The sequence below is a fragment of the Ursus maritimus genome, unplaced genomic scaffold, assembly GCF_017311325.1.
Source record: "Ursus maritimus isolate PB19 unplaced genomic scaffold, ASM1731132v1 scaffold_1, whole genome shotgun sequence".
NCBI classification, from domain to species: Eukaryota; Metazoa; Chordata; class Mammalia; order Carnivora; family Ursidae; genus Ursus; species Ursus maritimus.
The window spans coordinates 45,891,391-45,963,479 of NW_024423343.1; the positions used below are offsets into that span (position 1 = coordinate 45,891,391).

At 36.0% G+C, this 72,089-nt stretch overlaps 2 protein-coding genes across 2 annotated transcripts; one reads left to right on the plus strand and one right to left on the minus strand.

The window, feature by feature from the left end:
- Window positions 1-8,627: 8,627 nt before the first annotated feature.
- LOC103659657 (thymosin beta-4-like) lies at window positions 8,628-8,756 on the minus strand. Its single transcript, XM_008687237.2, has one exon. The coding sequence runs from the start codon at window positions 8,742-8,744 to the stop codon at window positions 8,628-8,630; it is 117 nt and encodes a 38-aa protein (XP_008685459.1). The 5' UTR covers window positions 8,745-8,756.
- Window positions 8,757-26,210: 17,454 nt separating this feature from the next.
- ZSWIM2 (zinc finger SWIM-type containing 2) lies at window positions 26,211-56,545 on the plus strand. Its single transcript, XM_040637390.1, has 9 exons — window positions 26,211-26,475; window positions 27,666-27,742; window positions 29,540-29,580; window positions 34,733-34,943; window positions 42,097-42,348; window positions 45,068-45,152; window positions 45,844-45,956; window positions 54,660-54,813; window positions 55,733-56,545. Exons 1-9 carry the CDS (start codon window positions 26,311-26,313, stop codon window positions 56,543-56,545), a joined length of 1,911 nt encoding a protein of 636 aa, XP_040493324.1. The 5' UTR covers window positions 26,211-26,310.
- Window positions 56,546-72,089: the final 15,544 nt, after the last annotated feature.

The window sequence follows — 72,089 nt, forward strand, 5'->3', positions numbered from 1 at the left end:
CTCTTTTCCCATATAAATACATGTGTTAGCAATGCTTTCCATAATAAAAGTAATTTAAAAACTTTCCCCTATTTAAGTTTGTAAAGGTTAGAAGAAGAACCATTGCAGAGACAACTACTTTTCCCATTATACATTTCCACCTTCTTCCTTTTAGTAATAGAGTCCCCCTGAACACATTGTTACACAGCTAGATGCCACATTTACTAGCTTCCCTTGCCATCATGAATGGTCATATGACTATGTTCTGGCCAATGGGATATGATCAGAAGTGATGTGTGCTACTTCTGGATCATTTCCTTAAACAAAAGTTTTTTTCTCTCTTTTTTCTTCTTCTATATCCCCTTTCCTTCTTCCTGGGGACTGCTGCCAATGAGCTAGCTTTGACAGTAGGGAACAAGAAACAACAAAATAGAAGGAACCTCAAATTCCGATTGGTCTTAAAAGCCACTGAATATTTAACTGTTTGTTATAGCTGTTTAGTCTATTTGATGCATAAATTTTTATGATGTAGTTTATCAATGCAATGTAATATCCAAAAAAGATTTTAGATGCCATATCATTTTGTCTGGTAACAGTCTTTTTCTGGGGATTTTCAAACCATGTGGTTCAAGTGGGGAACACCTCATCACCAATCTTTTCTATAGGGATACAAAAAAATCCAGATCTGATTACTTAGAGTATTGCAGTGTGCTGACCATTATGAATGTTTTGTGGCTGGATACGTGGCCTGTGTCAGGCCCATAAAAGCTCTCCCAGCTTTTTTTGTTAAAACTATCAGCAAAAAGACCCATCTTCTCCTTCAGAGTTTAAAAGCACTAAGTACTAAGCAAGTTTGGATTATTGATGCTCTCTTGGCCACCCACATGGGGAAAATCTGCTTAGAAATAAATGTAACACTAAGAAAAGAAAGCCAAGAGAAGAAGAAAGAGGGGGATCTTGATGATATTATTGAAACTCCTGCATCCAGCTGTGCTAAAGCTACATGCATTCTGGGTTTCCGGCTTTCTGGGCCAATAAATTCCCACTTATCATTAAAACTAATTAAAGTTGGATTTTTATAATTTGCAATTAAAAAACGCTAGTCATAGCTGTTAATTATAGTCATTTTAATTGACAGAAAATATCAAGACTTTTAATCTAAAAATAGTTCTTAACTTCAATGTCATCCCCATGTTCCCAAGAATATCAGTTGGAGATTGTTGCTAGTCATCTTATTTTACACAATCATTCTGGCTTATTAAAAGCTAAATCTGTGACATTTTCAACCCGATGACACCAAGTCTGATTTGCAGTTTTAGTCTATTTGCTGTTACCCAGACAATACAAATACTCTTTAACACATATTGCCATAAAAAAATAATTATGGTATATAGAATGTAATTAAATAATATTATCATTTGAATTATACTTCTTTTGGTAATATGTAGCACCTCTATCCCTCATTTAAGGTAATGAAAGAGATTTGAGATATATTTGGAAGAGAATTTTCAAACTGAATTATATAAACATAAATATATAATTGGAACCTATCTTTGTTCCAATCTATATGGAGTGAACAAATAAAATACAAATTCAAAAATATTTTTACAAATTGGCAACACAAATTAGTTCCTCTAAGTTAAGACTTGGGAGTCTTGGCTACTTCTAATCACTGACAATTCATTCAACAGAAAGTATTCGAGCACTATGCCAGGCAGCATTCCACGCATTCAGAAAACTGCTTTGAAGAAAACAGTCAAATTCTTATTTCTTAAGTGGTGAATTGGGTTTTCTTACATGTATTGAATCTCCTTACACCACCTGATGAAAGGTTCTCTTCAGGATTCATCCAATCATAGTCAACGTTGACTTGAATGCCTTCCTAAATTATGAATCCTGAGGAAGAACTAGGGCTTGCTTGGGCTACACATATACTAAATAAAATTGGAATGATACTGAGGAGGAACTAGAGTTACAGATAGTTGGCCTCATTGGACTGCTCATATTACCTGAGGCCTCTGCCAGTATCGACTTAGAACCTTCAAACCTGGGGACATTAATCCCATTGTCACTGTTTACCCAGTCTAGCATAACATTCACACTCTTTACTGACCTTACCTTTTATATGATACCCAACACTTCTTAAATTCTAACTGCCAATGCTCTTGTCTTTCCCAACACTTTCCTTTATACACTCTGGAATTCTTTTTTATTGTTTTGTTTTGCTTTGCTTTTAGTTTATGTAACAGTGAATATTATTTATGATAGAAGGCAGTGTTAAGCATGGATTTAATCCTTTGTTGTTTTACTGAGCAAAATTATTCACATAACAATGTGGTATGGGACAGATGGGAATGGAAATTTTGGTATTAGCAATGTAACTCAACTATTTGCACTCTTTTCAAGTTTATGCCAAAAATCATGTGGTGATCTATTATCAAAAAGTATATTTTAATGATCTATTAGCTTCTTCAGTTGTTTTGAAAGCAAAGAATTAGAAATGCCTTGACTTCCAAAAGGATTTGTCTTTGAGCCATTAGAGACATTCACTTTCTTATCATCAATACAAATTTTCCTTTTGTTTGGTGTTCTAGGAATTTTCACACCCTGGGTTGATGAATACCAGATTGGATGTAAGGTATGATTTTATTCTTTAAAGCGAGAGAAATATTGTTACAAAAGGAAAGTGGGAGAAAAAGAGAAGCATGATGTTTTAACTGAAGTTCTCAGGCCAATTAATATTAGGAAACAGTAAGTATGGGAGTTGAGTATGTGGACAATGGATCTCTTAAAATTCTAAGCCCATGAACTTTATAAAGTCTTTTGAACTTCAAGAGTGCATATATCGGTTTGAAGATTGCTGATTCACTGCTCCATAAGTCCCACCTCTAACTCAGCTGGCTTTAGCAAACACTGAGTGACATGTTCTCTTGCTCCCCTTTTTTAAAATATTCATCAAAATGCAGTCCACAATCTATATTCACTTTCTTACCTCTACTTATTCCTCAATCATACAGTAAGTGTAGACAGTAATTCATTCACATAACTCCACTGAACTAGCTCATGTAGGAGTCACAGACAATTTCCTAATTTACAAATCCATCTACTTCTTTTATTGCTCAAGTGGCTGGATTTATTTGCAGTATTTGACCTTGGTGACCACTCCATTTTTCTTGAAATTCACTGCTCTCTGAGACTCCTGCTTTATGCCTGCTTTTCGAGCCTGTTTTCCAAGACCCTGTTATACTGTTGGTCCTAAAATATTGTTCTGCAAGGTTTCTGCTTTTTCTCTCATTGAACAGCTCCACCTGGATGATCTAATCCACCTCTCTGACCCCTCCTACATCACAACTTCTGTATCTCCAGCTCAAACTTTTTGACCAAATGCATCTGTTTTACAGCCAATGTTTGTCAGACAGTTTCACTTTGCTGTCTTCTACACTGCCTCAAAATGGTAAAATCTGCACTTGTTATCTTTCCTGCCATATTTATGCCTCTTCCTGGAGTCTCAAATTTTAATGAATGCCACCACCAAGCCTTCTAAAACCTTAAAAAATCCCAAGCGTCCTTCTCAATTCTTCACACTTCACTTTCATGAGTGACCAAGTCTTATTGATCAAATCTCTTACACATGTATCTTCTCTATTCATATCTATTAACTTATCCTTTTAACAAACATTTATTACACACCTATTATGTTCCAGGTACTATTCTAAACACAAGGAACAGAATGTAAAGGCAGACCTGTTCCTTGTATTTTTAGATGTGTGTGTGTGCGTATACATATACATATACATGTGTATATATGTATACATATCCTTCACTTTAGGTTTGTAATATATAAAATTTCTTCAATCTAAATTTTTAAAAGATTATTTTGCCAAAAAAAAACAATAGAACAGATTGATGAAACCAGGAGCTGATTCTTTGAAAAAATTAATAAAATTGATAAACCTCTAGCCAGACTTATCAAAAAGAAAAGTGAAAGGACCCAAATAAATAAAATCACAAATGAGAGAGGAGAAATCACAACTGACACCACAGAAATACAAAAAATTATAAGAGAATATTAGGAAAAATTATATACCAACAAACTGTACAACTTGGAAGAAATGGATAAATTCCTAGAAACAAAAAAACTACCAAAACTGAAATAGGAAGAAATGGAAAACTTAAATAGATTGATAATCAGCAAAGAAATTGAAACAGTAATCAAAAATCTCCCAACAAACAAACGTTTGGCTTCATGGGAGAATTCTACCAAAGATTTAAAGAAGAGTTAATACCTATTCTTCTCAAACTATTCCCAAAAATAGAAATGGAAGGAAAACTTCCAAATTCATTCTATGAAGCCAGCATCACTGTGATACCAAAACCAGACAAAGACTCCACTAAAAAGAGAACTACAGGCCAATATTCCTGATAAACATGGATACAAAAATTCTCAAATACTAACAAATCAAATCCAACAGTACATTAAAAGAATCATTCAACAAGACTGAGTGGGATTTATTGCTAGGCATTAAATGGGTGGTTCAATATTGGCAAATCAACCAATGTGATACACTACACTAACAAAAGAAAGGATAAGAACCATATGATCCTTTCAATAGATGCAGAAAAAGCATTTGAAAAAGTACAACATCCATTCATGATAAAAACCCTCAACAAAGTAGGTTTAGAGGGAACATACCTCAACATAATAAAGATCATATATGAAAAACCCACAGAAAACATCATCCTCAATTGGGAAAAGCTGAGAGCCTTTACCCTAAAGTCAGGAACAAGACAGGATATCCACTGTTAGCACTTTTACTCAATATCGTACTGGAAGTTCTAGCCACAACAATCAGACAACAAAAAGAAATAAAAGGCATCCAAATTGGCAAGGAAGAAGTCAAACTTTCACTATTTATAGATGACATGATACTCCATATAGAAAACCTGAAAGATTTCACCCAAAAACTGCTAGAACTGATACATGAATTCAGTAAAATCACAGGATATAAAATCAATGTACAGAAATCTGTTGTGTTTCTATGCACCAAAAATGAAGCAACAGAAAGAGAATTCAAGGAATCAATCTCATTTACAATTGCACGAAAACCATAAGATACCTAGGAATAAATCTAACCAAAGAGGTAAAAGTTCTGTATTCTGAAAACTACAAAATATGAAAGAAATTGAAGATAACACAAGAAAATGGAAAGACATTCTATGCTCATGGATTAGAAGAGCAAATATTGTTAAAATGTCTATATTATCCAAAACAATCTACGCATTGAATGTAATCCCTACCAAAATACCACCAGCATTTTTCACAGAACTAGAACAAACAATCCCAAAATTTGTATATAACCACAAAAGACCCCCCAAAGAGCCAAAAAATCTTGCAAAAGAAAAGCAAACCTGGACGCATCACAATTCCAGACTTCAAGATAGATTACGAAAGTGTACTGATCAAGACAGTATGGTACTGGCACAAAATAGACACAGAGATCAATGGAACAGAATAGAAAACCCAGAAATGAACCTACAACTATGGTCAATTAATCTTTGACAAAGCAGGAAAGAATATCCAATGGAAAAAGATAGTGTCTTCAACAAATGGATTGGAAAAACTGGAGAGCAACATGCAAAAGAATGAAACTAGACCACTGTCTTACACCATACACAAAAATAAATTAAAAATGGATGAAAGACCTCAGTGTGAGACAGGAAACCATCCAAATCCTATAGGAAAACCAAGACAATAACCTCTTTGCCATCAGCAGTAGCAACTTCTTACTAGATATGTTTCCTGAAGTAAGGTAAACAAAAGCAAAAATAAACTATTTGGAGTTTATCAAGATGAAAATCTTCTGCACAGTGAAGGAAACAATCAACAAAACTAAAAGACAACCTATGGAATGGGAGAAGATATTTGCAGATGACATATCTGATAAAGGATTAGTATCCAAAATATATAAAGAACTTACACAACTCAACACCCAAAAAAAACCCAGTTTTAAAATGGGCAGAAGACGTGAATTGACATTTTTCCAAAGAAGACATCCAGATAGCTAATAAACACATGAAAAGATGCTCAACATCAGTCATCATTAGGGAAATGCAAATTGAAACTACAATGAGATATCACCTCACACCTGTCAGAATGGCTAAAATTAATGACACAGGAAACAACAGGTATTGTGAGGATGCAGAGAAAAGGGAACTGTCTTACACTGTTTTGGGAATGCCAACTGATGTACCCACTCTGGAAAACAGTGTGGAGTTTCCTCAAAAGGTTAAAAATAGAACTACCCTACAATCCAGCAAATGCACTAAGTATTTACCGATTTGAAGGAATATAGGCACCCCATGTTTACAGCATCATTATCAACAATAGCCAAACTATAGAAAGAGCCCAAATGTTCATCAACTGATGAATGGATAAAGAAGAAGTGGTATATATATATATACAATGGGATATTACTCAACCGTCAAAAAAATGAAATCTTGGGGCACCTGGGTGGCACAGCGGTTAAGAGTCTGCCTTCGGCTCAGGGCGTGATCCTGGCGTTCTGGGATCAAGCCCCACATCAGGCTTCTCTGCTGGGAGCCTGCTCTTCCTCTCCCACTCCCCCTGCTTGTGTTCTCTCTCTCGCTGGCTGTCGCTATCTCTGTCAAATAAATAAATAAAATCTTTAAAAATAAATGAAATCTTGCCATTTGCAGCAATGTGGATGGAGCCAGAGAATATTATGCTAAGTAAAATAAGTCAGCCGGAGAATGACAAATACTGTATGATTGCAAATATGTGGAATTTAAGAAACAAAACAAATGAATATGGGAGGAACAAAAAAGAGGCAAACCAAGAAATAGACTCTTAACTATAGAGAACTGATGGTTACTGGAAAGTGGGCAGGGGGTTAAGTAGGTGATAGGTATTAAGGAGGGCATTTGTGATGAGCACTGAGTGTTGTATGTAAGTAATGAATCACTAAATTCTATACCTGAAACCAATGTTACATTGCATGGTAACTACCTGAAATTTAATAAAAACCTGGGGCAAAAAGGATTGTTTTGCCAAAAATAGTTAGGGGTATCTATCTATTTGATAACTTTAGAGATATCAAAATGTTAACAGTTGTGGAACACCTGGCTGGCTCAGTCAGTAGATCATGTGACCCTTGATCTCAGCATCATGAGTTCAAGCCCCTCATGGAGCGTACTTAAAAAAATGTAAAATGTTAACAGTTTTATTAGCAAAAAATTTTTGTATACTAAAGAAAACAGAACTCATATGAAATAACTTTCATAAATATTCATCTATTATTGGCCTATGAAGATCTAACCTAAGGCATGTTTTCACTATTTAATATTAAGATGAACTTTATGTTCTAATGAATCAAGGTCATGCCAATACAAATCCAAACCCTGTGATGCTACGTTGGGTAGTCAGAGTTAAAAATATTTAACTTATGAATTACTTAACACATTCTCTTAACAGAAAGCTTATCAGTCAACATGGTAAGCTAGTTAGTTATTGCTCATATCCTTTAAAGCATATTTATAAACTAGGTTACACAAGGGGGAAATGTTATATTTTTGATCTTTCTATTGGCCAAATGTCTTTCATAACTTATTGAAAAACAAAGCTACTGACTGAAAACCCAAAATACAATACAGGAAACATATTCATTGCTGTCATTCCTGTGTGTGATTGCTTTCTTTTTCTAGTCTCTTGATGTACATTAGCACCAAAGCTTAACTAATTGAAGCAGCTGACATTAATTTGAATAGGTACAATAAAAATGAACATTTGGGTAGACAATAATTCTTATAACACACAAGAGATTACATTATTAAATCTAAATGTCACATCATCATCCTTGGAAAGATAAATAAAAATATGTTTGAACAAGCAAGGATTTCATCCTTGGGCACCCAACAACATTCAAATTCACAGTGTTATGCTGACACCTAGTGGAATGAAAACAAGATCCAAGTGCTGCCAAAAATTTCCTTCTTGGCTTTTTATACTTAAATTAACGTATAGACTAAATAATACAAATACGCATGATACACATATTCTAAATATATGTCAAAAGAAAACATAGCTTTTGGCCAATTTGGTAAGAAGTTACTTGAAAGCAATCGGATTCTATTAGATCTCAAGTAATAAAACTTCACCAAATTCTATGAAAATTAAATTATTTAAAAGTAGCCATGGAGTTTATTTTTATTTTGATCCAAGTTTTTTTACACACCAACAACATTTTAAACTTTTTATTTGCGTATTTTAAAATTGTGCATTCCAATAATTAAAATCATTTGAAGAAAGAATGGCACTCTGATTAAACTGCATTATATAGCCTGCCTGACACCTTGGACCAATTTAGTATTTACTGGTTACCCCCCACACACACACACACTTCTTCCTTCACCAACAAGTTCTTTTCCTTTCCCGCCAGCCAGACAGGCAGATGGAAGAGGAGGCTCAGCGTTTATGGTCAGTAGTTCAGATTCTTTGATGAGAAAAGGGGCAGCAGTCATTTAAACTCGATCTAAGCTCTTTTCATCTTACGAAGTTAAACAGCTCAGCAAGTAAAATAAGAAGGCAATGCTTGCAGACTGTACAGCACATATTGGCAGCCCAGTCCTCATTACGATTCGCCTGCTTGCTTCTCCGGTTCAATCGTGTCTTTTGAAGGGGTTTCTATCTTCTTCGATTTCGATTTATTGAATTTCTCAATCTCAGCCATATTATGTACGTCAGACATGGTTGCAGAGGAAGCCAAGTCTGGTCTGCATGGTGGCTGCTGTCAAGCCTTTATCAGAGTTTTAAATGAACATAGTTTAAAGAATCAATGCTTGTTGAGACAAAAGTGGCCTCTGGACCCTCTACTCCCATTCTCCTTCCCCAGCAGCAAATAGTTTAAAGTATGTCGGTTGATTTTTTGTGTCTATTTTTTAATTTTTTTATCTTCAAATAACTTCTTAATTTTTCATTTACTTCCCACTATGCAAGTTAAGGATTTAACCTTTTCTCACCTCTACCTCACCACACATGTTCACCCTTCCCATTCTCTCATTTTCCCAAACCAGGTCCATCATGCTTTCAGTTAGGTCACTATTCAGTGTGTTAAAATATCATCATTATGTAAATACTGATCAGAGTAAAGCTATGATTAAATTTCAAATTTCTGTACAATATTTTTATTCCTAGAACTGATCATTGTTGAGGCAGTATTTGTTTTCCCCTTAGCCTGGGTTCCCTAGAAAACAGTACCGAAGATAAAACTTGTATGCCTGCATGTTCCTGGGGGGTGAAAACCTTAGGGACACAGGAATAAAGGAAAGGAGAGAGGGGCAGGAACATAGTGCAAGCAAATACGAGGGAGTGAATGACTGAACCAGTCTCCAGCTGATATCAGGTGCAGCTGATGGCTCCCTCTTGCAGGACCATCTTCAGAGTCTATTTCAGAAGGACTGGTGTGGGGGCAGGGAGGCAACTTACCCACCAGTTCTGGCCTCCCATTAGTCTCCTCAGGGATGTAAAAATCCCAGCATTGCCAAGCCCAGTTGTAACGGTTTGCCTGTGTTTTTACCGGGTTTCATATTGAAAATCCCACCTGCCAGAAATCCAACCTCAGTTCTGGGTGAGCCAAGATGGTTGGTCACCCAAAGGACTCACACCTAACAGCAACAGATCAGCCTGAGGAATGGAAGGCTTTAGCTGAGGTGCTGGCAGGTTGGACCCACATTAGAAAAAAGCACCCAACAGCCAACAAAAAGAGTTGTGACCAAGATAACCTGAGGTGGTTATATTAAAGGTCTGTTACAGATTACTTCTTAATTTTCTGTCCCTTAGGATTCATTCACCTAGAAGCTCTGCATATCATGCCAAAAATAAGGCAGATCGTGTATTCATCCTATCAGTTTCATTTTCTTGAAGAAACAAATCTGCTGGAGTTGTCTGAACTGCTCCAGTCTGGACTATTTTTCTTCTCCTTTTTATCCTGAAGATTCCTTCCACCTATATCTTCTGTTAGACTTCCTGTGTAGTGTAGACTGTGTCTCTTTATTTGTTTACTTCTGTGTTTGGTAGAGCACATACTCCAGTAGCTTCCTGAGAAGGGACAAATTTGATGGAAGTAAATATTTTAAAACCTTGCATGTCTGAAAATGTTTTTATTCTATCTGCATACTAACTTTGGCTAGGTATGGACTCTAGGTTTGATACCACTTTTCCTAGAATTTTTAAAGCATTGCTCCATGCCTTAGAGCTTCAGTGTTGATGAGAAGTAAAAAGCAATTCTGATTCCAGATCCTTTAGGGTCTCTGTCTCTATCTCTCTCTCCCCTCCCCATACAAACACACAATATAGAAACTTCTTCTGTCCCAATGATGACAAAATTTCACATTTGTGGGCCTCAGTGCTAGGCACTCAGGGCCACTGCATAAAAGCATACAGATGTGCTTCGCACAACTCCACCTTTGTATACAGGGTTCCCCGTTGGAGTGGTTCAATGCCCAACGATTACACCTACCTCAGCAGATGGGTTACATTTGATGAGCCCTTTGCAGTTGGTTAACTCATGCCTTTCAGTTCCAGAAATTTGGGAGGGGATTATTTCTTTAATGTTTTCTTCTCCTTTCTTTGGTCTCCTTCTGGAACTTCTATTAAATAGATATTAGACCTCTTGTACTGTGTCTTAAGGTATTATCATCCCACTTAAATTCAATCTCTTTGTTTCTTGATGGTGGTGGTGGTGGTGACTTAGGTTTTGTTTGTTTTTTTGTTTTGTTTTTTTTTACCATGTTTGTTTTATTTGGGGAGAGATTTCTTCTGCTCTTAACAATCCTCTCGAGGTTTCTTCTGTCTTATTTTAAATTACTAAAAGCTCTTTTTTGTTCTCTTACTATTTCTTTATTGTAACTTTTTGTTCTTTTTTACTATTTCAACAGACTTAACTCTCTAAAAGGTTATGCAAAACATTTTATGTTTTCTTCCCCCTGCAGAGTCTCTGTTTCTTCCTCAAAGTTTTTTTGCTTTTAGCTATTTGATTTCTATTTTTATATTAAAGGCCTCTCTTAGGTTTCCTATTTTGTGTTCATATTTACCAGTTCATTATTAAGAGTGGGTGATGGAAAGCTCTAGATCAAAACTCTGAGTATGCAGGTGGGGCTTGTTGACTCTATCACTGCAAATGATCTAGCCAGGCCATGTCATTGTCATCAGGAGGCCTGTATTGTATTGTATCGTATCATATTGTATTGTATTGTATTGTATTGTATTGTATTGTATTGTATTTAGGTCTTTCATCTAGGACTGGGCAGATTCCCTAGAGAAGATTCAACCTTTTTTCTTCTTCAAAAGTAAATGCCTGGGGTCACCTGGGTGGTGCAGTCCTTAAGCGTCTGCCTTTGGCTCAGGGCGTGATCCCGGTGTTCTGGGATCAAGCCCCACATCAGACTCCTCCGCCGGGAGCCTGCTTCTTCCTCTCCCACTCCCCCTGCTTGTGTTCCCTTTCTCGCTGGCTGTCTCTCTCTGTCAAATTAATAAATAAAATCTTTAAAAAAAAAAAAAAAAAGTAAATGCCTGACAAGTGATCTAGCTGTGGATAGAGTAAGAAGCTGGGATTCAGCCTCTAATATGCATATGTTTACTTAATACCTGTTTTCAGTATGATGCAAACATCCTTGAGTATCCTCAGGGTTCCCCAGTGTAGAGCCCTCCGTGTCACCTCCTCCAGAGACTAAATCTCTGCTGATTTACCTGGAGGGAGGCAGTTATCTAAGTGTTCAGAAAGAGGAAGTGGAACTGGGATATAATTCCCTCCTTAGGAGGTTTCAATCCATTTTTTCTATTTTAGAGTATCATTCCACTGTACCCTCCAACTGCCAGAGGTAGCTGAGCCAATAAATCCTTAGTCTCTTTTGCAATTCTTCAAGGTAAACTGAACTAATTCTCATCTTTTACAACACAAGCTAAGTATACAGCTTTTACCAGTTTGCTACAATGTCTGCTACTCACTCATTGGTCATTTCATTTTCCAAAATTATGTTGCTTTTGTCTCCACTCTCATCTTTTGTGAGTTCATGCCTTTTAAAATATTCTCTTCCTATATAGCCCAGTGGAGTTTTGGAAGGTAATTAATTTGCATCTTTAATTCACCAAGCAGCAAACTTATATCTCTATACAGTTAATAGATTTTTTTTTTTAACCACTTAGGTCACTAAGAAGAAAAGCCCAAATATAATGCAGATATGGATTTATAAGGGTTTTAATTCAACAGAACAAAAAATGATGTCTAGAGTCCAACTGTCCACCTCTCAACCAAATTATCTGGGAAACATTACAAGTTCATGATTGATTCCTCAAATTTGTGCCTCCAGAAACACAATTTTATTGCTAGCTCATAATTTCTCAGTCCTTTGGCAACTAGCTCATACTAATAAAAACAATGCACAAAGGACTGCTGCATAAAAAAGCATCATAATTTATTAACTTAAAGTAAGAAACATACTATCAGTTGAATGAAATATTCAAATTTTATGGGTTACAATTCTATGATGAAAGTGCAGAAGGCCAAAATAACAATAATGAGGTTATTTTAAAAGAATTAAACATTAATTATTAATGGTATGATGCTATATTAGTTTGATGTACTCTTACAATTTCTCAATTTGCCAGTTAAACCAGTGTCAAAATTCTTAATTATAAATAATTCAATATAAAAGAAATTTCATAGCAATTAAGATATGAAAGGGGGGAGGATATTGCTTTAAGACACATCCAAACTGATATATCCAGCTGTTTAGTATGTATCTCTATTAAAAGTCCAACAGGTACCACAATCTTAACACATTTAAACCTAGACTCAAAATATTCTTGCCCAACCCTGCTCTTTCTTCTGTGTTACCTAGCCTAGTGGTTTGAGACTTATCTTTGGGTCTTCCCTCTATCATCCAAATCCTATTGGTTTCTAAGACATTTTGATTCTGTACCTGAGACCCATTATTTCTTTTATATCTCCTCAACCGTTAGGTTAACACAGAACCTAATTTTAGTTACTCATCTGGTCACAAAAAAACACAGAGACTCACTGAAGCTAATTCAAGCAAGAGGATTTATTGTTGTGAGTGTTAAAAGATAAACTGAGGCACGTCAAAATTTTCAAGAGTTTATTTGAGCATACATTGATTTGAATCAGGCAGCACCAAACCAAAGATTAGGAGTGCTCTGCCTATGGGAGCTAGGAGGAAAGATTTTGTAGAGAAGACACAGAAGCAAAGCAAGGAAATTATTTGATTGGCTATAGGTTAAGTAGTTACTTTATTTGGGAAAGTCTTGTTAGCTGTGATTGGTTTGTTCTTAAGTTTCATTTTCTCGGGTTTAAGTGCGTTGACTCTGCCTTAGGTTTTGGTTTGTATAATGGCCTCCTTGTTTAACTACTTTGACATGAGTAAGTGGGGAATGACAATAATCTGGAAGGAGGGACTATAATAGGGATGGTCCTCTGTGAGATTAGCGTTGTAGCTCTGAAGACATTGGCAGCAGGAGTTCACAAAGCTATACTCTAGTACTCTGCCATTAGTGTGACTATGCAGCACCTCACAGATCTGCTTATTACTATCTTCTCCAGAAACTTCCCTTTGAACATTAGCTCAGTTTCCAAAGAGGGAAGCCTAGTTCGTCTTCATGAACCAGGCCAGTAAATCAGACTGTCTATGAACCCAGTGTCCAATCCTGTCCAAATAGCTGTAAACAGGGATTCAGTGGTGCATGCTGGCCTCCATTCATTGGATACTCTGGACAGGAGAATCACTGTGGGGTAGACATGGATGAGCAGTGAAGTCTTCCCTTTTTTTTTTCTTTTTGCCTTACTTATGCTAATATTGCCTAGAGATATCTAGAACTACACAGTGGAGTTCAGGAAACAACTTTTGGGAATCAAAAGATGGGATAGTATTCACATGACTATTCACTCCAGGGCATCATCTCACATTGAGATTTTCCACATGGGTTAGGTCAAAGTACTTTTTTTTTTTTTTGGCTGACTATGAAAACATACACATACACACACACACACAACACATTTTCATTCATTTTTCTTAGAAATGTAACATTTTTCTATTTATGATATTCTTACGGCTTTACCCTGAGAATGTTGGGTGTTGTCATTTGTTACAATGGCAATTTCCAATAATATAGTCAAACTATAAATCAGCTGAGTTCAGTTCCTGTTATGCAGTTAAGAATAGTGCCAAAATGACATCAGAAAAATTACCATCTGGAGGGTAAAGAGAAGAGACAGACTGAATGTATTTTCAAGTCAACAATGAAACAATTAAGACAAAAAAGACACTTTTAAAATGTTAATTTAATTTTTTTATTTACATAGACCCTAATGTCAAATATTTAGGCTGGTGATATTACAACCCATGCGGTCCACAAGAAATAGTCTTCAATGAATAAGATACTTCAAACATCGTAAAAGATCCATTACATTTTGGGACAGCTGTAATTGTCCAATATTCCTTCTTATAAGGAACCAGTCTGCCTCTCTAATACATCAAGCCCTCTAGAATGGCATAGATCAAAGTGATACCTTTTTACATGTGTGCCTTTAAAAAGTATTCCTTCTTAGTGTTCTAAGAACCTCTCCTTAGATGTAGTGCCTAAAGACTTCCAGATGCAGTTAGTAACTAAAACAAAGGCATGTGACACTTTTTGACTCCTTTATAGCATAAAGATTAAATAAATGCAAAACAGTAAAAGAAAATCTGGAACACTGATCTGCACTATTTACTGAGAACTATACCAGAGGAACCAGGGAGATACACCATGTAGACTATATTGCTAACAGAGGAACTAGTCTGTAGAAATCAATGACTCTAACCCCAACTACATGAGCTGCCCCAACAGTAGGGAGAACAAAATGATTTCAAGAAAAGCTGTTTCGGGAGACCAGAAATGAAACAAGCACACAAAATAAATTATTAGTGGCATTAACATGGAATTTCTCCCTTTAACATCAAGGTTCTTTGATGCCATGGCGAACAAACTTAGAAAGGAGCTTGGACCATACTGGGTAAAGCCTCTACAAATTGTTTCACAAAACATGAGGGAAAACCTCAGAGAGAAGTGCCCAAGTGGTTTTGACCACAGTCTTCGCTTCTTCCTTAGCTATTCCTGGATCAATGAACCACGAACCACCCCACTAGCCTAAAATGTTAACAGGAGGATTCTAACAAATCCAAATAGATATTGAGGCAAAACAAAAAGACTCCATTTGTCCCCTGCTAGAGGCAAATACTAAGACTATAAGAAATTACCTCTATCAAAGATGACTAGAAAGAAGAGGGCAACTTAGAAAAGATTCCGTAAGAACAATAAAAAAGGCACACCTTTCAAGAGGCAGACAAAAGACATGCGTTTAAAAAGGAAAGTGTAAATAGCAGCATCTGTTTTAATGCTTGGTAAAATTCACTAAAACATGTTCTCAAGGTTTTATAAAAGAAATTTTTTTAAAAAATTTTTATTTATTTATTTGACAGAGAGCCAGCCAGCGAGAGAGGAAACACAAACAGGGGGATTGGAAGAGGAAGAAGCAGGCTCTCAGTGGAACAGGGAGCCCGACATGGGGCTTGGGATCACGCCCTGAGCTGAAGGCAGACGCTTAATGACTGAGCTATCCAGGATTTTCTTTAAAAAATCCAAGAAATTTTTTTAAGAGGGTGATAAGATGTCTGCAATCAAAGGAGAACTGGCTGAGACAAAAGGAGAACTGTATGAAAAATTGGCAGAAATAACAAATGAACTAGAATTTTCTAAACCATTGTGAAATAAACATTCAATGGCTTAATTTTTTTAAGCATTAGGATTAAGAGGGAAAATATGAAAAGTTCTCATAGACCAAGATGGCCACATAAGTTGTTCCTGACATCACTCCCCCTCACAAGAAATAAAGCTCACAACTCTTCAAGAACAAGACACCACTGAGAGAATCCTGGAACATGGGGATAAAGCTGAAGCACCCCCCTGCACCACAGGGACCGAGACAGATTGCATTAGAGGGATTAGAAAAGCAGCTACAGGTTGATCACATTACTTCTCCCTCAGGCCCGCACAGCACCACATGGAGAGGTCTCCACTAAGCCTCCATTCCCCTGGTGGGAAAAGAGAACCCAGCAACCCCCAGCATTGTGGGAGCTTCTACTCTGATTTCACACCATGGGGATTGCAGGAGAATCTGCTCAACCAGTGGGAATCACTGTGACAGAGAAAGGGGGAAGGGCTTTGCAACCACCAGTCTGCAATCTTGGCAGACTGAGTTCATATCTGCATTGCCCAAGTACTGATCCCAACCAGAGGTATTGCTCATCTGCAGAACCAAGCTAGGCACACTGATCTGCCTGATTCAGAGGCAGTTTTGCTAGCCCTAGAGCCCAGTTTGCCCACACCCAGGCAAGAAGCAGAATCACAGCCCCACCCTCCATGGAGAGTGTCTTCCAGCCCCACCTGCCCAGAAAAGCTGTTGACAACTCCTGGAAGCAGTGCAGTGCAGCAATGCTTGAGCCAAGGGGCAGGCAGGCAAGCAGGCAAGCAGAGCTGATCACCCCTACAAGTAAAGCCAGTGCTGGGTGTGGAGCATTTCCATGCTATGCATAGGCAGGGGGATTAACTCATGGCCAAGGCTGAGGGTAGTTCTTGCCCCCCCCCACCCCCCGTGCCTGGATAGCCTGTTTGAGAAATTAAGCAGCCTGGAGCAGTCTGTCCCCCTCCCACTCCCACCCAAACAAAGGAACTGAGACATAGCCCTACCTGCAGTGGAAAGTGTCTTCTGGCCCCATCTGACTAGAAAGGCTGGAGACAGCTCCTGGAGCTGAGAGGCATATAGGTAGAGCCAATAGTTTGGAAAATAAAGTCAGTGGCTCTGTTCAGTCAGGGAAGTTGTGGTGTAAGTTAGCTTGAGTTAAGACAAAAAACAAAGAACCCTACTAGCTCTAGAGTTGCTTCTCCCATGGCACCTGGGCAGGGAATCTAATTTATAGCCCCAGTCATTACTGAACACAGCCTTCAGCCTGTTTGACCAGAGAACCTAGATCACAGGAAGCTGCAATGTCCATCCAACAGCACTAGATACAGTGGCACTTGAATGGACTGTACAGCCCCTGGTTTCCCCTGTCTGCAGAGCAGAACTAGTGGCCTCACCTGACCAGGGAATTCAGTGCACACTCCGGCCTAATTCAGACCCACAAACAATGATCTATATAGGCTTTGGGCCTTGTCCTGCTGCCCTGCCAGGCAGGGAAGATAATTCATAGCCAATCTACCACTGAATATAGTACCTAGTCCTGATCATGTAGTAAGCCTGATCAGAGAATCCAGGCAACCACAAAGCCCATCCTTCAGCCTCACTTAGGAAGGGAACCAAGCCAGCAGTCCTTCCCAACTGTTTTGAACCAGCGGCACGCCTATCCCATTCCATGTTCTCAGAACTCAAATGGTTGCCTCACCCAAAACCAGACCATAATAGCGGCCCCACTTGCTCAAGGATGTTATCAAGAAACATACCAAGAAACTCAAACTGAGATGACTGGTGAAGAAGTATCTCTGTCAAAACCTGTAAAGTTTGGAAGAAGAGCCTGATTACTCAAATGCAGATACTAACATAAGGAATCAAGGGTCACAAATAAATCAGGTAAATGTGGAAAATAAGGAAACTAATAAAGCTCCCACAACTCACCCTAAAGAAATGGAGACCTATGAACTGTCAGATGAAAAATTCCGAATAATGTTCCTAAAGAAGTTTACTGTACAAAAAAAAATATAGACAATTAAATGAATTTAAGAAAACAATGCATGAACAAAAAGAGAAATACAAGGAAATAGAAACCATTAAAAAAAATCAAACAAATCCTATAGTTGAAAAATAGTTGAAAAAAGAACTGAATTGAAGAATTCAATAGAGAGTTTAAAAAATAGATTTGATCATAAAGAAGAAAGAATCAACTATCTGGAGGACAGGACATTGGAAATTACATAGTCAGAGAAGCAAAAAAGGAATAAAAACAGTGAAGAAAGCTTGTGGAAATTATGGGACACAATAAAAGAAATAATATCTGCATTATTGGAATTCCAGAAGGAGAAGTGGGAAAGGGACAGAAACTATATTTAAAGTAATAATGGCTAAAAACTTTTTGAACCTAGAGAGAGAAATGGCCATCCACATCCTTGAGGCCCAAAAGACCTCAAATAGATTGAATCAGATAGGGCTAACCTGAGACACATTATAATTAAATTGTCAAAAGTCAAAGAAAGAATTTTAAGAGCAGCAAGAAAAAAGAGAAAAGCTATATGCAAGAAGAATCCTCATAAGACTAGTGGATCTGAACAAGAAAATTTTCAGGGCAGGAGAGAATGGGATGACATTAAAAATACTGGAAGAACATAACTGTCAACCAAGAATTCTAAACCTAGTAGAGCTATCCTTCAGAAACTGAGAAATAAATACTTGCTTGAACAAAAACTGAGGGGGTTCATTACAACCAGACTGCCTTATAAGAAATGTTAAGGGGCGCCTGGGTAGCGCAGTCGTTAAAGCGTCTGCTTTCGGCTCAGGGCGTGATTCCGGCGTTCCGGGATCGAGTCCCACATCGGGCTCCTCTGCTAAGAGCCTGCTTCTTCCTCTCTCACTCGCCTGCTCTGTTCCCTCTCTCGCTGGCTGTCTCTCTTTCACATAAATAAATAAAATCTTAAAAAAAAAAAAAAAAAGAAATGTTAAAGAGGTTCTCCTTTACAAGAAATCCTAAAGACAGTTCTTTGAGTGGTAAGTAAAAGAATTCTAATTAATATCATAAAAACTCAAAAATGTGGCATAAATTTATAATCTAATAGTAAATATATAATCATAGTTAGATTTTGCAATATGGTAATAGCGATGCGTAATTCATTTACAACTCTAGTTTAAAAAGAAAACAAACCATAAATACAATAATCTGTTATTAGTTACACAATAAAAACATGTAAATTGTAACAGCAATAACCTAAAATGTGAGGAGGAGAAAAAGTAAAAGTTTACAAATTCTATTGAAGTTGTTATCAGTTTAAAAATAGGATGTTGTAAGTTTAAGATATGTTCTGTAGGGCTTATCAACCACACGCAAAAAATCCTATAGTAAGTACACAAAAGAACACAATAAAGAAGGCAAAGCACACTATAACAAAAGAAATCAAAACACACACAAAAAGATAGCAGGATAAGAAACAGGAAAAAACAGATCTACAAAACAACCAGAAAACAATTAACAAAATGGCAATAGTAAGTTCTTACCTATCAATAATTACTTTAAAGACAAATTAAATTCTTCAGTTAGAAGATATAGAATGGTTGAATGGATAAAAAGAAAATCCAACAATACGCTGCCTTTACAAAACTCATTTTAGGGGTGGGTGACTCATTCAGCTAAGCATCTGACTCTTGATCTCAGCTCAGGTCTTGATCTCAGAGTCATGACCTCAAGCGCCACATTTACTAATAAAAATAAAAGTAAAAATAAACATATAAATATAAAAGAAACTCACTTTAGCCTTAAAGACATATAGACTTGAGAGTGAAGGTTGGAAAAAGACACTTCAGGCAAATGGCAATTAAAAAAAAAAAAAAAAGCAGGGGTAGCTATGTTTATATCAGATAAAATAGACTTCAATCTAAAAATGATAAAAAAAAGTCATTATATAATGATAAATGGGTGAATACATCCAAAAGGTATAACAATTGTAAATATTTATGCACCCAACATCAGAATACCTAAATATAGAAATCAAAAATCAACAGAGCTAAAAGGAGAAATAAATAATAATACAATAATAGTTGGGGACTCTAATACCCCACTCTCAGCGATGGATAGCTCATCCAGAGAATCAATAAGGAGATAATGGATTTGAACAACACCATAAACCAAATGGACCTAACTGACATATACAGAACATTCTATCCAACAGCATAATACACATTCTTCTCAAGCACACATGAAAGATATTCTAGGTTGTTAGTTAGGCCTGTTTTCTAGGATAGTAAGCCGTGTTTCTAGGATATGTTAGGCCACAAAACAAGTCTCAGAAAATTCAAGAAGATTGAATCATACCAAGTATCTTCTCTGAACACAATGGTATGAAACTAGAAATCAATAAGAAGAGGATAACTAGAAAATTAATGAACAGATGGAAATGGAAAACTCATGAAATGATCCTGGTTAAAATCTTAATTACAAAGATTTGTTTTAAATATTACCAATACATAAAGAATAAAAAATTAGACTGGTCTCAGAGTTATACCCTCTATATCACAGATCACCTGCAAAATATATAGCAATATTTTTAGGGTTAAAGGAGAAAGATTTTTATCCAAGTGTTTTATAGCCAGCCAAATTGTCATTCCCCTGTGAAAGCAGTTTTAAGACAATTTAGGTTACTCAAGATTACAAAGTATATAACACATTCTCTTCCTGCAAAAAGAATACAAGAGATTATTCAAACCAATCAAGGAATGAATCAACTAAATAAAGAAAACAGAGAAGCTATGTCATAAAAGGACAGGTGTTGATTAATAGGAACCATTTAAACATAAAATTAAACAAAAAATAATAATAAGCATAAAATCAAAATGACCCCGATTTTTCTGGTATATATCCTCTAGTTCCGCACTTATTAATCATGCATGGGAAATAAGCTTTCTGAGTCCTACTTAGATAAATATAAACACAAATTTAAAAGTTGATGTTTATCTAATTTTTGCTTCTTTGTACCTATTTTTTTATTCTGTAAATGGGTTTTCTCATTCTCTTTAATGTTCTGAAATTGATTAATCACATATCTAAGTATGGTAGTAATTATAATTCATTCATTCTACTTAACACTTGAAAAGCTCTTTCCACTTGAAAGTAAATTCCCTCAGTGGTGGGAATTTTTTTTTTTTTTTTGACAATCATTTTTAAAACCAAAAAGCTCTTTCTGATTCCCTTATTTTTCCTTTTGGCTGGCCAAACTATTTTAACTTCCATCTCTTAGCCATTTTGTTACCTGTCCAGTTTTTTTAAAACCAACTTTCCATATTTCCCAGATTTTTTTTTCTTTTGGCCTCTAGATTGTAACACATTGCTAGCTTCTGCCCAGACCTGAAAGGCAGCAGTAAAGCTCTTGAGACCATGAAGCCCAACTAGCAATTAGAGTTAAGAAGTTCTTTGGTTTTCTGCAACAATGGTGGAGGTACTGATGTCTGGTCCCTAGCTTCTTGAGTGACTCAGAGGTATTGCCATTGCAAAAAATCTCAGGGTATGAATGAACAATTTTCCTGAGTGCCTCACCTTAGTATATAATCAAAGTTAGATTTCTGTGGCCTTAGTAAACATTCTGCAAGCTAACTTATATCCTATAATAAATTTCTTTATACTTAGAACCAGCCAGAGTGATTCTCTTGTCCAACCCAATGCTGGCAGATAACAAGGAGCAAACTGTTTTATGTTCACACCATCACTTAGTTCCCCCTGAGACAGTCAGTCAGCACTTCTCATTCGTATTTGTTCCTCTAGCAGTTTGTTGAAATTTGCCAACGACCCCATATCCGTTTGCCAATGGCCCCATATATTCATTTTCTATTGATATTTTAAAAATTACCACAAACAATGACTTAAAACAACACCCATTATTAGGTCAGTTCAGTAGGTCAGAAGCTGAGGCAGACCCAGCTGCATTTTCTGGTCAGAGACTGAAATCAAGGTGTCAGACCTGATTTCAACTGGCAATATCCAGAGACTAAAGTCAAGGTGTCAGACCTGATTTCATCTGGCAATATCCAGCTTCTTACTGCTATAGGTCTAAGTCCCCCATTTTGTTTCTGGCTCTCAGCCAGAGGCTACTTTTTTCTTCCAGAGGTCCCCAGCATTCTTTTCAGGTGGCCTCCTCCATCTTCAATGCCAGCAAGAAAACTATGCTTCCTTTCAGACCTCTCCTGCCACCAGCCAGAGAAAACTCTGTGCTATTAAAGGAGCTGTATGTTTAGATCAGGATGACCCAAATTATCTCCCATTTATCTCAACAGAGTCAACTGAGACCAACCTTTATTATATCAGCAAAATCTTTTGCCATGTAACATGACATATTCACAGGAGAGGAAACTATACAAGGGCAAAGGTTATTGGGGTCATTCTTAGAAGTCTACCTACCTCAGTCCTCTCTAGTTCTTTTCAGTACCAGAGGTTGCAACCTTTTTACTTTTTATTATTTTCATAGGCTCTTCAGATGGAAGAGAACTGACATTATCTACTCAGTCTGACATCTTAAACTAAAAGTCCCAATCATACTCACAATAGGTTACAAATTTGTTACACTTGGATGTGCAAAAAATTGAACTATGTTTTCTCTATAAATGGTCCAATCATCTTTGCTAGCTACTACTCCACTTGATAACAAGAAGAAAAAGAAACTTCAGTAAACTATAAGTTTAGTCTGATTTGATAGTATTTTTTAGATGAATGGTATCTATTGCCAAAAAAAAATTGCACCGGACAGGGTTAAACACTCAAGGAAGACTTTATTCAAGATGATTGCAGTAGGAAAGAGAGAGATTGACTTCAAGATCATTGAAACAAAAGGAACGTTTTGAAGCCTGCAGCAAGCTAGTGGAAAAGTACTGGAGGACATTAGGAAGAAGGTTGGTCAAAGTGATTAGGCCATTGGCAACTGCTTATTGGTTATCACCAAAGTTAGGTTCCACACTGCCAGAAAGACTAGGAGATAGGGGCACTATTTTTCTTGATGATTCTATTTCAAAAAGAGTTGGTTTCCAGGTACTTCAGAAATACACTACTGTGTTTATAAAATTAGCAAGAGGCTGGGAGAAAATTTACATCTCAAAGGGACAGAAAACAATACAATTTAAAGTTTTTTGAAATTTTAAGATTTTTTTTAAGATTTTATTTATTTGGCAGAGAGAGAGCGAGACGGCGAGAGAGGGAACGCAAACAAGTGGAGTGGGAGAGGGAGAAGCAGACATCCCACTGAGCAGGGAGCCCCATGCGGGGCTTGATCCCAGGACCCCAGGATCATGACCTGAGCCAAAGGCAGATGCCTAACGACTGAGCAACCCAGTCACGCTTAAAGTTTTCTAGAATAAATGCTCTAAGAAAATGGAGGTCAGGAAGAAACCTATCTAAGGTTTAGTCAAGCTGAGGGGAATGTTAAGTCTGCCTTAGTCACTAGTAAAGATAAAATGCTTAGCATTTCAGATTTCCACCCATCCCCTATTTCTCTTCAAAAAGGTATGTGAGTTTATATAACCATATATTTTTTTAAGATTTTTCATTTATTTATTAGACAGAGATAGAGACAGCCAGCGAGAGAGGGAACACAAGCAGGGGGAGTGGGAGAGGAAGAAGCAGGCTCATAGCGGAGGAGCCTGATGTGGGGCTCGATCCCATAACAACAGGATCACGCCCTGAGCTGAAGGCAGACGCTTAACCGCTGTGCCACCCAGGCGCCCCTATATAACCATATTTCTGATGACAACAGATGATGATCTTGAATCTGCACAATGTCCACTGGATTCTAGCTGGTCACTTCTGCAGGGGTCAGCCTGAGCTATTCCCTGTTGGTGATCACTGAGTTGTGACTCACTCTATTTGACTATAATTTTTTTTTTTAAAAAAAAGGAGGTGTCATGTTGAAACCCCTCACTGGAGTCCTTGGTTCTATTTGCTTCTATTGTCTTGAAATTGTTGACTTCTGCATCACCTTAGTCAGACACTAGTATTCTGCCTTTTGTGCCCATTCTTTAGATGTAAGCACAAATTCCTATATTCATTGTTTGTCTTTAATTCTTGAGAACAAGGACATTACAAGCAGTTGATTTACCTATATGTCTTCAACAGGCACCTCTGCATATTGCTCACTTCATGTTAGGGGACACTAAGCCAAAAGCTGAAGATTCCCAGCAACCAGCTCCTGTCTGACACTATTCCAGAAGTACACGTCCTGATGCCACACACCTACCCTAGATGTGTTCTCAGTCTCCCCAAGCCCATGTCAATGTTTCAATCCATCCCTCCACACACTCCCACTCTCACCCCAACACAAATGCACCCATGTGAGATTAGCAGCTGACTTCTTCCACTGACTTCTGTTAGTCTTCTTCCCACCCCCCAGGGGCATTCTCTTCCACAATCCCAAGGTCTAATACTATAGGCCCAATTTTTTCTATCTTAACCTGTATAGGTAAGATTGACTGATTGATGAAATTTATTAATTCCTGTCTTTTATGGCTAAATTGTATTGCTAAAACTTAATTCATGAAACTCAAAGCTTATCAATGAGTCATTTCTAGTACTAACCACTTCCTTCATCTCTGGGACAATATGATCCAAAATGTAACTTGGAAGGGAACACAACAAACTTGAGAGAAATTTAATTCCTTTATTTAATATTTGCAAATATTACTCATGTCATACACTCTTAAGAGATGAAGCAAACATATGGGATAGTCACCTGGCTATAAAAATGTTTTAAAGTCTTAACTGACAGATATAAAAACAAATGTCTTACATCTAGACTGAAGTTCTGTCTAACAATCTGTGCTTTCTCTTTTTAACTTCCATGAAAGCATGAATATTCCTACTTTTATCAGCCCCCCCAAAGTGGAATTTATGAACCTACATTTAGTTTACATAAAGATTATTGTGTCTTAAACATGTAACCTTTCTGAAAATGATGTTTATCACTTATGTATGGAGCAACCATCATCTAATCACAATAAGTAAAACATAACATTTTTAACAATTATTTTTCTATTGTTCATTTCTTAAAGTTCTCTTCAAGGTAATTCTTAAATAACTGTATTACTTTATATTCACATAATATAGAGATATATATTATATGGAGACATATATTTTATGTATATTATACATGTACATATATATGGGGAGAGAGAGAGAGGGAATGACAGTGTAATAAAATGCCTTCACTCTGAACCCAACTCATCTTGTGCAGATTGTTAGTAATTTATTTTGAATTTTTTAATGATACGTATTAAAAAATAAACTGAGTGAATTCAATTTATAATTTCTTTTGGTTTCAATATGAAGTTTTTCCTTGATGTATAATGTTTTACTTTAACATCTAGTACCGTTAAGTTGACAGCAAAGTTGGGATTGTGGCTGTATGTATGTTAGCTGTTATTAGTCAGAATAGGAAAGTAGTAATAAAATTTAGTAAGTTAAAACCTTAGACCTAGGATTCAATGATGTTTATGTGCCTGTCTCACATGTGCAAGGTGCCATTTCCATCATCTTCTCTAATCGTGGCCTTTGCCATTTTCTGCTTTCTGCTCTTGACATAATCTAGTTGTGGCTTCCACCAACGATAAAATGGGACAAGTATCCTCCATCTTTGCTTATGGTACTGGGGCCCAAGTATCCATTTCCTGGTTTCATTTTCTCAGAAACATTCTAGTAACATGCTTCTTTACTTGACTCAACTTTATTGCAGCTCTCCCACTAGCGTGTGGTAACAAAGCTCACAGACAATTTGAATTACTGAATCAATGTTGCATACTTCAAAAATCTTATTCCTTTGAACAGAGGTTGTAGATTTAGAGGACAGAATCAATGGATTCTGCACTACGCCCAACACCCATCCCTAACCAAATACGCAATTTAGAGATGGCTCCTCTTGCTTTGAAACCACACCCCTCCACACACACATCCCGATTTAAGGATCTAGCTTTTTAGGGATTAGATTCCTGTCTTCTGCATCTTTGATCTTCCCCCAGCAACTCACTCAGATTATGCACATAGTGAGCACTCGGGAAGTGTTGGTGGAATATTGTTGAACAAAAACAATCACTCTGGGCTTTCCGATAAAGACGATGAATCGTTACAGAATAATTTTAGCATGCAGAGCCCAAACAGTAACCAGGTTGTGCGATGTCCTAACACACGAATTCACCAGCCCCGCCTGCGAGGAACCAGCAAAAGGAACGCGAGAGATTTGACAGCTATGCCTTTGGCCGCCAGCTTTTAAATCAGCCAGTTGGGCATTAGAAACACTTCTCAGCCAGGAAGGTCGCTTCAGGAGGGAGTGGAGGCGGCTGAGAGCTGCGGAATCGACACCCTCCTCCCCTCGCACTTCTGTTGCCAGCTCTAGCTTGGCGCAAGGCACGCCGGGACACCAGGGAGCTCAACCACCATCACCAAGGCAACCGGCTGGCACGCGGTTGTCACGGAGACCGGCGGGCACCTCGAAGAGTCTCCCAGAGGGGCTGCCTTCGCCCGCATCCACGCAGGATGCTTCGCCGAGGCTATAAAGTCTCTGAAAGGCGGAGACACTTGAGCGACCACCTCAGCTGGCAACAAGACCAGGCGATGAGCAGCAGCATCTACCTCCTACGAGAGATGGGTCCCACTGGCTTCCTGCTGAGGGAGGAGGAGCCGGAAAACAGGGATTTCCGAGTAATTACCGCCCCCAACTTGCCTCTGCTCCCGCCTGGCCCACCCGCCTGGCCCACCCGCTTGGTCCTCCTGGGCCTGCCTGGTTTCTAGCCACCCTCACACTCCCTGCGGATTCCCGCTGCCACACCCACCCCACCCGCGCGAGTTCCAGACCCTAAAGATGTGCAGATTGCAGAGGGAAATAGTGTTTGTGAGAAAAGTTTCGTTTTTGGAAGTCGGTATTCCGAATGCATCCAACTCTTGTAAGATAATGGCCTTGCTTGATCTTAAAATGTGAGACGTTTTGTTTAAATATAGGGTTTGCATTGCGTGCGTTCTTGCATCCGTTGTTAGCACTGACTAGCCCCGCAACTCAGATGAAATGAAAATCCTATGACCTATTTACATACTGTAAATATTTACTAAATAAATAAAATTGGTTTTTCTTTACTCTTTAGTTACTTTAAAACTCCAAGAAGATCCTTTTAAAGTACTGTTTAGATGACGATGCCTTGAAATGGTCTTAATAAAAATTATAATTTTGCTGAAAGACAACAGATATTTTATATTTGCATATCCCACTCTTGCCACTCAAAGGTCAGCCACCATCCATCTCACTTCCCAGGTGTTGATTTGGAAAATTTTAATTTAGTGTCCTGCATTTTAAGTACTGAATACAAATTACTAGCCTGTGCTTATTTAAGACAGCCTTTTTTTTTTTTTTTTTTTTTTTACTTTGTCCCTTATATCACTTACTGTAGTATCCAATATAGGCTTGGTGAATAAAATCAGTCTTCTCAAGTAAAATTATATGTCAATTTAAATTTACAAAACAAACAAAAATCCAAGGTAAGCTAGTTTACAAAAGATCTTTAGCTCCACTGCAAGGCAGAATGAATTTTCAGTAAGAAATGTATAGAATTTTTTTTATAAAAAGCTTTTAAAATTTGATTTCTTTTCAACTGCTTGAGTGTAGGTCATCTAAAAACAGTCTTAACTGATAATGCAAGTTGTTGACCAGACAAAGAATATGAAGAGACTGGTGTCAAGAGTTAACATATCTCAATAGACTATATTCAACCTTTGTAGTCACCTAAACTAAATTACTTCTTGAAATGTCTTTTAATCCTATTATCTATTAAGTTAATTTTATCCTAACACTAAAAATTACCTGGAGTGTTTTTTTTTAAGTATGCATTTTTCTTTTAAAGGTTTTTTTAGGAAATCCTCATGTTTGTAACTGTTCCACATTTCTGAAAGGAGGGGAACTTTGTAAGCATATATGCTGGTAAGTAACTCTGTGATAAAGATCTGCCACAAAGGAACATCTTTGTATATTGCCTTTTTCATGATTTAAGTATTGCAAGATTAAAGAAATTTGGTGTTGGGAGAATATAAAGGTAAAATGGCTGTAGTTTTTCAGTATATTTTGGGGTATTTTATCTCATTCTGAAAATTAAGTAAGGTTTAACTTGAGAAACATATTACCACCTCTACAAGTTTTGAACGTTAATGTTTTTAATAAGAAAAAAATCACTTCCTAGGGTCTCATGATGTACAAATGTGAAATCTAGCTATAAAGAAAAAGAAAAACCTACCTGATTCGCATCACTAATGATAATTATGTTCTCACTACAGAATTTCTATTTGCTGTCAGTTAAAAATAAATCTCTGAATACATTTTTATTTTTATTCTTTCTAACAGATGCATTGTTTGTTTTCTCTGTAAATGCAGTACAACAAATTATTTAATAGCAAAAATTTCATTAGAATTTTTTCTCATTATGATATATTTTGTGTTATTTTTGTTTTCAATAAGCATTTTACTATGAATCTTTCAAGACAGTAGTAGGACTCCACTGAAGATTACTTCCAACAAATCTGAAATTTTTCCTCTAATGTCAGAACCTATTTGTAGGGGAAATCCCAGAAATGGAAATTTAAAAAACGCTTTCCATTTAATGTTTGGAAATAGTTTGGAATTCTTTCCATTTTTTCCATTTTTTTCATTCTTTCAACTCATTTTGTTTTATTCATCGATATTTATACAAACAAATCATGAATTATACTATTAGAGAAAGTTTGATATTTGAGAGTAAAATAAATGGAACAAAAAAATTGAGAGAAGAGTTTGTATCTCACATTTTGAATGCTTTTCTTCATAGGTTAAAAAAAAAAAAACCAAAACAATATATATCTGTCATTTCCAAAGATTTTATTTACCAAGTTTTTGTTGTTTTGTTTTGATCAGTTTTTATTCAGCATTGCTAACACAATTTGCTGTAGTTAGCATAGAAGATACAAAATATGTTCCTTTCAAAACTTACAGTTTGGTTTTATTATTAAAAATAATAAATTACATTTATTAAAATAGGTTTTTTCATTTTTTTTAGTGCTAGCTTCCTCAGGGCAAGGCTTTCTGTTCTCATTTTTATATAATATAACTCGTTTTTAAAAATACATATACCAAACTAAATGGGAATAAGACTCAAATATTTAATATACTCAAGTATATTTAATATATTTATGTAAGAATTTCATATGTATTTCTCACTTTTAAAAAACCATATTCCATTTTAATTGGTGCTTTTTCAAGTATTTTTATTGTCATGTATTAAAGTGGTATATGGAGGAAAACAGTCATTTGGTACTCTCCAGAAAATTACTCCATTTTCAGGAATAAGAAACTTCTAGGGAAGTTTAAAGAAAGTACTATGAATACCTCAATTCCCTCACTAACCTGTCTCTGTGAACAACTATATGTCCTAAAGAAATGCATGGACTCTCTCTGGCAAATTTCTTTATTATAAATGTCTTTTATTTTCATTTATCACACTTTTTTCACATATGCTTACTTTAAAACATATATTTAACTATTTTTGTATGAGTTTTTTATTTTAATTTCAGTATAGTTAACATATTTAACTAATATAACAGAAAACTGATGAGTGTTGTTTATTTATAACATTGTCAGCAGTATAAATTCTATTATGCTATTCCTATCTTAAAATTAACACAAAATATATCTTTTTAAGTTATGTCAGAAATAAATGTTTTATTTTGGTTTTCTGTCTATGAATATTAGGGTCTTGTTGAAAAAATTCAAGCTTCCAAGAAATCATGAATGTAAGTTGTATTTTTTCTTTTATTATTTTGAAGTTAACAATTTTAGTAATTTTTTGTTTGGACATATTCTAAATTTAAAAAATTATTTTCCTAGACAATCTATCAACTAGCTATAGCTCAGTTTGTTACATTTAAGACAGTTGGAAAGTTTTTCTTCCTTAATAAAAAAAATGTAACTTTATATGTCGTTTCAAATTCAACGGCATTTAATTTAAAAAGGGGTGAAACAATGGCCAGTTATTCTGAAGGCAAAATTTCCCTCATGTGTCCTAAGCAAAGATTCACAGTGGTTTCTATATTTAAAATTATTTTAATTACAGGAAAAATAAGAAATGTAATTTTTTAGATCCCATCAATAGACAGTTGACATGGCACGTAATTTCATTACGTCAAAAATGTCTACTGACTGAAATTCGCATGCAAATATATATAAATATATTTAAAAATGTATAAACATATTTTTAAGAATAAACTAGTTTTTATGTCAGTACTTAAATTGAGTTTAGAGTCAAGCATATAGTTGTGTAACTTTAAGTTCTGGAGTCCTCAAAATCCAGAGAAAGAAAAATAATTTTGTTATAGCTCATTTGGATTTGTAGATTTTATAAAAAAGATACTGTCATTATGGAATTGTTCCTGTAGTCATGTGGTTATTTGGCCTACAATAGACCCATCTAAGAATTGCAATGATATCTTAAAATTTATTAGTGTTTATTATGTTCATAAAGAAAGTAACAATCGGTTTTCAATTTTTTTTTTTAGATCTAAGAGTATTGGTTTTACTAGCCAAGTTCAATTCCCCCCAACTATCATATAAGTACAATTATAATAAACATTTAAAAGTTGTACTTGTTAATAAATTAATTACTGTTTCACAGGCATTTTTCTTCTGTACTCTCTTCTCACTTTACACATTCTTTTAGAAATGTCTCCCATTTTCTATGTTGGCTGTTACCTCTATACCAGTGATTTCAACATCTTATCAACAGAGCAGTATTTCCAGCTGCCTTCAGGGCAGCTCAGTTTTGGAGGACCCAGAGGCATTTTAAATAAAAATTTCTCCCCATTAGTGCTCTCATCTAGTATTCCCTACCTCATATATTGGCTTTCCTTCTTTAGTTTCCAAAACTAGAAACCATGGGATTCTCCTTGATTTTTCCTCTCCTAATTTCTTCCCTCATATCTCTAGTCCTTCTACAAATCCTCTTTACGTTACATCCTATGTTCTTCTCAACAGTGTTCTCATCTCTCCATCCTCATTCTCACCTTCGTCCACCTTCACAAGCCCTAGTATTCTTTGTAGCCTCCTTCTTTTCAGTGCCTGCACTTTGTTGCTTTCTCCTTCACATTGTAGACAAAAGGTTCTTTCTGAAATGTCCTTAATTCTCTACTTCATCTTCTCTCCCAATCCCTTCATACACAATGATTAGGTTCTATGATATTATTCATATTGTTTTCTTCTCTATTTCTTCATTTTATCCACCCAAAGTTAAATGTTCACATCTTCTCCAAGTCTTATTTGATCTCCCCACTGTTTTACATATCATTTTCACAATCCTCTATACTAGTGCTATCCAATAGAAATATAATGTAAGCCACATATGTAATTGTCTAGTAGCTGTATTATAAAAAGCAAAAAGAAACAGGGGAAAAGAATTCTAATAATATGTTAATTTAATCCAATGCATCAAAATATTATCACATCAACATGTTATCAATATAAAAATTATGCAATTTTTAATACTGTCCTCAAAGTCTAGTGTGTATTTTATACTTACAGAGCATCTCATCTCAGATACTATGTTTTCACTGGAAATATTTTATCTGAATTTAGATTTCAAAAAGTAATCAGTTGGGAAAAAGATTCATGTAATACCTGAATTGTTACAAACATATTTATAAACTTTTCGGTAGCTATCAATTATCAGTTTTCAATTTAAATTTAAGTGAAACAAAATTAAAAATTCAGTTTTTCAGTCACATGAGCCACATTTCAAGTGCTCGGTAGCCACATGTGGCTAACGGCTGGCTACTCTATTAGATAGTACAGCTCCACACAACTGAACTCAGCAAATATTTATTGTACTGCGTATTAGCCAGGAGCCTCTGCTAGGTACTTTCTATAAATAAAAACATATGAATACTAACATTTGTGGATTTTTTCATTTACAAAAATAGCAATTTCATATGGGCCAATGTAATACTTAATATTGTGTTATTCTTTGTACTTCTTAAAGACAGAAACCATGTTTTTTCTTTTTATAAGTCTACAATAGGGAATTTTTAAAATGTTTAATCCTATACATTAATTTTGAAAAATGTATACTTCCTACTGAAATAAAAAATCTTGCATATCTCCTATATTTAAAAGAAGTTTTTGCCAACATTGAGAAAATCCTATTTGCACATCTTAAGATTTATCGTTTAAATGAAAGCTAAAACAAACATACATGAAAATTAAAGTAATTTAAAGAAAGCTATAAACAGTTATTCATTAAGATTATGCAAAGTATATACAAAATGAAGGAGATGGTTACTAGTAATGAGGGAAGAGTGTTTTGAATATCATTCCTAAATTCTTCTAAAACACATCAGGAAACAAATATTTGCACTCTAGTGCTGCATATCAAAAGCATGAGACTTATTTTTGAAGAGTTACAAAGATAATTACACAGGAATTTTATAATAAAGATACCAGTTTCTGAACACCGAACATTCTTTTTCTTATCACCCAACAAATGTTTTACGGCGAAACCTGCATTTATCACCTAATAGTTCCTTCTAAATACAATGTCTATTTTTTTTTTGATAGTTTACTTTTTAATAGAGAGCTGAGGGACAAATAACTAAGAGTTGAAACTTATCCTTCTCTTCATTTTATAAATGTTGGCATTCGAGAAACTTTTAGTTTATCTGAGCCCCCTCTCTTCTTTTATAGGGGAGATTCTAAAAGGTCCAATGCTAACAGCAGACAGAATGCAAAGTATAAACTAGACTTTTTGAGCTCTTCTCTTCTTCTCCCTTCATTCTTCTATTGTTAGTCATTTAATTTATTTCTAACTACTTGTTACATTCTTTGTACACGAAACTTTCTCTTCTTTCAATTATTACTTTAGCCTGAAGTCTCAGTGACTGGATTTTAGAGTAAAAGTAATAATATTTTTATGTCTGCCACCCATATGTATTACCAAATTGGTCTTTAAAATACTTTTGCTGATTGCAATTTCAACAATGTATCAATTTTCTTTTAGTTTTGCTTTGGGATTCATGTTAGGTTATATTATTACTTAACCAAAATACTTAAGTCCGCAAAGAAAATAATTAAAAAATACATAGAAATACTTTGAAATGTTAATAATATTTCTATAGTTTTAGAAAAAAAGGCTATCATACAAAACATGAAACAACACCAGATACAAGGTTCATTATAATCTATTCATTCCTAGTAAACTTAAATAAGAAAAGTGTCCATTCTCACATGTGTCTAACATACCCCTAGAAGATCTAAAACGCCTTCATATAACTTTTCTTTTTTTTTTTTTTTAAGATTTTATTTATTTATTTGACAGAGAGAGAGACAGTCAGCGAGAGAGGGAACACAAGCAGGGGGAGTGGGAGAGGAGGAAGCAGGCTCCCAGTGGAGGAGCCCGATATAGCGCTCGATCCCAGGACTCTGGGATCATGCCCTGAGCCGAAGGCAGACGCTTAACGACTGAGCCACCCAGGCGCCCCCTTCATATAACTTTTCTAAATGCAAAAAGAAATAGCATAAGGGAAACAACATTTCATTTATTTATCACTGCTTATTCAATAGCAATATTTATTCTGTGTCTGTGCCTCATTCCTATTTCAACACACTTTTCTTTGATGTTAATGAAATTGAACATCTTCCATTCCATATTCTTTCATAGTCTCATACATTAATTATTCCAAGTTATCTCAGAAGTTTGTTTCTCCCTTGCATTTTCCAATTCATATTACACCACATAGGACAGTTTATGACCAGATCCTCTTATGAAATTTTATGTTTCAGTAATTCTGCTGCCCTAGAAAATCTTTATTCCCAAAAGCACAATTTTTGTTCTTCATTTTCCTCCCCATTGTTTTAGAGAGCAGATGTTTCTCTCTCTGTGACAAATAGCCCTCATCCTCCAAAGTAATAGTTAATTAAAGTATGTTAGCCTCTTACATTCCACCTGACACCCCACCTTATACAAGGAACAGAGATTTCTGTACTGAAATGTATCTATGATGTTTTCAGTATTTTTAGTGTTTAATTGCAAGACTTTCCAGAAAAATAAAGCTTTTTATTGTCTTGCAAATATTTTAAAAATTTATTTTAAAAATTACTAAATGTATTAAAGGATGTATAAAATGAATAGAATTCAGGGGTACCAATAACAGATGGCATTTAAATTATGGCATGTTAAGGAGAGAGAAAAGGAAAAGAGCCTGGGATGGGCCAGGGAATAAAAAATCTAGGATGCCCTGATCAAAACTATATGTATTAGAAAATAATTTCTTATAAAGACAGCAGGATGGAGAAAATTCATAATTCAAAAAATGTGTATACCAAGGTTGTAAGCAACATGGTTCATAATAGGTTGTCCTGAGGAATACTAACCAAATCTATGAAAGATGTGGCTACCAAGACACTCTTATACAAACATAAAACCAAGACAGGAGAGTAGGCACAATTAATTGAGTCTTGCTCTCCTCTTATCCATTCATTCACTATTCATTTAACAAATAATAATTTTACTAACGACTCAAATATCCCTGTTTCTCCTTTATGTTTTTGTCCATTTCTTCTGATTCTATGTTGATAAAATATTTGTTTATGGACAAGTTGAACAGTCAAAATCCAAGGATGAGTGCTATCATATAATTAATGTAAAACCTTTATAAAATGCAATACTTGCACTGACTCTTTTCAGTTACAAGAAAAAAAGATAACTTCCATTCTTTTTCTAAATGACTCTTTCCTCACCTTTTAGCTGAAAAAAATACAAATAGTGGTAAATGTAGATGTAATAATTCAATCAAAACTATCTGATATTTGAAAGAAAATTCTAACTTTCAGCATAAGTTATTACATTTCTGTATCTCCAGTTTTGCCACTGAATTTTAATACTTTGGGATGTTTCACTAGCTGCTTTGCAGTTAGGTCTCGTGGAAGGAGAAATCAGTGACTTGCTCCGAGGGATACATCGAGTTCAAACTCCCCAACAAGGAACAAATGATGAAACTGTGCATATTGAAGAAGATGGGTACATTCAACAGAAGGAAATTGGTTCAGATGATATCTGCTCAATTTGTCAAGAAGTACTTTTAGAGAAAAAACTTCCTGTCACATTTTGCAGGTGACATGCCTTTTCTTTCTCTTTTTTATTGAAGTATTATTAAAATATAGCATTATATTAGTTTCAGGTATACAATATAATGATTCAACAATTCTATAAATTACTTAGTACTCATCAAGGTAAGTGTACTCTTAATCCCCTTTATCTATTTCACCCATTCCCCCACTCACCTCCCCTCTGACAACATCCAGTTTCTTCTCTGTATTTAAGAGTCTGAAATTTTGGGTACCTGGTTGACTCAGTTGGTTGAGCATCTGCCTTAGGCTCAGGTCATGATCCCAGGGTCCTGGGATTGAGTCCCATGTTGGGGTCCCTGCTCAGCAGGAAGTCTGCTTCTCCCTCTCCCTCTGCCCCTCCTCCCCACTTGTTCTCTCTCTCTCTCAAAAAAAAAAATTAATAAAAATCTTTAAAAGAAAAAGAAAAAAAAGAGTGGTATTTTGCTGCTCTTTTTTTTTTCTTTGTTCATTTATTTTGTTTCTTAAATTCCACATATGAATGAGATCATATGGTATTTGTCTTTCTCTGACTGCTTTATTTCACTTAGGAATATACCCTCTACGTTAATCTATGGTGTTGTAAATGGCAAGGACTCATTCTTTTCTATGGTTGAGTAATATTCCATTCTGTGCGTGTTTGTGTGTACCATACCTTCTTTATCCATTCATCTATCGATGGACACTTGGGTTGCTTTCATAACTTGGCTATTGTAAATACGCTGCAATAAGCATAGAGGTACATTATCTTTTTGAATTCATGTGTTTGTTTTCCTTCAGTGATTTACCTTTAGTGAATTACTAAATCATGGTAATTCTATTTTTAATTTTTTGAAGAACCTCCATACTGCTTTCCACAGTGGATACACAAATTTGCATTTCCAATGGGGCATGAAGGATCCTTTTTCTCCACATCCTCACCAACACTTGTTATTTCTTGTGTTTTTTGTTTCAGCCATTCTGACAGGTATCAGGTAATATCTCATTGTGGTTTTGATATGCATTTCCCTGATGATTTGTGATCTTGAGCATCTTTTCGTGTGTCTGTCAACCATCTGTATTACTGCTTTAGAAAAATGTCTGTTCAGATCCTCTGCCCATTTTTAATCAGATTGTTTGGGGGTTTTTTGGTGTTGAGTTGTATAAGTTTTTTTATGTATTTTGGATAGTAACCCTTATCAAATATACCACTTGCAAATATCATCCCCCATTTGGTAGGTTATCTTTTGATTTTGTTGATGGTTTCCTTTGCTGTGCAGAAAGCATTTAATTTTTATGTAGTCCCAATAGTTTAATTTTGCTTTTGCTTCCCTTGCCTGAGAAGACATCTCTAGGAAAATGACTCTATGGCTGATGTCAAAGAAGTTACTATCTATGTTTTCTTTGGGGATTTTTATGGTTTCAGATTTCACATTTAGGTCTTTAATCCATTTTGAGTTGATTTTTGCATATGGTGTAAGAACGGGGTCCAGTTTCATTCTTTTGCCTATAGCTGACTAGTTTTCCCAGCATCATTTGTTGAAGAAACTGTCTTTTCCTCATCGCATATTCTTGCCTCCTTTGTTGTAGATTAATTAACCATATATGTTTGGGTTTATTTTTGGGCTCTCTCTTCCGTTCTGTTGATCTGTGTGTCTATTTTTATGCCAGTATTATACTGTTTTGATTACTACAGCTTTGTTTATATCTTCAAATTTGGAGTTGTAATACCTCCAGCTTTGTTTTAGTTTCTCAAGTTTGTTTTGGCAATTTGGGGTCTTCTGTGGTTCCATACAAATTTCAGGATTATTTGTTCCAGTTCTGTGAAAAATGTTGTTTGTATTCTGATAGAAATTACATTGACTCTGTAGATTGCTTTGAGTAGTGTGGACATTTTAATAGTATTAATTCTTTCCGTCCTAGAATGTGGACTATCTTTCCATTTGTTGTGTCATCTTCAATTTCTTTTTTTTTTTTTTTAAAGATTTATTTATTTATTTATTTATTTGACATAGAGACAGCCAGCGAGAGAGGGAACACAAGCAGGGGGAGTGGGAGAGGAAGAAGCAGGCTCCCAGCGGAAGAGCCTGATGTGGGGCTCGATCCCAGTGCTGGGATCACGCCCTGAGCCGAAGGCAGAAGCTTAACGACTGCGCTACCCAGGCGCCCTCCATTTTCAATTTCTTTCATCAGTGTTTTATAGTTTTCAGAGTACAGGTCTTTCACTTCCTTGGTTAAATTTATTCCTAAGTATTTTGTTCTTTTTGATGCAATTATAAATGGGATTGTTTTCTTAATTTCTCTTTCTGCTACTTCATTATTGGTGTAGAGAAATGCAACAGATTTCTATATATTGATTTTGTATCCTGTGACCTTACTGAATTTATTTATTAGTTCTAGTATTTTTTTGGTGGAGTCTATAAGGTTCTGTCTATATAGATTATGTCATCTGCAAATACTGAAAGTCTTACTTCTTCCTTACCAATTTGGATGTCATTTATTTATTTTTAGCCTGATTGCTATGACTAGGACTCTCAGTACTATGTTGAATAAAATGGTGAGAGTGGATATCCTTGTCTTTTTCTTGAGCTTAGAGGAAAAGCTCTTAGTTTTTCACTATTAAGTATGATTTTAGTGTGAGTTTTTCATATATGGCCTTTATTATGTTGAAAAATGTTCCCTCTAAACCTATTTTGTTGAGAGTTTTTATCATGAGTGGGTGTTGTACTTTGTCAAATCTTTTTCTGCATCTATTGAGATGATTTTTTTGTCCTAACTCTTGTTAATTGTAATATATCATGTTGATTGATTTATGAATATTGAACCACACTTATATCCCTGGAATAAACCCCATTTGATCGTGATGAATCATTTTTTAATGTATTGTATGATTTGGTTTTCTAATATTTTGATGAGATTTTTGCATCTATGTTCATCAGAGAGATTGGCCTATACTTCTCTTTTCTTTATAGTTTCTTTATCTGGTTTTGGTATCACGGTAATGCTGGCCTTGTTGAATGAATTTGGAAGCTTTCTTTCCTCTTCTATTTTCTGGAAAAGTTTGAGAATAGGTATTAACTCTTCTTTAAATGTTTGGTAGAATTCACCTGTGAAGCTATCTGGTCCTGGACTTTTTTGGGAGTTTTTTGATTACCAATTCATTTCCTTGCTAGTAGTTGGTCTGTTCAAATTTTCTATTTCTTATTGGAAACAGATTCAGTTTTGGAAGGTGTTATGTTTCTAGGAATTTATCCATTTCTTCTACATTGCCCAATTTGTTGGCATACAATTTTTCATAATATTCTCTTATAATTTTTCGTATTTCTGTGGCATTGGTTTTTTTTCCCTTCATTTCTGATTTTATTTACTTGAGTCCTCTCTCACTTTTTCTTGATAAGCCGATGAAAAGTTTATCAATTTTATTGATCTTTTCAGAGAACAAGCTCCTGGTTTCATCGATCTATTCTATCATTTAAGGAGTTTTTGTTTGTTTTGGGGGGGGGATTTGGTCTCTATCTCATTTATTTCTACTTTAATCTTTGCTATTTTCTTCGTTCTACTGGCTTTGGGATTTGTTCTTTTTCTAGCTCTTTTAGCAATAAGGTTAGGTTGTTTGTTAATGATCTTTCTTGCTTCTTGAGGTATGTCTGTATTGTTATAAATGTCCCTCTTTGATCAGCTTTTGCTGCATCCCAAAGATTTTGGACCACTGTGTTTTCATTTCCATTTGTCTCCATGCATTTTTATTTCCTCTTTTATATTTTGATGAACCCACTCATTGTTTAGTAGCATGTTATTTAGCCTCCATTTATTTGTGTTCTTTCCAGATTTTTTCTTCTGTTTGATTTCTAATTTCATACTATTATGGTCAGAAAATATGCATGATATGATTTCAATCTTTTTGAATTTATTGAGGCTTGTTTGTGGCCTAACATGCAACCTATTCTGGAGATTGTTCCATGTGCACTTGAAAAGACTGTTTTCTATTGTTTTTGGATGGAATGTTCTGAATATCTGTTAGGTCCATCTGGCCCAATGTGTCATTGAAAGCCACTATTTCCTTGTCGATTTTCCATCTGGCTGATTTATCCATTGATGTAAGTGGGGTGTTACTATTATTGTATCACTGTCAATTTCTTTCTTTATGTCTGTTACTAGTTCCTTTATGTATTTAGGTGCTCCCATGTTGAGTGCATGAATATTTACAGTTGCTATCCTCTTGTTGGATTGTTCCCTTTATCATTATGTAATATCCTTTTATTTTTCACTGGTTACAGTCTTTGTTTTAAAGTCTATTTTGTCCGATATAAGTATTGCTACCCTGCCTTTCTTTTCACTTTCATTTGCATGGTAAGTGGTTTTTCATCTCTTCATTTTCAGTCTGCATATGTCTTTAAGTCTGAAGTCAGTCTCTTGAAGGTGTCATATAGATGAGTCTTTTTTTAAACCATTTGCTCACCATCTTTTGATTGGAACATTTATTTCATTTACATTTAAAGTAATTATTGGTATGTATGTACTTATTACCATTTTGTTACTTGTTTTATGGTTGTTTTTGTAGTTCTTCTCTGTTCCTTTCTTCTTCTGTTGTTCTCTTCCGTTGTGGTTTGATGGCTTCCTTTTGTGTTATGCTTGGATTCCTTTCTCTTTATTTTTTCTATATCATTTATAGGTTTTTTTAATGTGTGGTTGCCATTATGTCCATATAAAAGTCTATATAAAAGTATATATAAGTTGGTCACTTAAGTTTGAACCCATCTAAAAGCACTAGGCTTTTAGTTGGGCAGTATTAATAGTCACACTGGGTGCTTGCCTTCATCCTGTCTGTAGGGGCTGCAGGCACACTGAACTACAGGGCACTGTCTTGTGTTATCATCTGAGAGGCTTTCATTGGTAGATGGAGCCAGAAGCCAGACCACATGCTTACCTCCAGTCTCTGTTGGGGCCGTCATCACACTGATCTCTACATAGCCTACTCTTCCTGCCTTGTCTCCTGACAGGCTTCCATGGGTGGATCGGGCCAGAAGTCAGACCTCATGCGCCCCCAGTCTGTGTGCCAGTGCTATAGTTACACTGATTGGCAGGGCAGTCTCTGAGCAGCCAGCTCTAAGGTTTGGCTGCAGGGACTGTGGGTGCACTGGTGTATGTAGTTGTCTTCTCCTCTCCCCAGGGTAGGAATCATTTTGGAGTGGTGCCGGTCCCTGCCAGGACTGCTTGCAGAATGTGTTAGGACGGCAGCTACTTTCTAGGGACACCTCCTAAGTGGAGCAAGTTGGTTGACATGGCTCCACAGGATAATGTGGAGGCAGGAAGCACTGTGATAGCAAAATAGTGAAGAGTGTTTGTGCTGGTTCCTGCAAGCATCCAGCTATCTAGCCTATGGGATGGGGGAAAATAAAAGTGGCACCCATTAGCTCTTTAGTTCTTGGAGAAGTTTCCTAATGATCCTTGCCCCTCTGGGGCACATGCTGAAATTAGTAAGTAAACCTCCTTCATGATACCCCAGGTGCTTTTCAAACTACTGCTTTTTTGCTGTATCTCAGCTCAGTTATATGTTATGCTGGCTCTTTAAGGGTGGGAACTCAGTTTCCTTTCACCTGGAGCTAAGCCCCACTGGTTCTAAAAACTGGCAATGTTAAGCCCTACTGGTTTTCAAAGCCAAATGTTATGGGGACTTGTCTTCCCAATGCAGGTTCCCTGAGCCTTGGGTGCCTGGTGTGGGGCCTGATCCTTCCTCTTCTCCATGCTTGTGGTGTCCCTCCCATTTGTGGCTAGTCTCCCCATGGATTTAGTTCCTGACCATATCTCTGTTCCTCTTACACTTTTCAATGTTGCACTCACTCTATGATTAACTGTGAAAGGTCTGTTCTGCCAGTCTTCAGGTGGTTTCTGAGTTAATTGCACTGACGTGGCTATTACGTCAGGGTGTACGTCAGTATTGTGTCAGAACAAGATGAGCTCAGGATTCTCCTATTTTGCCATCTTCCCAGCCTTCTACATGTTTTTTTCTTTGGATATTTAAAGCTTATGAAAAAAATTGTAATTTAATATGTTTGTAATTGATTGTTAAGAGACATATTCATAGAAAAACAACAAAAAGCTTTACCTATTGCTTAATTTGTATTTCATTGGCCTTTTGTTTCCTAACTTATCTGTGGTAAGAGGTCCTGTTCTTACTCTAAATACTTCTAGGCTACATTATAAAGGGTGAAAATTAAAACTTAATTGCAGTTTATTCCCCTCTCCACTTTAAGTTTTAAAGTAGAATAGTTTTCACGTTTTTGTTTTATACACATGAATAAATACTATCTCTTAGACCAGTTACAAAGAATTTTCTGAGAGTAAAATAGTAATTTAATATTATAAAAATTCTTTTCAGTGTCTCAAAATTCTATCTTTAAACCTAAATAATTGAAATGCTTACCTATACACAAATATTTGTTGAAGAGTGTCATATTCATACTATTCTTTGAGGCCCTGCAAAGTTAGGCTTGAATATTTGGGCAACAATTTGTTATTGAATTTTTCATTTTCTTACTCCTGATTATTGGCCAAAATTTTCATCCATGTAGTTTTCCATATGGCTGCTTCTATTGCATATTTTAAATTATTAACTATTTCCCAAAATATTTCTTTCCATAATATTTGTCAGGTACAATCACATATTGTGTGATTTCTAGAAAATGAGGTGATAGTCCTGCTCTCAGTGATGCTTTTTATTTAAGAACAATAATTCTTGTTATAATTTTCCTTTTGTTAAGGTTATATTTATTCTCACTTTTAAAATGAAAAATATTGGGGCACCTGGCTGGCTCAGTCAATGGAGCATGTAACTCTTGATCTCAGGGTTGTGGTTTCAAGCCCCACACTGGGTGTAGAGATTACTTAAAAATAAAATCTAAAAAAAAATGAAAAATATTTTAATGATGCAAAATTGTTTAAACCACCATTTCATTGGAATGAGGGAGAATTTGTTAGGAATTCTAATGTATTAAATTAAAGATGATAGATTAAGTAGGTGGATAAAATAGTGTTTATGTGTATAATCAAGCTATATCTGGAAAATCAGTTCAGAATCTATTTTTATGGGAAATAAAATGGTAGCACAGAAAGTTTTATTTATATAAATTTATATAACTTTGATATATATAAATGGTAAACTCAAATTTTATTTCTAACAGGTTTGGCTGTGGCAATAGCATTCATATAAAATGCATGAAGATCCTAGCTAATTATCAGGATATGATTTCAAACACTTCCATGTTGAAATGTCCTCTGTGTAGGAAAGAGTTTGCCCCATTAAAACTTATTTTAGAAGAATTCAAAAACTCTAGCAAACTTGTAACTGCAGCTGAAAAAGAGCGACTGGACAAACACCTTGGAATTCCCTGTAATAACTGCAAACAATTTCCAATTGAGGGGAAATGTTATAAGTAAGTGTCAACAGTAAAATTATAAACATGTATTCTAACTTTTTTTTTTTTTTTTTTTTTTTTTACTTTAGGAAACTTGGAGCATTAGGGTACTGGTCATTACTGCCTTCTTTCTTCTATATATAGTGTGTTTGCCTTAAGTGGTGTTTGCTTATTTAGGATTTCCAGACTGATGATTTATGTCTGCCCAGTACCTCAAAAATTCTGGTTGTTTTATTTTCTTCACTTACACAAACATATTGGCTTTGTACTAGATTGAGAGTCTGAAGTAGCATCTTGTCCTGGAAGCTCTGGACACAGGCTTAAATGAGTTTCCAAATTCAGAACTCTCAACTTCTAGACCTCTCAACTTCTATAACTTTCTTTGAACCATCAGTGAAATCATTGCCAAACACTCCTAGGATTGAGCTAGAGGGATATTTACTAGATTGACTGAATATTTAATTAGGTTTCCCAAACTTGAAATTACAATGAGTACATATTTTTTTCTTTAATCCTATACTTTAAAAACAAGATAAATGCTAGAGAAAACAATTTTTGTTACTTCTGTAAGTAATCCCTAAACTTTCCCACAATTGCCACACTAACACATCAGTTAATTGCTATGTTCGGGAAATTTGTGTTTTAACTAAAATTTTAGCTTAACTGTATGTTAAGAAAATATACTCTTTTTTCAGTCTTCCTAGAAATACATTATGATGAACCCAATTAATATATATTTTTAGAACCCTCTTATAAAACCATAAAACTTTTTTTTATCACTCCCATCAACAAATGATAACTTTTCTGCTTTGAAGTGTTTTAGTTCTTTGTTTTCTCTATGTGTCACATAGAATAAAATCAACTGGATCACTATAAGAGTCTTTACTGGAAAATAATTGGCCTGAGAAGGCTCCAAAGGAGCATTTTAAATTGAGGAAGAAGGGGAGACTTTTTGTAGAGTTTTAGCAGGTGTTCAGCTAGTGTTACGAATGTTGGTTAAATAGAATTAGAAAAAGGAAGGACTTGATCTTTGGTTTTAGTAGCCATTGTTTTCAAGAGGTATGGATCCAAACAGTAAGGAGCTAGGATAATGTGCGAAAGAGAGGATTGGGAGGAACAGCTGTGGGGAATGAGGACATGAAGCAGCCATGGTGTAAAATTCTCAGTCCTCTTTTTTGCCTATTCCTCAAATGATTAGTGTGTGGCTTTAGCAGACTACTTCAAATCTTTCTTTTAAGTATTTTGTTAATGGTAGTGCACGCCTCTATTATTCTGAGCTTTCTGACTGCTCTTTCTTTGTGGATGATTCTTCTTACTATCTTCTGCACAGGAGGAAAAAATTTTTTATACCTTTCTAGTTTCTTTTAGTTGGTCTATTAATTTAACTGACATAAGACAGATTAATAGCAGAAAAAAATTTAAATTTTTTCATGTGGGAGTCTCAAATTGACATGAGAGGTTCAAAGACAAGCAGTTGAGGCTTATAAGCCACGCTGAGCTACGAAGGGGATAGGGGTCTGGGGCTTCAAAGGGAAAGAAGACAATCTATGGGAAGATGGGAAGAGCAAATGTTTGTCATGCCATGCAGAAAAAATGGAACACAAAGAGGAATTTGAACAAACAGGCCCTGCTGAGCTCCCTCCAGCTTAGCAGACCTAGCCCATATTCTTTGTAGTTGTCTGTGGTGATAGCTCTCTTTCTGGACAAGGCCTCTACCTAAATTCCTTTTAGGCAGTTGAGGGGGAGATAAAAAGCTCTTCCTGAATCCTTTAGGGCTTGATTGACTTCAGCTCAAAATAATTTGCATGCCAAAGTGGCACTGGGGAGAATTTTTCCAAATATAGGCATTCTCCACTGTTTTGCTCCCTGCCCACTGCTCTACACTCTCCTTTGAGAATAATTTATGTTGCGAGGAAAGAGAGGGAATATAATTCCTATTTTCAAGAAGTATTCTGCTAAGTACAATTCTTTATGAAATAATTGGAAAACATTGTATAATCAAATGATAGAATATCTAATAGGCTATAAATCCTCTAGGAATTTAGAGAAAGAAATAAATGAAAGCTAAGGTACTGTGGGAACAAATCATGAAAGGGTTACATGGTAGACAAAATAATGCCCTCCCAGATATGTCTGCATTCTTTTGCTCAGAACCTATATATTAGGTTACACATCATAGAGAAATGAAGGTTGCAGATGTAATTAAGACTGCTAAATGCCTGACCTTGAAATAAGGAGATTATTTTTTATTGTCTGGACCCAGTGTGATCACGAAGGTTCTTAAAAGTGGACGGGGAGGCAAAAAGAGAGTCAGAGGGAAATGTGACTATGGAAGATAGGCCTAGCGAGACAAAGCACTGCCTGCTTTGAAGATGGACAGAAGGCCAAAAACTAAGCTAAGGAAGGTAGAGAGCCTCTAGAAAATGGAAAAGGCAAGGGAACAGATCCCCTCTAGGACCTCCAGAAACAAATACAATCCTGCCAACCCCTGGATTTTAGTTGAGACCCATATCAGACTTCTATCCTACAAAACTATAAAATAATAAAGTTGTGTTCTTTAAGCTGCTAAATTTGCTGTAATTTGTTACAGTAGCAGTAGGAAGCTAATATGGGTGAGATAATATGGGCCTTTGTCCTATTTGCCTAGTTCCCAGGAAATTTTGACAGGAATTATTCATCAAAACCATCAAAATAATTGAATTTTTTTCTTGTATGTCTTGGTCTTTTGTTTTTTTAGGTGTACCAAATGTATAGAATATCATTTATGCCAAGAATGTTTCGATAGCTGCTGCCATCATTCTCACCCATTCACATTTCGTGAGGTACCGTATCCATCTTGAATTTTATATGGAGTTTGTATTTGTCCTGTTATAAATCTAAGTAAAGTAAATCTAAGAATAATAAGAATAGATAACCCTTTGTAATAGAGCTGATTGTTTTTTAATAAAAACCTAAGAGCAAATTTTTATGAGAACTTATTTTCATAGGAATGTACAAGGCAACCAGTTATCACATTGGTAGTTTATAAAACTAACACAATAACAAATATCTGATGATATTATGCATAAATCTTAAGTATAGGAATTACAGTCACTAAACTTGAATATTCATTTTTTAAAAAAATTTCAGTGTTTCAAATTGATATAACTTATTGACAACCACTTATGGTTTTAAAATTTCTTACATTAGCAATAATAAAATGTTTTTGCAATCATTTGAACTGTACACTTAGAAGTGTCTCCTGTTGCTGAATAATAATGCTACCTTCTACTTAATACACAAGATAAAACATCCACAATTACATTATTGATTAATATTTTTACCTTAAAAAGTAATGTTATTATAGTAGCTGTGCAATAGTATGTTAGACTCACCAATAATTTGTAAATTTTTAATGTTAAAAAAGGTGTATTTTAAATGAGTCTTTGTCATTCACATTATGTTGTTGATACAAAAGTAATTTTAATCCACGAAATTAAAATTTCCGTGATTTTCTTTTTTTACCTATTACAGATGAGAAATCAAAGATGGAGATCACTAGAAAAAGGATCAGATGAAATTGTAAAGTACATAGACATTAAAAATGAGATAAAAGAAAAAATGCCACATTTTCAAGGAAAGCAAGGGTGAGATTCTCAGTGACGCTTACATTTCTTTTATGACTTGGGACGTTTAAATAATTTTTCAGTTCGAGTAAGTTTTCTTCATTCCTTTATTCAGTAAATATGAATCATATGTTAACATTATTATGCAAGTAAAGAGGAAGGCTCTAGAGTCAGACCGCCTGAATCCAATCCTTGTACAACTACAAGTTGGCTATGTGACTTTTGAGCTTTTTACTTTACTTCCCTTTGCCACATTTTTTTCATCTTTAAAATATGAATAATCATAAAACCAACCTCCTAGGAATTTTGTGAATATAAAATGAGTTAATACACACAGCAAATATTCAAATAATCTTGTCTATTATTATTAATTCCACCAGAGAGTCTACTTGTTGTTAGGGATATAGTAGTTCCCTCAGTAAATAAATGATATAAACTGATATAAGTTATAAAAAAAAATGCAGGGGGATTTGATATTTGCTTTGAAGTGATTGACCTCTAGGGGAAGGAAATCTTTTCTTCTTCATTGCCCCACTATTTCACCCTCGTGGAGGAAGAATGATGAGTGGATTGGTTGTGTTTTATAACACTGTTTGGGCTTCTTTATTAGTGGCTAGGCTTCCAGATTTTTTGTCATATTCTTCATTAGAGAAAATTAAACATGCTGTGTATTATTAACATTTGAGGTACACTATAAAAGGTATACAAAAGAGGTCATTTTGAAAGGATGAGATAAAATTATTTTTTTTTAAAGATTTTATTTATTTATGTGACAGAGAGACAGCCAGCGAGAGAGGGAACACAAGCAGGGGGAGTGGGAGAGGAAGAAGCAGGCTCCCAGCGGAGGAGCCTGATGTGGGACTCGATCCGGGAACGCCAGGATCATGCCCTGAGCCGAAGGCAGCCACCTAACGACTGCGCTACCCAGGCGCCCCCAGAGATAAAATTAATTTTTAAAAAATAATTTCAGGGGAGCCTGGGTGGCTCAGTCATTAAGCGTCTGCCTTCGGCTCAGGTCATGATGCCAGCGTTCTGGGATAGAGCCCTGCATCGGGCTCCCTGCTCAGTGGGAAGCCTGCTTCTCCCTCTCCCACTCCCCCTGCTGGTGTTCCCTCTCCCACTGCCTCTCTCTCTGTCAAATAAATAAATAAAATCTTTAAAAAAATTATAATAATTTCAGTGAATTATCCAAATAAAAATTGTACTTGTTCTCAATAACACAAAAACACATTTCTGTCCAGCCCAATGGAAGTTTACCCATGTCCTATGGGCACTTCACACACTTTGTAGACCACAGCTCTTGCAGAGCATAAAATACCTTGTGGGTGTATAATAAGCCTATGCAAAGGCTCTCCATCTCCATTTCCTCTGGCTCTGGCTGGGTATCACACCAACCCATTAGAGTGACAAATTGTGTAACTAAAGGTTTTGAAGATATTGTAGGTAGAAGCAAAAGAGCATTAGGTAGAAAAGCATTCTAGGTAGAGAAAGCAGAATAAATAAAAGGAGATAATTTCAAGATAAAGTATGGTTACCTCCTTAAATAATAAAAATACACAGTTGTTTTTCTAATTGACAATTAGATGACCTTGGTAAAAGCAATTGTTGTAGTATGATGGAAGTATATCTGTAAAGCGATATGAAATATAAACTTTTCTGAAAAATATAGGCATGCCTTGTTTTATTGCACTTGACTTTATTATACTTTGCAGATATTGAATTTTTTACAACTGGAGGTTTGTGATAACCCATATCAAGCAAGTATACCAGTGCTATTTCCAACAGCATTTGCTCACTTCATGTCTTGTATCATATTTTGGTAATTCTTGCAATATTTCAAACTTTTTCAGATTGTTATTATATTTGTTACGGTGATCTGTGATCTTTGACGTTACTATTTAATATTGTTTTCATGCCTGCTAACACAATATCCATTCTGCAACCCATGAATTAATGAATAATTTTGACTTTCAAGTCTTATTAAGAAATAATTTTTTAAATTTTAATTCCAGGAGTTAAACACAGTTTAACTGTTAATACAGTGTTGTGTTAGTGTCAGATATACAATATAGTGATTCAACAATTCTATACATTACTCAGTGCTCATCATAAGTGTCCTCTTAATCCCCTTCACCTACTTCACCCATCCCACCACCTACCTCCCCTCTGATAACCACCATTTTGTTCTCTAGAGTTAAGAGTTTTTTGGTTTGTCTCTTTTTCTCTTTGTTCTTTGCTTTTCTTTGTTTTGTTTCTTAAATTCCACAAATGAGTGAAATCATATGGTATTTGTTTTTCTCTGACTTATTTCATTAACATTATAACCTCTACATCCCATGTTGTTGCAAATGACAAAGATTTCATTCTTTCTTATGGCTGAGTAATATTCCAGTGTGTCTGTGTGTGTGTGTGTGTGTGTGTGTGTCCTTTTTCTTTGTCCACTCATCTATCAATGGACATTTGAGTTGTTTCCATAATTTGGCTATTGTAAATAATGCTGCAGTAAACATGGGGATGCACATATGCTCTCAAATTAGTGTTCTCATATTCTTTGGGTCTATACCCAGTAGTGTGATTATTGGATCATAGGGTATTTCTATTTTTAATTTTTTGAGGAACATCCATACTGTCTTCCATAGTTGAGGCTGCACCAGTTTGCATTCCCACAAAAATACAAGATGGCTCCTTTTTCTCCACATCCTTTCCAACAGTTGTTGTTTCTTGTGTTTTTCATTTGGCCATTCTGACTGGTGTGAGGTTATATCCCATTGTGATTTTGATTTGCATTTCCCTGATGACAAGTGATGTTGAGCAACTTTTCATGTGCCTGTTGACCATCTGTAAGTCTTCTTTGGAGAAATGTCTGCTCATGTCTTCTTCTGCACATTGTTAATTTATTTTATTTTGTTTTTAAAAAGATTTTATTTATTTATTTAGGGAGCGGGGGGAGGGGCAGAAGGAGACAGAGAGACTCCCAAGCAAACTCCACACTGAGCATGGAGCCTGATGCAGGCCTGGATCTCAAGACCCTGAGATCATGACCTGAGTGGAAAACCAAGAGCCAGAGGCTTAACCAACTGAGCTACCCAGGTGCCCCCTTCCCATTTTTTAGTTAGATTATTTGATTCGTGTTGTGTTGTATAAGTTCTTTACATATTTTGGATACTAACCATTTATCAGATATGTTATTTGCAAATTTCTTCTTCCATTCAGTAGGTTATCTTTAGTTTTGTTAGTTGTTTACTTTGCTGTGCAGAAGCTTTTTATATTGATGTAATCCTAATAGTTTATTTTTGCTTTTGTTTCTCTTGCCTCAAAGAGACATATCTAGGGCACCTGGGTGGCTTAGTTGGTTAAGCATCAGATTCTTGATTTCAGCTCTGGTCATGATCTCAGGGTCATGAAATTGAGCCACACATCGGGCTCCATGCTCAACACATAGTACACTGCAGATTCTCTCTCTCCCTCTGCTCCTTCCCCCCACTGGTGTGTGCTCTCTCTCTCTCTCTTTAAAATAAATAAATATTTTTTTAAAAAGAGAAGAGACGTATCTAGAAAGATGTTGTTACAGCCAATGTCTGAGAAATTACTGCCTGTGCTCTCTTCTAGGATTTTTGTGGTTTCAGGTCTTACATTTAGGCCTTAAACCCACTTTGAGTTCACTTTTGTGTATGGTGTAAGAGTTTGGTCCAGTTTCATTCTTCTGCATGTAGCTGTCCAGTTATCCAGACACCATTTATCAAAGAGACTTTTTTCCAGTGCATATTCTTGCCTTCTTTGTTGAAGATTAGTTGGCCATATCACTGTGGGTTTATTTCCAGATTTTCTGTTCCTTTCCATTGTCTGTTTTTCTGCCAGAATCATACTGGTTCATTGATCTGTTCTGTTGTTTCTTTAGCTTCTATTTTGCTTATGCCTGTTCTGATCTTTATTATTACTTTTGTCTACAAGTTTGGGATTTTGTCTGTTCTTCTTTTTCTAGCTTCTTTAGATATAATGTTAGGTTGTTTACTTGAGGTGTTTCTTGTTTCTTGAGGTAGGACTGTATTGCTATAACTTTCCCTCTTGGAACAGCTTTTGCTGCATCCCAAAGATTTTGGACCATTGTGTTTTCATTTTTCTCCATGTATTTTTTTTTAATTTCCTCTTAGATTTCTTGGGTAACCCATTCCTTGTTTAATAGCATATTATGTAACCTCCATGTATTTGTGTTCTTTCCAGATTTTTTTTCTGTGGTTGATTTTTAGTTTCATAGTGTTGTGGTCAGAAAAGATGCACGGTAGACTTCAATCTTTTTTAATTTGTTGAGACCTGTTTTGTGGCCTAATATGTGATCTGTTCTGAAGAATTCCATATGCACTTGGAAAACGTGTATTCTGCTGTTTAGATGAAATGTTCTGAATATACCTGTTAGATCCATCTGGCCCAATGTGTTATTCAAAGCTACTGTTTCCTTGTTGCTTTTCTGTTTGGATGATCTATCCATTGATGTAAGTGAGGTGTTAAAGTCCCCTAATATTATTGTATTACTACCAATTATTTCCTTTATGTTTGTTATTAGCTGCTCTATGTATTTGGTTGCTCCCATGTTGGGTGTATAAATATTTATAATTGTTATATTTTCTTGTTGGATTGTTCCCTTTGTGATTATATAGTATCCTTTGTCTCTTATTACAGTCTTTGTTTTAAAGTCTATTTTGTCTGATATAATTGCTACTCTGGCTTTATTTTCACTTAGATTTGCATGGTAAATGCTTTTCTATCCCTTCACTTTCAATCTGCATGAGTCTTCAGGTCTGAAATGAATCTCTTGTAGGCAGCGTATAGTTCTTGCTTTATTATCCATTCCATCACCCTTGTCTTTTGATTGGAGCATTGTGTCCAAAGTAATTATTGAAGGTATGTATTGCCATTTTTTAACTTGTTTTATGTTTGTTTTGTAGTTCTTCTCTGTTCCTTTGTAATCATTCTCTCTTCTCTCATGGTGCTGGCTTTCTTTAGTGATATACTTGGATTCAATTCTCTTTATTGTTTGCATATCCATTACTAATTTTTGATTTGTGGTTACCATTAGGTTTATATAAAACATCTTATGCATATAGCAGTCTATATTAAGTTGATGGTCACTTAAGTTTCAACCCATTCTCAATGCACTAAATTTTTATTCCTCTCCCACATTTTAGAATATGCTGTCATAATTTGCATCCTTTTATTTTATGAATTTCTTGACTGATATTTATAGATATACTTAATTTTACTGCTTTTGTGTTTCCTACTTTTCTTAATCCTGCTATGGCCTTTCCTTTCTACTCAAGGAGTCCCTTTTAACATTTCATGTAGGCCTAGTTTAGTGGTAATGAAATCTTTTAACTTTTGTTTATGTGAGAAACTCTTTATCTCTCCTTCTATTCTGAATGGTACCTTGCTGGATCTAGTATTCTTGGCTGAAGGTTTTTTTCTTTCACCACTTTGAATATATTATGCCACTTACTTCTGGCCTGCAAAGTTTCTGCTAAAAAATGAGCTTATAGCCTTATGGGCCTCACCTTATATTGACTTCTTCCTTTTCTCTTGCTGCTTTTAAAATCATCTCTTTATCACTACTTTTTGCTATTTTAATTACTACGTGTCTTGATGTGGACCTCCTTCAGTTGATTTTGTTGGGGATTTTCTGTGCCTCCTGGATCTGGTTTTCTGTTTCATTCCCCAGATTCAGGAAGTTTTCAGCTATTATTTCTTCAAATAAATTTTCTGCCCTCTTTTCTCTCTCTTCTCCTTTTGGGATCCCTACAATGTGAATGTTATTACAATTGATGGTGTCATTGAGTTCTCTTTGTCTATTTTCATTTTTTATTATTATTTTTCTTTCTCCTGTTCAGCTTGATTGCTTTCTATTTCTCTGTCCTCTGGGTCACTGACCTATTCTTCTGCTTCCTCTAGTCTATTCTCTCAAGTGTATTTTTAATTTCAATTATTGAATTCTTCATCTCTATTGGTTCTTTTTTATGCTTTCTATCTCTTTGTTGACAGTTCTCACTGAATTCCTTCACTCTTTTCTCAAGTCCAGTGGTATCTTTATGACCATTATTTTAAATTGTCTACCAGGCATATTGTTTATCTCCATTTCATCAAGCTCTCTTGCTATGATTTTGTGTTTTCATTTGGGGCATATTCCTTTATCTCCTCATTTTGTCTAACTCTATGTGTCTGTTTCTAAGTGTTAGGAAAGTCAGCTACATCTCCTATCTTGAAAGTAGTGGCCTTAAGAAAAAGAAGTCCTGTGGTTCCCTGTAGTGCATTGTCCCCTGTTCACCACAACCTGGCACTTCAGGGGTATCTCCCATGTGATTGTGTGTGCCCTATGCTGTGGCTGAGTTGCATTTGTTTTCAGTCCAGTCATCTGCAGTGGTTTGTCTGTTGTGGGCAGGGTTTGTCCCTGTTTTATTAGTGGGCTAGTCTGGGGCTGCCTTGGGCTTGAGTTGAGTGAGACCAGGCTTTTGCCAGAATTGCATAGCACTGAACTGCAAGGCATTTTCCCTGTGTTATCTCCTGGGAGGCTTTTGTTGCTGGGCATGGCCTGCAGTCAGATCACAGGTCTGCCCCAGCCCACTGCTGGGGCCCAGTAAAACTGGCGTGTATGGTTATTTTCCCCTCTCCCTGGAGCAGAAGTAACTTTGGAGTGGTGCCATCCCCTACCAGAACTGCTTGTACCCTGCCAGGCTTGTGGCCCCTCTTTGGATGAACTCTTGCCAAGGGCTTGTTGGAAGGGGTGTATCCCCAGAGAACACAGGGGCAGGGTGCTGCTGTTAGCAAAGTAGGTGAAGAGTGTTGGTGCTGTACCAGTTCCAACACATGACTATGTATTTAGCTGGGAGGCAGGGGAGGGAAATGATGCCCACCAGCTATTTGGTTCTTGGAATAGTTTCCCAAAGATCCCTGCCTCTCCAGCACATGCTCTGAGATTAGTAAATACATCTTCTTCCTGTATATCCCAGTTTTTCAAACTGCTGTTTCTATGCTGATCTCAGTGGGACTGTTGTTCTGCTCTCCATTTTAGGGTGAGGACTCAGTTTCTTATCCCCTCTGCCTCTCCCAGACCTAAGCCTGCTGATTTTTCAAGTTCCAGTTGTTAAGCCTTACTGATTGTAAGGACTCATGTAGTTAGGCCCCTCTGCTTTTCAAAGCCAGATGTTATGGGGATTTGTCTTCCTAGTGCAGATCCCCCATGCCTGCAGTGACTGCTTTGGGGTCTGGTCTTTGCCCATCTCCACACTGTTGGCATCCTTCCTGCAGAGAGGTTCACAGGTCAGTTTGGCTCCCAACTTGCATCTCTGCCCTCCATACCCTCTTTGGTGTAGATTCTTCTCTAATTTAGCTGTTGAAAGTCTGTTTTGATAGGCTTCAGGTCATTTTCTTGGTTATTTAACCTGATGTGAGTGTTATCTAAATGTATCTAAATGTTATCTAAATGCCTAGGATACTCCTACTCTGTCATCTTCCCCAGAAGTGAAGAAATACATTTTGTAAGGCTATAGCTGTCATGGTGATTCCTCTGATGGATCTGGGCAAAGTAAATTGGAAACCTTCTGGAAAAAATTCACCACTCTAGATGCTATTAAGAACATTATTCATGGAAAGAGGTCATAATATTAACATTAGCAAGAGTTGTGAAGAAGTTGATTCCAATCCTCACAGATGACTTCAAGGGATTCAAGATTTCAGTGAAGGAAATAACTGCAGGTGTGGTGGAAATAACAAGAGAAATAGAATTAGAAGTAGAGCCTGAAGATGTGACTGAATTGCAGCAATTTCATGATAAAACATTAATGGATGAGGAGTTGCTTTTTATGAATGGGCAAAGAAAGTGGTTTCTTGAGATAGAATCTACTCCTGGTGAAGATGCTGTGAAGATTGTTGGAATGACAACAAAGGATTTAGAATATTACATAAACTTAGCTGATAAAGTAGCTGTAGGGTTTAAGAGTTGACAAATTTTGGGGTGCATGGGTGGCTCCATTGCTGGAGCATTCAACTCTTGATTTTGCTCAGGTCATGATCACAAGATCCTGAGAGCAAGCCCTGTGTTGGGCTCCGTGCTCAGTAGGGAGTCTGCTTGAGATTCTCTCTCTCCCTCTCTCTCTCTTTGTACTTCTGTACAAAAATGGGGTTGGTACTTTTAGAATCACATTAACATAGACTAACAATACTAAAGTAGTAAGCATATACCCCAAGGGAAAATGAGTTTCCTCTTAGATTCTCATCTACCAATTTATCACAGTAGCCTGGAATATTTAATGTGGCTTACCATGCACCTTCCTCCCTACCAGATGACATCATGAATTGGATTGTATTTTTCTAAACACAAGGAGTAAGTGTTGGCTTAGACTGAAATAATTTGAGTATGTGGTCTCATTAAAATTTTGTTCTTATGAAATGACATTAAAAAGTACAAATCAAAAAATTTTAGGTTAGTGTTTTTATTTGAAATGACTGATTAAATTTTGTTATTTATGATGTTGATGTTGAAATTGAGTCCATCTTGTTCAGCACCAGTATACTAGATTTATTCAACTTTATAATGTATGAGATTTCTTACCTTCAGTTCAAGAAAATATTGGATTCATTTATATTATTTATATGGTGGTTATTTACCTGTGCTATTGATTACTTCCTGATCTATAATCACATATAAATATTCATGTCTTTCTGCTCATTCTCATTCAGCCAAGTTTACACACCAAAACAAGTGGTGAAGTCACTGCCTCTCTTACTGATTACAAAGAATAGTAAGCTGCTTGCTCCAGGCTATCAGTGTCGACTTTGTTTGAAGGCATTTTGTCTGGGTCAACATATAAGATTGCTACCATGTACTCACAAGGTAGAAGTCACATCATTTTAATTTGACTTTCCTTATAGGGCTAGTTTTTACAAATGAATTGACAATTTAAGCCTCTCCTTTCGCTTTTTAGTTGTATTACGTGCAAAGATGTTCATATTGAGCAGTATGTATAGAAGAGCTGCAGCAGAGACTATTGAGAAGGCAGCTCTATCCCCTATGGATGGATTTCTATTGATTAGGACTCACTTCTGTATATGCTATCCAGGAAAGATAAAATGGCCCTTCAAATTAGATTATTTTATCTACCTTATCTACTTTTGTTACCCATATAAAGAAAAAGCTTATAGAATAATGTGTTTTTGTGATTCTTTGGAGGAAACAGAAATGTTTAATTTGACATGGTTTATTATTTCAAATGAATTCACTAGAATTAAAGTCTAATGTTGTTTGATCACGATATAGTTGGTAACCAGGATTTCTCTGAAATAAAGTTACTTTAAATAAATATTTATAGTTTTAGAGTCACCTTTACTTAAAATGTCTGATAGTTTGTTTTCTTCCCAAGAATGTGATTTGTTATTTTATAGTTTACCATCATCAGATCCATTTCCAACTCTAGTTGGTTATGACTGTTTTTATTATTTAATAAATTTTATTCATTAGATATCAACAGTGAAATTAATGACTTGAATAAGTAGTGGGATTTAATGAAATTACAAAAATGACATCCATAGAAGCCTTTCCATTTTAGTGTTGAAAATGGAGATCAATCCATAAGCCATTCCATTTTCCTCTTTGAAATATTTCCATAAAACTTGATAAATTATAATTATTTTCCATTCTTGCTAAATAGTTTTAATAGTAATACAATAATGAAACTGGGGGAAACTTACATAGATAGTAAACATTATAAACAAGATAATTATATCTCTGATTAATTTATAACCTTTTTTTTAAGTTTCATAGGAAATGTATTGACAGTTGGTTATTCCACACGTGCAATTCATGCCCTATTGATGGACAAGTTATATATAACCCTTTAATCTGGAAAGATACAGCAGTAAATGGACACACACATCAGTCTATTTCAAACACAAACATCACTCATCTGTCAAAACAGGAAGAACCAGAACTTTTTATTCCTGGTACTGGATTAGTCTTAAAACAAAACAGACTTGGAATTTTACCTAGCATACCTCAACGTAATTCTGAGAAGTTGAATACACCTGAAAGTCTAACAGATACCTATCAGAATATAACAATAGATGATCTACTCTCTATCAAGTTAGATGATTCAAACTCAAGAAAATTAATCTGTGAATATAAAATTAGACAACATTTCCCCAGGTATCTTCAAGATTTACCAATTGGACCCTTTGGGAAAATGTCATCTCAAACATTTCTTCCTTCTATTGCTCACAAGAATATTATATGTCCCACTGGAATGGAAAGCCCACATATCAATGAAAAGTACCACACTGGTGAAAGCCAGAAGATGGCCAAAGACCAGAAACATATTAACCACAATCCAAAGAAGACTTTTGGTACTAGAATAAGAGAAGACAAGAAGAGATCAAATACTTTACTTCCAGAAGATTTAAATCTTATTGTCAATTGGGATACAAGTAAAATAAGCTTGTCTAAAAGATATAATAATTGTGTGGGAAAAATTAGACAAAAATATAGTAATCTGTCAAGAAGGCCTGAATCTCATCCTTTAAATACAAAAAGTCCTGAGCTATCTTTAGTATTGGAAGGAGTTCAGTTATGAAGATATATTTTTTATTAACATCAGAAAATATTTGAATATTGAACATAAAAATGTTTTATTTGTAGAACATAAACATTGTACACTCTTGACAAATGTATATAGAATTCTTTGTCGTCATTTTGCCTACTTGTCTATGACTAACTACTCTTAAAAGAAATCACCCCATTCTTTATAAGACTTAAAGCATTAGGTGTCTTGATGAGTATGTTCAGGATGTTGTTAATTATGAATAATTTTTAGAAATTCTAGTTCATAGTGATTAAAATAAGTATTTTTACTTAAATTAAGGAAATAGATTTTTCTTGCCTTGAGCCACTTTTTTTTAAACATTCCACTTTATGACATGTAACATGGAAGGATTCTTTCCAGGACCTTGCATATTTTTTGCATTTTCTTGCATTAATATTCACCACAAACCTATAGAAAAATCCTAATGGTAGCTGTCTTTTTCACTTTATTTTTTTAAGGTATTTCTTGTACATGAAATGAAAATTAAAAATACTTATTATCCTATAAGTCATACAACATTTTTAATGATTTCACTGATTTCAAGAAACTTATAAGTACTACCAAATTTCTATTATTTCTACTGTTTTTGAAGACTATATAAAATTACTTAAACCCCCCATTAAAATATAAGATATTTGGGGGCAAGGACCTTGTTGTTTTATTCACTGCTGTACACTTAACATGCAGTGCTTGACAAACATGGGTGTTCTGTAATATTTGTTGAACCACTGAATTATGAAGGCAAGTGGCCACATAAGAAGGAGGCCAAACAAAAAAAATATGTGATATTAGAAAAACAAAGAAAGAAAATATAGTCCATTAGTAGCAATTGGTCAGGTAAGATCAAGATTGAATAATGCAATTTTGCTTTAGCAATAAGGAAAATATTAGTGACCATAGCTAGGAAAGTTTAGTGGAGCAGTGGGAGCCAAGTCTAGGTTGGATTGGGTTGAAGAGAAAATGGCAGGTGAGGACATGGAAACACGGAATATATACAACTCAGGAAGAGAGAGAGAGAAGAGACAAAAGTAACTGGAAGATGTTTGTTCAGGGTTTGGTTTGGTTTGGTTTTATTTTAAGCTGAGACTTGAACCTATTTAAATGTCATTAAAAATATAGCTGGTGTGTGTGATAATTGATACCAGACAGATACAGCTGGTATGTGTGATAATTGTTAATAACAGAAGGATCTAGAGCATAGGTGTCAGGATAGCCTATAGTAGGATGCAGGGACTTATCCACTATAACAGAAGGGAGGTGTGTATTATAGATTTAGATGCAATAGGTGGTGAAATTGCAGTCTATATCAGCAGAGAGTGAGTAAAGAAGATGTTTGAGGTCATTGGAAAAGGATAAAAAAACCTATTTTCTTGAGAGAAATGGAAAGTGAACTGACTGGTGAAGAATAATAGCATTTCAGGCAATTTTAAGGTCCTTTTAAGTTTATTAGCTATGAATTTATATAATGTTACCAATCTGACTCAGTTGGATGATGTTTAGCTGCACAACACAATCTATGTGCCACCATAGAGAAGATAGAGTGTTGAATTCATCATGCTTACAGCTTTGGTAGGTAGTTACAATTAAAGGAAAATGAGCAAGCAAGTTTGGGGCCTCAACAAGGGAGAGATCAAAGAGGTAGATTCAAAATCTGAACAAATTAGAAGTGATTATAGGAAAAGACTTACTCTAAGGCAAGATAAATGAGTAAATGAATTAGAAGACGAAGATTGGTCAAACAGGAGTACTAGGCAGGCATGCTGCAAAAAATAGGTTCAGATCAGAGAAAGTAATGCCTGAAGAAGAGATTTCAGAAGGGGGCAGGTTTCAGTGAGGTTCCAGGTATGGCCATATGTTGGTGGATGTGGCAGAGCGAAGCCTGCAAGAATGAAAATATGAAGGAAAATGAGAAATAATGGCAATAACCAGGTCAGCTTCATAGACATTAATACCCTTCTTCATAAAAGTAGTTAGGGAGGGAAGAAAGTTTGTAAATCTATTGCCAAAAATCCTCAATTTGAGGTATCTAAAAGGTCTACAGAGGAGGGGGTCGAAAAGGAGAGGAATCAAGAAATGGTAAATCCTGAAGGGAACTGACATTTTTTATAAGAAAGTCTGGAGCTATGATCTGAAAACGTCAAGCAGTACAGAGAAATTGACCCCATCCCCTGATCCTGATGCAAGGATAGTATGAAAAAAATATCCTTTTCTGACAGGGCTGCAGGGAAGTGAAGTCTTTAGAAGAAATACAGGTTAAGGCAAGAGGGGAAGAAGGGTGGGAGGGACTGAAACATTTTATGAAAAGATCACAGGTGTAGGGAGCTCATGGTAGTGGAATTAGAAGTCCAGAGAAAAAATGCAGGGGCTTGGGTTGGGAAGGGGAGTGAGTTGTTAGGGAAGAAAGGAAACAGTATTATAGCGATAAAGTTGAGAATAAAGAAGATGGGACTTCACTTGAGAAGTGACCAACAAATGGAAATTTGAGGCAGAGTGAACAGATCATTTCAAAGACTGAGTTTTAGTTGCTACTTGGTTGTGGCCCAAGTCAGAGACTCACAGGTGGATGTGACCTTCAGCACAGGATGCTCCTAACAATTTCTCAGTGGCAAATGTATGAGGACCAATCTTGTCGCCAGGTGTCGTGGCAACAAAGGCATGTAGTGAGGCAGCAGGAGTCTAAATCAACAGAAGGCTGTTGGGCAATGAGGCTGTGCACTGGTGGTAAAAGTAACCCAGAACCCAGGGCCAGGTGGGGGTGGGGGAACATGGCGGGAGACTTGAGTGAAAGGAGGCTGGCAGTTGGCTCAAACCCTTTTCTGTGTCTCTTAATCTTCCCTAACCCTTCAGTACAGTCACAGAGTGGAAGAGCTGAATGGATTTTTAGAGATCCTGGGGGTTTTCTAATGAGGAAAATAAAGTTTAAAGGGTTTTAATGTCTCACCCAAGTTGAAAAGCCAAAGCAAAAACAAAAATTCACATTTTCTTGCTCCTAGTCGGACACGAGAACACAGTGGTGTTCTTTCTCAGCTTTTCTCTCAGCCTCTCGCAGCTTTTAATTGAGGAAATATTATATTATCCCATTTTAAACAAATCTTTTTCTGATTCTGGATAGAGAATGTTTTCTGGAGCTTGTAAAGGCAGAATATTGTTCTTAACAGTGAAGTATAGTTATAGAATTCGTATTGTACTGAGGAAATACCTTCGTGAGTATTTTCATGATTAATTACTAAATATATAATGTGTTTCTTGTACATATGGTAATAAATATTTTATTCAAAGAAGCCATTATAATGAAATATTCAGAGGTACACATTTGCAGGAACATTTCCAAAAGCAATTAGAAGATTAAAAACTGATGGAACTGTTTTCTAAGTGTTGTCTACTGTGAAACAAGTTCTACTTTTAATATGTTCTTTGAAGAGTATGACCAATTTTCTTTAACTTAAAATGTCATTATGTTTGGATGAGTGAATGATCTCTTTGGGGCGGAGAGAGCATTTTTCAAGTTTGAATAGGAAACATTGATTTGTATAAGACAATTTGGCATATCATAGAAGGTAAAATCACTGGAGAGGCTCTAGTGTTTAAAGTTGGATTTCAGCTTGTGAATAAATTGTACTATTTTGTGGCCATCTGTTCCATACTGAAACACATTTGTCAGATGTATACTTGTTCAAATATTTGAAATCCTAAGAGAAAGGACTAGAAGATATAACACTAAAGATCAAATTGTGCTTCAGATGCAACTGTAATTTAGTAGTAATATGCTGGTATATTATTATTACAGTACAAAGGAGTAAGGTAGCAATATTTTAAGTAGTTGCTTTATTTGAAAATGTCAACAACGGACCAGAAATATGTTTCAGTGATATTTCAATAAGATCTGGATAAGACAATTAAGGTATAGTGACAAAATGTCTCTTTCAAAAAATGCCAAAGTTCATTTTCCAAAGTTTCACACACCCATGTCACTGATTATTTAAATTAAAAATAGCAATTTCCTCCTTATTAGTTATTCATAATTATGGATAATTAATGATTTTGAAATGCTAAAATTCTAGTGTTTGCTTCAGCAGCACATACATTAAATGCTAAAATTCTAGATGTTCATTACAGAAGAAAAAATAGAATATGAATCTAATGGTGGTGGTTTTCAACTGCAAAATTTTAAAAAATAAGTTATTTTGAAGAAAATCAAAATTACTAAAATACTTTGATCCTAATTATTTCAATAAACTTCATAGTACTAATTATATAGCTTAAAATAACATCATTAGGGGCACCTGGGTGGCACAGTTGGTTGAGTGCTGACTCCTGGTTTTGGCTCAGGTAGTGATCTCAGGGTCGTGGGATCAAGCCCCGGGTGGGGCTATAAGCCCAGCACAGAGTCTGCTTAAGACTCTTTCTCCCTCTCCCTCTGCCCCTCCCCCTCTGCATGCTAGCTCTCTATCTCTCAAATAAATAAATAAGTCTAAATAAAATAAAATAATGAAACCATGTTAAATCTGGCATAGATTTTGAAATTAAAATACAGTACCAGACTGATTCACATTATTTTTTTATAAAAATTTTTTCAGAGATATAATTTTAAAAATTCCAGTTCCTAATTTTACTGTAGACTCTAAAGGGCTAAGAAATTGTGTACAAAAAATAAAACAAGAATATGATCATGATAATTCTCAAATGTAATATTTTTAACCTTCAAACGATTATTTTGACAATAGGAAGCTTTAAAATATGTTACTTTATATTGTTACCAGGGTAAAATTCACCTGAATTCCTTCTGAATAACTAGTATTTTATATGATGTTAAAAGTATTTTAAAATTAAATCTGAAATGCATCATATCTACCTGTATTCTCTAGTTTTCCAAATACTTTCATTATTTCAAAGGATGATATACAAAAGACAGTACCCTATTTCCTAGAAACCAGAGAGTCATAGAATTTAATGAAAGAGTATTACATAATTTAATGAAAAGGAATATTTTCTAGAGAAAAAATTACCAAAAGAATATGAAAGAATATATCTTTAATGTTCTATATGAGAATTTAGCTATTACATTTCTTAGTAGTTCTCCACACAATGTACTAAAGATTAACTTTTTTCAGTTTTATTGAGGCATAATTAAATAAAATTGTAATTTATCATGTACATCATGATGATTTGATATATGTATACATTGTGAAAGGATTCCTCCTATCTAGTGTGTGTGTGTGTGTGTGTGTGTGTGTGTGTGTAGAGGTTCTTTCTACTCTTTTAGCAAATTTAAATTAAATTAGAAAAAATTTTTGAGAAGGGTTGATGTTAATTCTTTAAGTGTTTTATAAAATTCACCAGTGAAACCATCTGGTCCTGAGCTTTTCTTCATTGGGAGATTTTTGATTACTGGTTCAATCTTCTTACTAATAATTGGTATATTCAGATTTTCTATTCCTTCTTTATTCAGTCTTGGTAAGTTATCCTTTTCTAAGAATTTTTCCATTGATTCTAAGTTGTTCAATTCATTGCTGTATGGTTTTTCATAGTAACCTCTTGTGATGCTTTGTATTTCTTTGATATCAGTTGTAATGTCTCTTTTCAAAACAATATTTATTTATTTATTTATTTATTTATTTATTTATTTATTTAATTTTAGAGAGAAAGAGAGTACAGTGGGGAGGAGAAGAGGGAGAGCAAGAGAGAGTCCGAAACAGACTCCGTGTGGAGACTGATGGTGGGGCTTGATCTCACACCCCTGAGATCATGATTTGAGCCCAAACCAAGAGTCAAGATGCTTAACTGACTGCATCACCCAGGCACCCCATAATGTCACATTTCTTATTTATAATTTTTTAAATTGAGCCCTTTCTGGACTGTCAATTTTTTTTTATCTTTTCAAAATATCACATTATAGTTTTGTTTGTGTTTTCTATTTTTTTCCTGTTCTCTATTTCCATTATTTCTGCTCTAACCTTTATTATTTTTTTTCTTTCTGCTAACTTTGTGTTTTTTTTTCTTTTTCTAGTTTCTTATGCATTGAGTTAGGTTATTTACATGATATCTTTCTTATTTCTTAAGTAGGTATTTATTTCTATCAACTTGCTTCTTAGAACTGCTTTTACTGCGTTCCATAGTTTTGGATATTGTGTTTTTATTTTCATTTGTCTCAAGATATTTTTTTATTTCCCTTTTCATTTTTTCTCCATTGGTTATTCATGAAAGTGTTATTTAATTTACAAGTATTCATGAATTTTCCAGTTTTCCTCCCATTATTAATTTCTAGTTTCATGCCATTGTGGTCAGAGAGGAGATTAGGTATGATTTCAATCTTTTTTTCTAGTTTTACTGAGAGATTTTTGACATACATCACTGAATAAATTTAAGGCATACGGCATAATGATTTGCTTTACATATATTGTGAATGATAACCACAATAAGTTCAGCTAACATCCATTTTTATATAGATAAAATGAAAAGAAAAGGAAGAACAAAGGAAAATTTCTTCCCCTTGTAATGAGAACTCAGGTTTAGTCTCTTACCAACTTTCCTATATATCATACAGCAATGTTAGCTATAGTCATCATGTACATAGCATCACAAATACTTATTTATCATATAACTGGAAGTTTGTACTTTTGAGAACTTCCCTCCAATTCCCCCTTCCTCCACCCCCTTCCTCTGGCAACCACAAGTCTAATCTTTTTTCCTATGAGTTTGGGATGGGGTATTTTTTGGTTTTGGTTTTGGTTTGTTTTTAGATTCCACATATGAATGAGATCATACAGTATTTGTCTTTCTCTGTCTAACTTATTTCACTAAGCACAGTGCCCTCAGGATCCTTCTGTCTGGTTGCAAATGGTAGGAATTTTTCATTTTTATGGTTGAATAATAGTCCAGTGTGTGTGTGTGTGTGTGCGTGTGTGTGTGTGTGTGTATTATCCACTCATTCATCGAAGGAAGTTTAGGTTGTTTCCTTGTTTGGGCTATTGTAAATAATGCTTCTATGAACACCGAAGTGAAGATATCTTTTTAAGTTAGTGTTTTGTTACCTTTGCTTATATTCCCAGAAGTGGAATTGCTTGGATCATATGGTGGTTCTATTTTTAATTTTTTGAGGACCCTCCATATTGTTTTTCATAGTGGCTATACCAATATACATTTCTGCTAACACAGCCCAAGTGTTCTTTTTTCCACAACCATGTCAGCATTTGTTATCTCTTGTCTTTTTGATCGTGTTCATTCTGACAGGCATAAGGTAATATTTCATTGTGGTTTTAATTTGCTTTTCCCTAACGACAACATATGTTCCTGTTGGCCTTTTGTATATCTTCTTTGAAGAAATGTCTACTCATTTACTATTGATTTATATGAGTTTTTTATATGTTTTTGATGTTAACCACTTTTCAGATATATGATTTACAAATATTTTTTCCTACTCCATAGGCTATGCTTTCACTTTATTGATTTTTTTTTGCTGTGTGGAAGTGTTTTAGTTTGATATGGTCTCGCTCATTTATTTCTGATTCTGTTGCTTGTGCTTCGGGTGTCATATCCAAAAAATTATTTCCAAGACCCACACCAAGGAGTTTCATTTCTTCTAGGAATTTTATGGCTTCAGGTCTTAATTTTAAGTCTTTAATCCATTTAAAGTTAATTTTTTGAGTGGTGTAAGATACAGATCCAGTTTCATTGTTTTAGATTTCAATCTTCTTGAATTTTCCAAGGAAATATCTTTTGCTATCCCTTTGCTCTCGGTCTTTAAGGCCAAAGTGAGTCTGTTGTAGGCAGCATGTAGTTGGATCTTCCTTGTAATCCGTTCTGCCATTCTGTATCTTTTGACTAGAAAGTTAAATCTATTTAAGTATAAAGTAGTTACTGATATATATGGACTCGCTATCGCCATTTTGTTAACTGTTTTCTGGTTGTTTTGTATATCCATTGTTATTCTTTTGGTCCCGCCGTCTCTTCTAGGTTTGGTGTTTTTGCTGTGGTATGCTTTAGCTTCTTTATCATGTTCTTTTGTGTAGTTACCATAGGTTTATTCTTTGTGGTTTCTGCGAGGACTATATGAAATTGCTTAAAATTGTAACACCCTCTTTTAAACTGATAAGAATTTCAATACAATTCCTAAACTTTATACTTACTTCTCTGCCAGTTTGCATTTTAGGTTGTTGATGTTATAGTTTGCATATTTTTTATATTGTGTAACAATAGATTATTGTAGCTATGGTTATTTTTACTGCATTTTTCCTTCAATTTTAAAGTAGAGTTTTAAGTGATCTGCATACCACCATTACTATATTCTAGAATTAATTTTGATTATATATTTACCATTACCATAAGTTTTGCATTACTTTCTTAAGTTCTGGTGATGTGCCTTAGCACATACTTTTACTTCCACTCAAAGAAGTTCCATTTCTTATAAGGCAGGTCCAGTGATACAAACTTCCTCAGCTTTTTTTGTTCAAGAGAGTCTTTATCTCAGGGCACCTGGCTGGCTCCGTTAGAGGAGTGTGCAGCTCTTAATCTCAGGGTGGTGAGTTCAAGCCCCATGTTGGGTATAGAGATTACTAAAAAAAATAAGTACATTTAAAAAAAAGAAAGTCTTTATCTCTTCTTCATTTCTGATGGATAGCTTTAATTGGTATAGAATCTATATTGATAGTTTTTTTCTTTCAAAATTTTGAATATGTCATCCCAATCTCTCCTGGACTGGAATATTTCTGTTGAGAAACCCACTGATTATCTTGTGTGGGTTTTCTTGTATGTAGTTACTTTTTTTCCTCTTCCTACTTTCAAAATTCTTTGTCTTTTACTTTTGATAATTTAATTATGTGTCTCAGTGTAGACTTATTTGAGTACAATGTATTTGGGGTCCTTTTTGCATCATGGATCTAGATGTCCATTTCTCATTAGGGAAATTTTCAGCTTTAAATATATTTCTATCCTTTTACCTTCTCCTGGAATTCCTGTAATATGGATATTGTTTCTTTTGTGTGCTATATGTCTTAGAGGCTTTCTTCACTCTTTATATTTTTTCCTTTTGCTCCTCTGACTAGATAATTTCAAATATCTTCTAGATTATTGACTCTTTCTTTTGCATGGTGAGTCCTCATGTGAAGCTCTCTATTGAATTCTTCCCCTCAATCATTGTATTTTTCAGCTGTAGAGTTTTTTTGTTTCTTTGTTTTTGATCCTGTTCCTTTGTTGAAATCATTCTGTTCATGCATTGTTTTCCTAATTTTGTTTAGGTATCTAACTGTTCTTGTAGTTCAATAAACTTCTTTAAAAGAATTATTCTAAATCTTTTGACAGTTCACAGATCTTCATTTATTTAGCATCAGCTATTGAAGCTTTATTAGTTTCATTTGGTGCTGTCATGTTTCCCAGATATTACATGACCCTTGATTCCTTATATTAGTATCTGCATATGTAAGTAAGAGGTCTTCTTATCTAGACTTTTCAAGTTCACCTTGGCAGAGACAGTCCTTCATCAGTCAGTTCGGTGTGGGTTTCTGGATAAGTCTGCCGATAATGTCCTTGGGGAGGTGGAGCTTGCTAATCTCTGTGTTTTGGGGGGCAAGTTAACTGCCCAAGTTCAGACACTGGAGGAGTGCCACTGGCCTCGAACAGTTGCATAGGATTTCTAGCTTGGTTCCAGCCTATGTGAGGCTATAGAATGGGTTCCGTGGTTGCCTGTGTTCTCTGATCAGGCTTACTAGATGGTTAGAATTTGGTACTATACTCAGCAGTAGGGTTTGGTTATGAATTAGCTTTCTTGCCATGGCTGGGCAGCAGGATGTACCTCAGGGCCTGCACAGCTCATTGTTTGGTGATCCAAATCTGGCAAGACTGTACACTGAACTCCCTGGCCATTTGGGGCCACCAATTTTTACTCAGAAAGGGAAGGCCATGGGCTGGGCTCCATTCAAGTACCACTGTAAATAGGGCTGTTGGTTAGACTAGATAGCTTCCTGTAGGCTCTGATTAGGTTCCCTGGCCTCATGTACAAATGGCTATTTTCAGCAATGGGTGGTGATACGAATTATTTTCCCTGCCTGAGCACAGTGAAAGAACCAGCTCCAAAGCCAGTAAGGCTCTTTGTGGTCTTGACTCATGCCAAGCTGTGCCCTAAGTTCCCTGGCCAGAGTCACTGGCTTTGGTCTGCAGACTATCAGCTCTCCCTGCTGGCCTCTTTCAAGCATTGCTGGGTTCTGTAACTTTCCAGGCACTCTGGCCAGGCTTTTTGGTTGAGTGGGGCTGAAAATTTTCATTGAGCAATGGGTGAAACTATGAATTAGCTTCACCACCTGGGTGGGGTTGAGGAGTCCTCCATGCCTGCCACAGGCTTTGTTGGTGGTCAGCTCTGCCTACTCTGCTTGAGGTTTGCTTGGCTATGCTGCTTCCAGATGTTCCTGACAGCCTTTCTGGTTGGTCAAGGCTACGAGCTTTACTCCATTTTATCCATTCACCTACAGAAGCCATGTAGAAATCTAGGTTACTTCCCAAACTTCCTCTTTATACAAGAAAATATTTCCAAGGATTATTTTAATTATGAAATGGGTTATTTGTGGTTACTTTGTTTTTTTTTAATTTTATAAGATTTTTGTTGTGGTTAGACCCCTACTAAAAATTCTGAAAGTTTAAAGAGTTTCTCTTCTACAAATATTATTCCATTAAAGATCTATTCTTTTTCTTTTGAAAAGGCACCTCATATCAGAAAAAAATATTTCTTTTCAAAAAAATTTTCATTCAATATATCACACTGAGATTCTATGCTTTTGACAGAACCCAAGAGACCGTGTGTGTTTGTATATATATGTGTGTGTATGTGTACACAGGTATGTATATTTTGGAAACTTTACTTCAAGTTTTCAGGAAATTGTTTGAAGAGGTAAATGAATAACTACAGAAACAATTCAAATTTGATATAATTGTTCAGAAAACAAATTAACTACTCACCATATAATTGAATTTCTGTTCCAAGGGACAGAGAAGGTCCTCATCCTCCAGAAGCTTAATATCTACCAGGGAAGGGAGATCAGTAGACAACCTATGTAATTTTAAATATGAAAATGAACAAAAAATAAGGGCAGGATAATATGATAGGAAGTGTCTAGGGATTAGGTTCAGAAGACAACTTAGAATAGGGGTCGAGAAGGTCTAAGGAATTCAGCAGAGACTTTTTTTAAGATTTGTTTCAGAGAGAGCACGTGTGTGGGTGTGCATGTGGGCAGAGGGAGAGAGAGAGAATCCTCAAGCAGACTCCCCGCTGAGTGCAGAGCCTGAGGCAGGACTCAATCCCAGGACCCTGAGGTCATGACCTGAGCTGAAATCAAGAATCGGCCACTTAACTGACTGAGCCACCCAGGCACCCCTCAGCAGAGACTTTAACAACAATCAGAAACAGGCAGGAGCATTCCAAAGAGGGAAGGGCAGATGCAATATTCCAAGTCCAGAAACATCTTGGAAGTTTCAAGGAATTAGAAAGAACGACAACAACAACAAAAACACAGTGAATTTAAAATACACTGTTCCAGTGTGGGACCAAGGAAAGAATGGACCAGGGGATGCATATAGAAAGTCAGAGCCTTTTCCAGATAGGTAGTGAGGTTCCCATAACATGTAGTTCAGATCCTAAAAGATTTTACTTGGCAGAGATGAGTATTAGAGTTGTGCTTCTCAAACTGCATTGCTTACGCATCACCTGGGAGATCTTATTAAAATGTGAATGTGAAATGAGAGTTGCCATTATTTTTGTTTTCTTACATATCATTTGAAGGCTATAACAGACATATTTGAGCCATGGTTCAGCTGTGCACTGCCCACTGTGGTAGCTACTAACCACATGTACCTATTAAGCACTTGCAATGTCGCTAGTCCAAATGATACAGGTCATAAATGTAAATGCACACAGGAATTTAAGACTTAGTATGAAAAAAAGGTAATATATCTAATTTTTATATATTGATTATTTGTTTAAGTGATGCTTTTTGGATATATGCTTAAATTAAAATATTTAAAAAATAAATAAAATGTGAATGTGTATTAAATCTGTCTGGGAGCAGCACTGACGAGTCTACATTTATAGCAAGCTCACAGGTGATGCTGATGTTGCTGGTCTAAGGACCACATTTACATTAGAAAAGTATTAGGTATTAGATTTACAAATCTTGCTCATCATCGAAATCACTGTCTTCTGGCAAATATATTTTGTTGTGGACTCATGCACTTGGAATTTCTGAAAATAGAACCCAAGAATGTTAAAATAAAAACAAAATTCCTTAGGTGGCACAGCTACCAAGCTTGAAGAGGACTGACAAAATACTACAGGCCAAGGAAATAAAATATGGTAAGTAGGAAGGTATTATCTATAAATATAAATATATAAATATAAGTTAGCTCCACCCTCTTGTTTAGAAAGACGTTTTACTGTTGTGGTCTTCAGAAAATATTCTCTAGCTGGAATCAACCAAAGATTACTTTAAAATGGGATAATGTAACGATCTCTGGATTAAAAGATTAAAAGAGGGGGCGCCTGGGTGGCACAGCGGTTAAGCGTCTGCCTTCTGCTCAGGGCGTGATCCTGGTGTTATGGGATCGAGCCCCACATCAGGCTCCTCCGCTATGAGCCTGCTTTTTCCTCTCCCACTCCCCCTGCTTGTGTTCCCTCTCTCACTGGCTGTCTCTATCTCTGTCGAATAAATAAATAAAATCTTAAAAAAAAAAAAAGATTAAGAGAGAAAGAGTTCAAGTTGCTGAGAGAAAGAATAAAGTGGCCTGGAAACTAAGGAAATTTGATTACTGTCAGATTTCAGCTTTTAATCGGCTTTGTGGCCTGGGGTGAGCCCTTGAAACTCTCTAACCCACACTTTGTCATAAATAAACTAAGCTCTCTGACGTTTCTTTTAGTGTTTAAACTCTAGGCCTCTCTCATAAAGACAAAATTCTTATTCCCACGTGCTGGGAATCACAATGCCACCTCCCCTAGTGCTTTTTTCCCTCTTGTACTGGGACAGGGCAGCAATCCTTTTGTAACCAAACTAACCTGAGTTCACTCCTTGGCAAGTTACTGTCAGGGAGAATTCCTGTCCCCTCAAAGGTTCTTCTAGCTGAACTAAGAATCAAATTGACATGAGACAGATTAATAGGAGAAAATCAAATTTAATACCATATATATGGGGAATCTGCACAGACATGGAAATTCCAAAGACAGGCAAAATGAGGTATATATATCATCCTGAACTAAGGAGAAGGGGGTGGGGGTCTGGGACTTTAGAGGAAAGGAATGCATTTCACAGGGTGATAAGAGCAGATGTTTGGTAATTAGATGTTTGCTCTGCCATACAGATGGATCACTCAGATAAAATTTATCTCTGTTAATAGCCTGTATTCTGGGAAAGACCACCAATTTAGCTGCTTCTGTGTGGTTAAGGGAAGGACAGAAGTTGCTCTTGAGCCCTCAAGGGTTCAACTGCCTTCAGCTCAGAATAATCCACATACCAAAATGGCACTTTGAGGGTGGGAGGGACCTGTCCTGAATCCCTTCACTACAGATGGAGACCAGGTGGAGGTGTCAATCAAAGGACATTTTATTTGTAGCAAATATGAAGAGATGTTGGCCGGATAACTGAGAAATCTCTGTACTTAAGACACATGTTTTTGTTCTTCTGTGGATTTGAGTCTTCAGGCTAAAAGGAAAGCTCCTATGTTTTGGTACATTCTCTTAAAAGTTTAGAATATATTCAAAATATGAGTGAAGAGATCAATAAAAATTTTCTAGAAGCATTTTTTTCTGAAGAAAATTGTATAATTACTTTAAAATTTATAATTTATCTTGGGATTAATAAAAATTTAGAAAAAAATACTGGGGCGGGGATATCAAAAATACCCCAGGTTCCTTTGATTTATGAGTCACTGGATAACAGGCCCATTAAAACCCTCTTCTTAATGCCTTTTCAACAGTTATTGTTAAATCATTCTAGAGAGCTAAGCAATTATTACAGTTCTGTGAGACTTAATATGAAGTATGACAGGCAAACTATGCATGAGAGCAGCTGAGCTCCACTACCCCATGCTATTAAATCCCGTAAATAATGTTTATTGATTTATAATTTGTAATTTGTAAAGGCTGCTTTTAGGCAAACAAGGTTGAGCAATGGAATGCAGAAAGGGCCACAGTTACCAAGGCTGAATACAGGCAGGCCCATCAGGCGACTAACCTCAAAATATCCATAGACCCTAACTAACCAATGGGCTACTTACAATGAGGCACAGTTCCCAAAAAAGGAAAGATTCCATATGTAGTCATTTTTCCTTATCTTCTCCCTTTAAAAAGAGCCCCACCCACTGCCTTGTTACAGACAGCCTCTCCTCTGCTGTCCTGCCCACCGCTCCCTTGCAGGTGTATTCAGTAAACTTTCATCACCTTTGTTCTGCCTCAGGTGAATTCTTTAACTGCCTATACCACCGGCTTCCACCTGATGGTCACTCCACATGTGGGGGCCCCAATCTAATCAAGAGACACCCCATTTGGGCACCACATTTGGTGGCCTGTAGTGGAGACTTTGTGGCCCCCCACATTTGGGGGGAACCCCAAAAGAGGAGCTATGCTGTCAGCAATTCTCCCCAGAATTTACGGAATTTCTCGGGACTTCCCCTTGGTGGACCACCTGTAGCTCTCCCTGGAGACCTGACAACTTCCGGCAGAGGTTACTCAGTGAGGATCTGAAGCCTGGAGGGGGAGCCAGATGGACCGCTCTTGCCGGAGAGGATGAGGCGTTTCCCCTTCTGCCTTTCCGAGGGACGCTTCCCTCCCTCGCTCTCCTTTCTCTTTTCTGCCTTTGGGCAGTCTGACCCTAGTACTCCTCAGACAATCAAAGGCCTCCGGCCAGAGCAGCTTCTGTGGTGGTCTGAAAGTCTAACGGTGAACAGGTCAGACTGTTCGGGCCTGTGAGGGCCTGTTCCTCTGCCTTCTCGGTCCATACCCCCAGGTCTGCTCCCAAAGCCCGTCACAATTGGCAGTTCACCCAGGGGAATTCACACACATTAGGGACTCAGTCGGGACCCTTTCCTGACCCTGGCTGACTCTCAGCCGCCTAGCTTCTTTCAACTTCCACCCCTTTGCCTTTGTTCCTGCGGATCCAGCCGCCATCTTGATCTGCGGACAACCGTGTTCCTGCGCGTGAGTGGTGAGTCGTGTTCTCTGGCCCTGTATAGACTGCGTATTTCCACTTTGGTGGAAAAAACCATGGTTCTGCTCCTCTATCCAAGCTGAGGGGATTTGAAATTGGGAATTCTCTTTCTCTACCTTCTGGCAGCACTTTGCCTCTTCTGCCTCCTCCCCCTCCTGTTTCTGCACCACCTTGGGTGCCACCTGTATAACTGGTTCCTATACCATCCTCGGTGTCTCAGAGACCACGGCTCCTCCTCCTACTCTTACTGTCCAGGAGCAAAGAGCACCCCTTTGGACTTAACAGTGCCCACTTAAGATTTCCCCACTGGTGCCCCAGGTAAAAATTGACAATAGTAACAAATTGATTGACTTTTAAGT

Excerpts from the sequence above, each read along its gene's own strand:
- LOC103659657 (XM_008687237.2), bottom strand. The coding sequence starts at position 8,744 with ATGTCTGACGTACATAATATGGCTGAGATTGAGAAATTCAATAAATCG.
- ZSWIM2 (XM_040637390.1), top strand. The coding sequence starts at position 26,311 with ATGCTTCGCCGAGGCTATAAAGTCTCTGAAAGGCGGAGACACTTGAGC. Across the intron at positions 34,944-42,096 it reads CTTCCTGTCACATTTTGCAG|GTTTGGCTGTGGCAATAGCA; the intron begins GTGACATGCCTT and ends TATTTCTAACAG. Across the intron at positions 45,957-54,659 it reads CATTTTCAAGGAAAGCAAGG|CCAAGTTTACACACCAAAAC; the intron begins GTGAGATTCTCA and ends ATTCTCATTCAG.